The sequence below is a fragment of the Tamandua tetradactyla genome, chromosome 19 (assembly GCF_023851605.1).
Source record: "Tamandua tetradactyla isolate mTamTet1 chromosome 19, mTamTet1.pri, whole genome shotgun sequence".
Lineage (NCBI taxonomy): Eukaryota > Metazoa > Chordata > Mammalia > Pilosa > Myrmecophagidae > Tamandua > Tamandua tetradactyla.
The window spans coordinates 4,114,040-4,177,061 of record NC_135345.1 but is presented as its reverse complement, the minus strand read 5'-3'; the positions used below and the strand labels follow the sequence as shown (position 1 = coordinate 4,177,061).

Below are 63,022 nucleotides of genomic sequence, written 5' to 3'. Positions count from 1 at the left end.
GAGTTTGGAAAACTTGCTGTTATCCCTTATTCTCTAAGGAATCCCTGGAGACAGGAGATAATCACCCTCTTTTATTGCTGGGGTAACAGAAGCTCAGAGCTGCAGAGGGTCCGCGGGGTCAGCGACCCAGAAGGGGCACCCCAGGGCCTGGAGGTGAGCGCCTGAGAGACGGGCAGTCGGGGCGGCCTTGGAGCAGTCCGGGTGGGGTGCTGGGGTGGGCGTCTCATCGAGCTAGGAGTCCATTTCTCAGCTCCCTCTTTGCAGTGTGAGAAGAAAGCTCTGGTGTGCAGGTCTCCAAGCCTTGTCTGGCATCTGTGATGGAGGAAAGAACATTCTAGAGAACCCCGCATGCTCGCAGGAGCTCTTTTCTGCAGGTGCAACCATGGGACCTGCTGCTCCCTTTCCAGGGCCACACCGCGTCTGCCCAGGGCTGGCGGGCACGGGTTCTCGCAGGGTCTCCACCCGCTCTGCTGCGGGTGCCAGGGGTAGAAGGACGGGGCCCTGCCTTTGCGGGGAGCACACGCAGTCATGGGAGCGTGGGGCACTGCCAATGGCGAGGTGAGTCTTCCCCAGGAGCACATCCAGCTGCTGTCCCCTTCTTGCACACCCTTCTGTGCTGGGCTTCGGGCACCTGGGCAGCCGCTCCCTGGCACCCCACCCTCCTGGCGGGATAGACTCCCGGCCGCCTGTGGGTATTCTGCAAAGAGGGTGGGGCTGTTGGGAGGGGAGGGTGCCAGGAGCTGTGTCCACTGCCAGCCCAGCCGTCCACGGTCTGGGTGCACCAGAGGGGAGCAGCCCAGAGCCCCCTGGGAGGAGAAGCACCCTATTTGTGGGGGCCCCTGGGGTGGCATGGCAGGTGCCAGGCTCTGTGCGGGGGTCTCGAGCTGGTGTTGAGGAGAGGACGGTGCCCTCAGCAGCAGAAGGACCATCCTCTCCTCTCCTCCTGGACCTGCCTGGCTCTGTCCCCTGCAGTGTGGCAGGAAGGCGGCAGGATTTGCCCCCTGTCCTGAGAGGCAGCGTGGCCCCCTGGTTGAGCCCACCCCGAGCAGGCCCGGCTCGGTAAGTCAGGGCGTGACCTCCTAGGGCTGAGCTAAGGCTCACAGAGAAAACCCACGGACCGCGCCGCTGCGGCATGTGCACGGCCAGCCCGGATGTGGCTGTTGTCGCGTGGACAATCATGACCTGTGGCTGCCCCCGCCCCGCTCCCACACCAGGTCCCGAGCCTTGGTGGTGGCCAAAGCCAGTCCTCCCACACCTGGCCACTGCCCGCCGCACTCTGGTGGCCGCAGGAGCCCGTGGTGCCAGCTCCCAGCCAGCCCTGCCCTGCCTGCCCTCCAGGGGCGTGTGGAAGTAGGGGTGGTCCCAGAGGCGGCATTGATGGGGGTCCCAAAGGTGCGCCCCCCGCCTAATCCCCGGAACCTGAGAACCTGATCTTACATGGGGAAAGGGACTTTGCAGATGAGGTTGCAGGCCTCAAGAGGAGATCATCCTGGATCGGGGCAGCCTCTGCCCCGTGGGGAGTTCGCCCAAGAGAATGGCCAAGGAGGTTACACAGGTACAGAGGGAAGACAGGGGCAGGGGCCAGAGAGATGCAGCCACGAGTCCAGGAGCGCCAGGAGCCCCCGAAGCTGGGAGAGGCAGGAAGGCGACTTCTGGGGCCTTTGAGGGAGCCGGGCCCGCTGGCACCTTCATCTAAGACCCGCCTCCAGAGCTGTGACACAGGCATCTGTTGTTTTCAGGCCGCGGGTCTTGGTGACTTTCTGGGGTAGCCCCGGGAAGCTAAGGTGCCCTCCTTCTCTCGTCCCCCCTGTTATCTCCACGCCAGCAGGAGGCACCTGCAGTCCCCGTGCTCGGTTCTGGAAGGAAGTGGAGACCCCCACCCTATCGGAGGCCCCAGCACAGGGCCTTTCATGCCAAGGGGACGGGGCAAGGTGACCGTGTCCATGGCCTTCCACTCTTGGGCGACAGCAGGAGAGACTCACCGGAGGTGGCTGGAAGCTAAGAGAAGGGAACACGTTTCAGGGAGCTTTCTGGGCAGAGACGCTCGTTCAGGGGGAGCTGGAAAGAGCTCATAGCCCTGGGAGGCCTTAGAACTGCCTGGAGCAGACAGAGATGGGGCCTGGGATTGGGGGTGGGGGCGAGAGGCAGGCCGAGGGCAGGGCCGTCAGGGCCCAGGTGTAAGGAGGCCATGGTGCCAGCCTGCGGGCTTGGCCTTTACCAGGCAGGCGGCCGGCTGGGTGGGGAGAGGGATGGAGGACGCCGGACCCTGCCGCAGGTCTGCTCTCAGCTTCCTCTTTCATATCAGGGACCCCAGTCACCCTGGAGCTGGGGAAGGGCCTGCTGGCCCCGGGGTGCCCCAGCAGTGGGGGAGGGGATGGCGGGGGCGTGCCGAGGGGCGCTGGGTGGTTGGCAGGCTGAGGGTCTGGGGCAGGTCTCACACGTGGGGCTCCGGCCGCCCCCGGGAAGACGCCCGTGCTGCAGCCCCGTCCTCCCCCAGGGCCTGAAGGACGGCCTCGGCAACACAGCGGGCGCACGTGTGTTCAGTAGAAGGATCACTGGGCTTCTCAGCTGCTTGGCAAGAAGTTGCTGTGGAGAGCAAAGCCGTAAGGAGCTGAGCAGGTGAGGGCTCCCCTTTGAGAGGCCAGGATTCTTTTTCACCCCTCGGAATCTGGGGGCCAGTCTGGAGCCCCCCAAGGAAGGCGGCTGCTGAGTCAAAGCCGGGACAGGGCAAGGCATGAAGGGCCAAGGGCCTGGGCAGAGCCTCAAGGAACAGTGGCCTCCGTGGGTGGAAGAGGGGCCCAGGTGTGGGGGGCATTGGGGGTCAGGGCCTTGGGGCTCCCGGCACCCCATGCCGCATAAAGGCCCAGACACACTTGACAAGAGGTCAGCACCCCAGCCGAGCCTAGCTCAGGACTGCTCGGGGGCGGGGTGTGGAGCCCCAAGACGGCACGGCCGCGGGGCCAGGAAGGGGCACCTGCCTGCACCCTCCTCCCCAGGGTGCCCCAACACTTGGGAGCAGCGTTAAGGAGAGATGAAGATTTAGTTCTTCCTGCTTTCCCACCGCAGCGGGGAGCCACCTCCTCCCCTAAGCTCCCCTGAACCTCCCAAGGCTGGTGTGGGGAGGGCAGGAGGCCCTGGAGCCCCGTGGCAGAGCATGGCAGAGCCCAGGGTGGCCCCAGAAAGCCAAGACGGGGCCGGTCCGAGCTCAGCTGGCCCTGCATTCAACACGAGGGAGGGCAGGAGAGGAGCAAGAGGGACCCTGCTGGCCAGCAAGGGAGCCCCGGGACAGCCCGGCTCCGAGCACTTGGGGACAGGACCCCTCCCTCAAAGGGCCCAGCCACGCCCACCTCAGGTGGCCCTGGCAGGTAGAAGGTGGGCTTTGGGCCTGTGCAGAGGGGAAGGGAGAGAAGTTGACAAGCCACTTTCCGGGCAGAAGTGGTCTCCCACTGTCTTCTGTGCAGGGTTGAGTCTGCGTGAAGCGCCCGGCTCAGAGCCTGGGGCCAAGCCCAGCCGGAGGGGCGCCCCCAGCACGGCCGCTCATGGCCGTGGGGCCTTGTGTGAGCCCCTCGGACGCCCTGGTGTGGGAAACGGGGCACGAGTGGACATAGGTAGAGAATCTAGGCACGTGCCTGACCCAGCGTGCGAGCTGGCCTGGGGGGGAACTGCTGGGGCTGAGACAGATGAGCATCCGGTGACAATATCTCCCCCTTAGAGCCGGAAAGTCCCTCTCTAGGAACAGAGACCAGTGGGAGCCCCCACCCCGGCTCCCACCCCAGGTCCCAATAATGTAAATATTCATAAGAAGGGAAATTTATGAAGGGATTCTGGTTGTCTTCATGAGTAAATAAATACTCTGTGATAGTTAAAACAACGGGAAGAGAGCAGGGGGATGTTCTGTGAGAGGTTTCCTCTTTATGCTTGTTTTTACACTTGACTCTTCTCTATTTTTAAAGTGCTCTTGGGCGACACGTGCTACATTGTATCCATTTGTGCACATTTTGTGTCTAACTTGCATTCTTGCAGTTCCCTCCTTGAGTGACCCAGTGAGCGCCCCGGCCCGCAGTCCCACTCATGACCACTATGTGGCGCTCCTTCCAGCCAGCAGATCAATGCCAGAGTTAACGACTTCCTTTCCATACTGCACAGTACTGCCATCTCTGCAGACATAGGCTTCTAGTTTCCAATCCGGCTTGGCTTCTGACTGTTTGTGTGGCCCTGGGTGAGTCCCTGTCCCTCTCCGGGCTCCTCACATGTTGGCCAGAAGGTTTGGGGACCCCCCTTCCCCACTCTGCTCCGTGACAGCTTTGCCCTCTGCAGTCCGGAAGCAGGTGACTGGCGTGGGGGTGGGGCTTCTTGCAGGGTCAGTTTGAACAAAGACATAAAGTGGTTGGGGAACACCTTGGGTGGAGAGTTCCAGGCAGAAGGAGCCAACAGGGCAAAGACGCTGGGGTCTGATGGTGCCTGGCATGCTCCTGGACCATGCAGAGGCCAGAGTGACAGGTGCAGCGAGGGCTGCACTCACAATTAGAAGTCAGCTGGCAGGTGCTCTGCTGCCCCCTGTAAAGGTAGCGTGCCTTCTTTCTCTGGGAGCCTTTAACGTGTTCTCTTTGTCTTATGTTTTTATTGGTTTGACTAGGAGGCGATGATATGTCTAGGTATGGCTTTCTTTGCATTTATCCTATTAATGCTTTTAGGGCTTCCTGAATCAGCGGCTTGGTGTTTTTCTGGGAAATTCCCACCCATTTTTTCTTCAAATCTTGCTTTTGCTCTATTTTCACTCTCTTCCCCTTTTAAGACTCTAATTATATTTATGTCCAGACTTTCCATCCCATATATTGTTCTTGTCGGTTTTCTATCCTTTTTGTTCTTGTGTTACAGCCTGGATATTTCCAACTGCCCTACGTTTCCGTTCACTCGAGTCTTTCATCTCTTCCGCTCTGCCTTCTGTGCTGGGAAACCCATTTATTGAGCTCATAATTTCAATTTTTTTTAAGACTCTTCAGTTCTAGAAATTCTATCAGATACTCTTATACTCTTATAAATTCCTGTTATCTATTAAAATCTTCCATCTTGCCATATATTTTCTTGAACATATTTAATCCTTGTTTTAAATCGTGAGTCTGGTAACTGCAATATGCGGGTCATACATAAGTTTGTTTCATTGTCCCTTTTCTCTGGTGGCCCTGATTCTCATTTTGCTTGGTCACTCTTAATTGCAGATGAGACATTGTGACTGAAACCTGGGAGGTTCTGAGTGGGGCTCCACTCCTCCAGAGAGGGCTCCCTTTGGCCTCTGAAAGGGAAATAGAGGAGGGGGCTGAAGTAACGGTAACCCAGTAGGGGGATGCGCGGCCTGAGGCCAGGTTGCAGTCTTTGCGGAGCTCGGTGAATCCTCTGATACACGTCTTCTGCTGGAACCCTCCTGAGGGTCCATCTGAGAACGTGAGGTGTCCTCCCCGTCTTTGGTGGGCCTTGAACATCAACTTTTGTCTTTTCCTTATTGTGACACTGAAACCCCACCGTTTTCGGCAGCAATCATCTTGGTTTCTTTCTCCTTGAGCAGGTGAAACATGTGACCGGTGCCTTCCAGGGAAAGCCACACATTCATATGCACACTATAATGCACACGTACATGCACATACGTGTACACACTCACGCTGCGCATGCACACGTGTACACCTGGTGCTGAGCTCACTTCTCCTGGCAACCTGAAGCCTTTCCTTTTCTGTCCAGGGCCTTGGAGACTCTGATGCCCCCAGAAATATTTTTGTTAATTGTTTTTTTCCTAGTGGCTCTCAGCAGGTACGCCAGCCTGCCACCAGCTGAAATACTGGGAGAGAGGACATGGGAGGCCACAGGGGGGCGGGAGGTTGGGAAGGGGCCTGCGGCCACGGTGCTCTGGAAGTAGATGGGGCCAGGGGAGATGGGGAGGAAAGGGCGAGACCAAAAGCCATGAGAAGGGGAAAGAAGCACAGGAGAACCAGTTCAGGGGGGCTGCGGAGGGCCCGGGCCGGCTGCAGAGGCCGGCGAGGGGCTGGGGAAGAGGCCCTCTGGGCGTGGCAGGGGGCAGCTGGAGCTCAGCGGAGCTGTCCGGAAGGGCGAGGGGGTCTGGACAGGAGAGGAGGCGGCCCCCGGCTAGTGGAGGGAGCGAGAGGAGCCGCAGGCCTGGGATGGAACCCAGGGGAGGCTGAGCAGGCGCTGCCCAAGAGGAGAGAGGAGAGCTGGAGAGAGGGGGTGAGGAGGGAAGGGAGGGCATGCTCCCCGGGGAGGGGTCCCAGCATGAGCTGCTGCAGAGGGGTCACAAGGGTGGTCGCATTACAGCCCATGGGGTGGACTGCACTCCAGGGTCAGCGGACAGGCCAGCAGAGGGGTCAGCAGTGGGGGAGGGGCTGTCTGAGGGGGAGGGAGGTGGACATGGCTGTGGGCTGCCCGCAGCAAGGTGCCCGGGACAGGCCTGGGGAGGCTGTGCAGTGGGCATGTGCTGACTCACCCCAAGGGGCCGGCCGCACCCCCAGCCCCAGGGAGCCCCTCAGTGATCCAGGCCCCTCCTGCAGCAGGAGCGCGGTGCTCCAGGGCTCCGGAGCCCAGCAGGGACCTTCAGGGAAAGGTGGGTCAAGGTGCTCAGATTTCAAGCGCCGGCTTCAAAGGCAGCTGTGGGCCTTGGAGAGCGGCGGGCGGCCGAGCAAGTCGGGCTGCGGGCAAGTGGGGCTAGGAAGACCCTGCCCAGAGAGTGGCTCTGGTCGTGGCGGGTGAGTGGCCCAAAGCTAAGGGAAAGGTTACGGGCCACGTGTAAGTGGGGCCTGGGGTGGCGGGCAAGGTGGTGGGAGCAGCTGTGGCCCCCCGGGAGGCAACTGCGCTCTCTGGGCCCTGGGTGCTTCTCCGTTAGGTTGGAGAGGAACAGTGACAGGGCAGCCACAGCGGACTCGGCGTGCGTGACCGGCTGTGCACGCGTGTCACGTAAGGGCTGTGTACAGATGCAAAGCAAGGGCCGCGCGCCTGTGTAAGGGCTGGGCAAACGTCTAAGGTCTGTGGGTGGGTGTAAAGTAAGGGCTGTGCACACATGCGAAGTAGGGCTTGCACATGTGTAAAGAGTTGTTGCCTCATGTGCGTAACATTCTGTGAAAGCTACAGAGAAATCAAGATGATTCCCAGGGAGAAGTGCAGGAGTCAGCGTGTCCAGGGGCTCTCTTCGTCACACACATGCATGTCCACATGTACACGTCATGTGTGCACATCAACACTTTCTTATACATGCTCACACATACACACGTGTGTGTACAAACACATGCTCATATAGACACATACGTTTGCCCAAAATACGCTCACACTCACAGATACATGCACACATGTATGGTTACATTCACCCATACGTAAGTACATGCCCACACACGCATGCAGAGACAGGCAGACATATGTACATGTATGCATATACATATGTATGTACATAATCACACACATACATGCACACATGTGTGCGTGCTCACACACATATACAAATGCCAATGTGTACATGTTTATGCACTCACATATGCATACACATGTACGTAATACACAATATACATATGCTCAAATGGACATACGTGGGCATAGATGCACAGGGACACACACTCATATGCACATATTTATGCACACATGTATACACACTGCATACACACATGTAAGCCTATTCATTTGCATATGTTCCCATACACGTATATGGATGTGCACATGCAAGCACACACATATGCACATATACATAGAAGGGTGCACATGCGTGCACGCACACTCATCCATACCCACGTGCACATGCGCACACACAGGGATGTGTTGCATTTCTTCAGAGACTGAACCTGCTGCATATCCACTGCCACCTGCTGTCTCCTCCAAAGGCCTCCGCTGTTTATACACTTTCTAAATGAAGGAGATGGAAACATTTTTCTAAACTATTTAAAATCCAATTTTAAAAAACCAGTGGCTAAATGAACCAGCTGCTACAAACCCATTGCCCAGGCAGGGGCCAGGGAAGTGCTAATGATGTCCACGGCCCCCAGCTGGGCCGCCTCCCTCCCAGGTGGAGGGCGCACTCTGGGGGGGCAAGATGGGCTCGTCCACATGGCGACCTCAGAGGCCGGGAGGGCAGGGGCTCCCAGAGGCACAGTTTTCTGCTCCCGCTCATCAGCACGGCCGACCCTGTGTCCCCTGATCTGCTCAGGTCAAGTGCCTCCTCCAGGTCCATTCTCCTCCCTGCACTCCCAACACCCAGGTCTCCTCAGGACAGTCCTGGTTGGCGGCAGTTGTCCCAGCCCGGCTATGACTAGCGCCCTGGCCCTTTCACTGTGCCGGTCTGGACGGTGCATTGGGGACTGCCCTGGCCATCCCCCTACTGCTGGCTCATTCGCTCTCCAAGCATGCTTGGGAGTCCATGCTGGGCTGAGCCCTCTGCTGGTCTGGGGGGGGTGCTGGTGCTCACTGGGCCAAAGCTGGGTGGGGGCAACCTTGGGTGCCAGGCTCTGCTGCCACAGGGGGCCTGCGACTGGGTGGAAGGCCGCAGGCCAAGGAACTGTCCCCACCCAGCCAGGTGTTCCCCACACTCAGGGGTGCTCCCAGCACCCCCACCCTCGCCCCCAGCCGCAGCATCCCTGCCCCCCACCTCTGTGTCTCACCTGGCAATTGGAACCCATGACAGGGTTTTTTTTTTTTTTCATTACATGGGGAATCATACCCAGGTCTCCAGCATGGCAGGAAAGAACTCTACCACTGCGCCACCATTGCCCGCCCTGATGGGGACTTTTTTTTTTTTTTTTTTTTTTTTTTTTTTTTTTTTTTTTTTTTTTTAGGAAAGACAGAGAGAAGGAAGGAAGGATAGAAGGAAGGAAGGAAGGAAGAAAGGGAAACATTTTTAAACATTTTCTTGTTTTATTGTATTCTGTTTCTCCGTTTTTGTTACATGGGCTGGGGCCGGGAATCGAACCGAGGTCCTCCGGCATAGCAGGCAAGCACTTTGCCCGCTGAGCCACCGCGGCCCGCCCTGATGGGGACTTTTTAATGTGCAGATTACCACATCAATTTTTGAGCATTTTCATCATAGAAAGAAAACCCACACCTGTCCCCTCACCTCCCCTGCCCCCTTGCCCCCAGCTTAGACGACACGAGCCCCCTGTCTGTGTCTGTGCCCGCGTCGACTTCCGTGGGTGGACTCGGCCCGTGGGTGGTCTTTGTGCCTGCCCTTTCCCAACACCATTCCTTTCATCGCCATGTAATATTCCATGGCGTGGACATGCCCATGTTGTTTGTCTCTTTGTGTGAGGACAGCCACTTGGAGCTATTATGAATAAGGCTGCAGTGACCATTTGTGCACGTGTGTATGTGTGGACATGTTTTCATGTCTCCTGGGTATACACCTTAGCGTGGAATTGCTGGGTCACACGGTGACTCTAGGTGTCATCATTTGAGGAACTGTTGAAAGCTTTTCATAGTGGCTGTACGAGTTCTACTGCTTAAAAACAGAAGTTTTGCAACTATAAGCAGTACCTGAGGCCTTAGCATAGTGCTGGCATGAGGACGATGGATGTCATTTATTCAGAGCCTTCAGCCCCTCCCCCTTCCTGCCCCTGAGCACCTGTGTAGCGCCCCCCTCCCCAAGAGGCAGGACCCCCAGGGCTGCTGGCCCACCTCTCGTGCCCAGGTGCCACCCTCCCTCCACTTCACCGAGGGCCGAAGAGTGAAGTGACTTGTCCCAGGCCACACAGCGAGCCAGCAATGGTCCGGCGCCCCAAGCCACACCCCAACCTCTCCTTCAAGCTCAGCCCTTTCCTGCGTCCGTCTGTCCATGTTGGCCTCTCTGCCTCGTGCAGACCGGTTCCCCTCTCCAGGGAAGAGTTCTCTGCCCCGTCTCTACCTCGGGGTCTAGCACAGAGCTGAGCCCACCGTGCATGCTCGTTTGACCCTTGCTGACCTCCTGGAAGGCCGAGCTCCGCTGGGCCCGTCTGCTCGCTCCATCTAAGAGCTTCGGCCTGGAACATGAGTCCCTCTGAGTGCCGCTCTCTGGCCTCCTGGCCCTGAGCTCAGGAAGGGGGTATGGAAGGGCTGGTGAAGCGGGGAGGGGGTGGGGGTCCGGCTGGGCAGCGGTGGTAAGACGGGGAGCCCGAGGGGGTTCATGAGCTCCCTTGCTCTTGAGGTCTACCTGTGGGGCAGGTGGAGGGCATGATGGGCCTCTCTCTTCTGTCACCCTCCAAGTGTCACCTCCCCCTGCTGCCCTGCTTGGCCTCCTCTGGCTCTAGGCCATCTCCCACCCCCTGGACCCCACCTGGGCTCTGATTACTCTCAGGTGCATTTTCCAGAGGAGGAGGGGGTGGGGACTTGTCACAGCTCCACCCCCGCGCTGGCAGCCAGGACAGCTTGGAAAGACACCCATCGCCCGATTCCCTGGGCCAGCAAGTCCACTTCCAGGCTGGGTCCTGGGCCTGACGCAGTCTCTTGCCTGGGCCTGGGCCAGGGCAAGAGACTGAGTCGCCGGGCCCAACGTTGGCCAGGGCTGTCCATGCGTCCCGCCCTCACGAAGTCGGGGGCCGCTCTGCATAACCCTTGGCAAGGGCCTCTCTGGACATTTGTGTATCATCTCACACATGTGTGCACAGCATATCCATGTAAGCAAATCACGTGAGGACAAAAAGCCTAAGGAGCCACTGTTGGGGGGGAGTTGCTGTCCCCCTCTGACGAGGCCCTGGGGGCCCTGCCCCCTCCCCCACTGCTCCCTTAAGGGTCTGATTCCAGTGGTGATCTTAGCTCACCCCAGGGCCTTTGCACATCCTCTCCCCTGCCTGAGGCACGAGGCCCCCTCCTGCCCAGCCTCCCCCCACCCTCTGTAAGCCCCACCCTTAGGTAGGCATCCTGCATCCCTTTTCCTGAGGCTGCTGAGATGCCCCCCTTCCAGAGCAGGCCCAGGAAAGCCGCTTCCTGCCTTCCCCCTGCCTTGGGGGCGCCTCTCTGGGTCCCCTCTACTACAGGGGCCTGTTCTGTCTTATTGGCTCAATGTCCACCACAAAGCGGGTACACGAGAATCGGTTGACGCATGGACAAAAGCGGGGAAAGAATGGGAGGGAAAGGCTGGCTAGGTGCAGATGGCTGGGAGATCAGAACAGGCTGCCCCAAGGGAGGCAAACCTCACCTTCTGGGCAGGCAGCTCCCGGGAACCAAGAGGGAGGAGGCCGGCCCTGCCCCAGGAGCCCCGGCCGACCCCAGACCAGAGGCCCCGGCTTGAGGAACTTGCAGGCACTTCCCAGGTGAGCTGGTCAGAAAGGGGGCAGAGGCAGGGGGCAATGGCGGCTGGAGCAAGCTGGTCTCGAACCTGCAAGAAAGAGCTGAATGCGTGTCATTTCCCAGCCACGGCATGGGAGAGCATTACACCATGGAAGTCCACAAATGCTCCAATTTAAGATTTATTTATTTATTTTATTTTTTTGAGAGAAAGAATGAGCTTGGTTTACCACCGTCTGGAAATAAAAGGGGCATGCAAACTGCAGGGAAGGTGGCCGGACATGGCACCATTTCAGGGGTCTATGAACCTGCCCAAAAGGCTTTTGTGGGGGGAAGCAGGTTTCTTTTATCGGACGGAGGGCTGGCTTATGGTTTTCATCAGATCCTCACAGGCATTCTGACCCAGGAAGGTTAGGGTCTGCTGCTGCCTGACCAGTGCCTGGGCGAGCACTGCTGAGCTGCCCGCTGTGCCGGGACACCCCTCCTCCCCGGGTCGGGGGGCACGGCGCCGCCCCTCTCACCTTCGCAGGGTCTTCCCCGAGCCCCTCTGGCTTTCCTCTGATCCTGGCTGGCTGGCACCCCCTCCCCAGCCTTTCTGCCCTGAGAACTTTCCCAGCTGAATTTGGCTAAGGCTGAACTCAAAGTCACTTCAAGGAGGCTTAGGCTGAAAAAAAGAAGAAAGGAAAGAAGCGAAAGGAAAGGTGGGGGTGGAGGGACAACCTGCGCAGGCATTGTGCAATTATCCTTTGAAATTAGAATATTCAAGCAGATGTTTCTATTTTCATCCTGTCCTGAGCTCTTTCCAATGCAGAGAAACTAGTTACCAAGTCATTATCGGCCTAATCACGCTAATGGTTTAACATCCGCCCTGCCCTCTGTGCGCCCAGGGCGCGTCCCCCAGCAGCTGCGTTTTAGCGCTTCCTCTCCACTGATCCCTTAATGAAGTGGCATCTGTTCTAATACAAGTTAAATATCGCAGTTGACTTGATTCTCTTTTGCTCGGTCCTCCGGGTCCTGGGACGGGGCAGATAAAGCGAAACACATTTGCTTCCCAAGAAGGAGGAAGGGACGCGGCTCGGCCGCTCTGGAAATGCGCCCCATCAATCATAACTGATTACAAATTCGTCACCTTGAATCAATTTCTGTTCACGAGTTCAAAAGGCACCCCGAGCTCGGGGCTATCTGGAGTCTTCTCCATGTGGAGAGGATTAGCATTCGATCCGCTTCCCCGTTGGGCGGAGGGGGCGGGTTTGGCGGGGGGGGGGGGGCGGTGAGTTCGCGACACGAGCGCAGGAATCTTGAAGCGGCAGCGCGGGTGGGGCCGGGTGGGGGGGTTCCCATTCCTGCTGGGAGGTGCCGAGCACCAGAGGCCGGTGGGCCTGGCGGCGTGGGGGACCAGAGGAAGAGCCGAGGGGTCCAGGAGGCACCCTGCAGCCTTGTGGCAGCAGCGACGCGGGCGTGGGCGTGCATGAGTGGGTATGTATGTACACGAGAGGCCGGAGCCAGGCAGGGGCGCAGGACGCCCTCTTTCCCTCCAGAGCCCCCGAGACACGCCCCCCCAGGCTTTCTCCCCGTTTTCTGGAGCCTCAAGCCAGGGGCATTTTCCCGAGGTCGGCTGTGCTCCGGCTGGAGGGGAGCTTATACACGAGTCCCAACAGCCTTGCTCCTCCAGCTGGGAGGCGAGGGGGGCGCAGTCAGCGTGAGGAGGGAAAAAGTGCCATTTTTGGGGGGCCCCACTCTTGGTTCCAGGCTAGACCCAGCTATGAACAGCATCGAGATATGCCTTCTGGAAAGGAAAGGAAAAAACTACCCATACTTGTCAACCCTAAGTGGGGTCTTGGGGTGTGGGAGGACCCCCAGCCTGCGTCCCTTCTGCCTCTACCCTCCTGAACTCGGAGGTCCCATCTCCGTCCACTGACGCGGAAAGTTCAGGAGGCAACCCTGCCGAGCTGGGGTGGGGTCTGGACACACATCCCAGCAGTTCCGCTTCCCACAGCAACCCCTGAGGTGCCCTCCCCTCCTAGGGTGCTGCTTCCAGAGGGCACGGGCTTAAAGAGACCACATGCCAGGGGTCCCCACTGCTGGGTGCCCTGCTTCTTCCCCGGTCAGAGGGCACCGTGGCCACAGAGGGACACAGCAGCTCTGCCACATGCCCACATGCCGGGAGGGGACACAGTTGCTGACCACTGCGTGTGCTAAAGTCCTTACTGGTCCCTCGGTTTTGTGGTCTTCTAGTGAGTCCAAACTGAAATCCTGCACACTGGCCCATTTTGAGCTTGGGGGAGCTTGTGGGGAGGCACTGCTGCTCTGGGCCTCAAACCAAGGTCCCAGAGGGAGGGAGGGTCTACCAGGTCACTGCTTGCTGGGGTGGATGGGAGCAGAACCCCCCCCCCAGCCGCCCCCTGGCCACTGAAGTCGCGTCACTCCTCCTTCTTTCCATTTGCAGAATATCAGGACGTCTCATGCCCACAGGCTCCCAAGACTCACAAAGCCAACCCACCCATTTAGCTCCCAGAGGAGACAAACAATTGCACGATCTAGAACCCAGATTCCCGGCCAGGGTCAGAACAGAGAGCACGGGCCTGCACAGCAGCCGGGTCTGGGGAGCGCAGGCCAGCGCGGGGAGTGGGCAGTTTGTGGAGCCGCCCCCATGTGTCTGGGGAGCGCAGGCCAGCGCGGGAAGTGGGCAGTTTGTGGAGCCGCCCCCATGTGTCCTCACGCACGTGTCTGCTGCCTGCTGGGCCTGTCCCGGGTAAGCCTCGGGGACAGCACTGAACAAGATGGACGGGGGCTTCCGCTGGAGCTTGTGGAGGACGGTGGGAACTGGGGGTAGCGAGTGGCGTCTCCCCACTGCCCGGGGCTCGGCGAGGGCGGGTGGGCTGGGCTGAAGCAGCAGCGGGCTGAGTTGGTGAAGCACCTTCCGGGCAGAGGGCAGCCTGTGCGAAGCCCCTGCTGCGGGAGGTGGGGCTGCTTCAGGCCTAGGGAGGAGATGAAGCTGGGGGGTCAGGGGAGGGAGGAGAGCAGACGAGGCCCAGACACTTCCCAGCCTTGTGGCCCCCCAGAGGGGCGGACAGTGGAGAAAAGTCGGATCTGATCTGTTCATGTGAGAGAGAAACTGTGCAAGTGAGGGGAGGGCGCAGGGGGTGAAGGCCCAATGCGGAGAACAGGGAGACCTCTGTGATGGGGGAGCAAGGGTGCAAGTGGGGCTGGGGGGGGCACCACGGGCTGGAGAGAACTGGGTGATCGAGAGACACTCCAGAGGTGAGGGGGGACCGTGGCCTATTGCAGGGGTGAGGAAAGGAGAGACGGGCCTCCAGGGAGATGCCCAGGAGGGGGCAAGAGGTGGAGGGCAGGTAGGCAGTGCTGCCTGGGCCCCTATGGAGGGGCCCGATGGGTGTGCCTGCCGGGCTCCGGACACCCAGCTCGAGAGAGCCAGACAGGGCTGTGGCCAGCACAGAGATGCAGATGGGACCAAGTGCTACCAAGGAAGCACTGAGGGTGATGAGAGAGGGAGCAGCATGTGGGGTCTGGGGCAGAAAAGAGATGTGGGAAGGGGGCTTGGGGCCTGAGGGGCAGGGAGCGCCAGGAACAGGTGGGGTCACGAGGCCTCAGAGGGGCTGACAAAGGCGAGAGGACAAACGAGGGACAGCAATGTGCTGGTCTGCCCATTTGGGAGCCCGTGTCAGAAAAGGCCGAGCTGCTCCTGACCGGCTGTGACTTTTACTCAGGGATTTATCACCTTGGCTGCCAGGAAGCTCAAAGCTCTCCTAGAGCTCACCTTCAGCAGGTGTGCAGGGCCCCTGCGCTGCTTCCCTGTGGCCTCCATCCTTTCTCCACTTGTTTATTTTATCTTTAAATATTGTACAGGCTTCATTTCTTCTTTCTAGAATGAAGCAAACAATAGATGCTTGCTGACAGATGGACATGCAGATAGATGTACAGACTGCCGGAAATGCCTGTGGCCAGCTCATTGCACAGGTGAGTGTCCAAGGAACCCCTGCACCCACCCCAGTGCCTGCAGAGTGGGTCACCAGGGCCTGGAGGCCATTCCAACCCCCTGGGGGATGCAGATGTGCAGGGTGCGAGGCAGCAATGGGTGCTGGGGGGCTGGGGTGGGGTGCACGCATGGGGTCGGCGTCATCAGACCTTGCCCCACTTGCTGATGGGGTCACGAGGCCGCTGAGCTGGGCCACAGGAGGGCTTGAGGGGTCCGAGGCCCAGGAGCCTGGGGCGTCCATAAGGGAATGTGTGGCCAAGAAGCTGGCACCTGCATGCCCATTCCAAGATGGGGAGATACTGCTGGGGGTGACTCTAACCCACTGGGAAGGCCAGTGCCTCAGTTTCCCCACCCCTTCAAGAGGGAGCAGCCTGGTGGGCCTGCTGCTCTGCGCTGAGCCTTCACCGTCTTCTGAGGCCCTGGTGCTGCTGACCCCACCTGCCTCCCCAGGGCTACAAGGAACGAGACCGGGACCAGCCAGGGGCCCCGCCCTCCCCCTGGATCCTCCCTGCCCGTGAGGTCAGGAAAGCTCAGCCTCTGTCTGTCTGTTCATCTGTCCCACGCAGCCAGTCCTAGCTGTCGTTGCCTAAGGTGCAGACCTGAGCGTGCGCACACTGCCTGTCCCGGGAGCCCTGCAGCAACGTGTGTGCTGCAGCACCCCTGCCCTGTGGGGGGGCTGGGCTCTCACTGCCCCACCCCCACCCCGCACATGAGGAAGTGGACTTGACTTTCTGGCCTGTGTCTGTCCCAAAGCGGAAGGCAGTGAGGATGTTTGCGGGGGCTGAACGTGGGACCCCTCCCCAGCGAGGCCCTCTGGAGCGGACTTGGGTGGTTTAACCCTCATGGGAGCCTCCGCTGGCTCCTTCTGGGAGGGGGGGCAGGGGTGGGCAGTAGGTGCTGCCCAGAGCCTGCCCTGCACCTGCCCCCACCGGTGCCCAAGGTGGGAGGCCGCCACACCCTTTGCGCCACAGTCTCTGAGGCCAGGGGTCAGGTGATGCACCCAAGGCCCCGAGTCCCGGGCTGGAGCAACAGTCAGCTGGCCCCAAGCCCAGCGCTCCTTCCAAAAGCCAATTCAGAAACATGTCACCTGTTGGGGGCCAAATTGGAGTCCCCAAATATATCTTGAAACTGCAACTCCTAGAAAAATCCACAGGTGGATTGACGTCCTGTGGAAACAGGGTCTTTGCAGATGTGATTCAGTGAAGATGAGGGGCGGGGGTGGGGGTGGGGCCTTTTAACCGTCGGCATGTTTAGAGACAGGAGAAGAGACCCAGACATGGGGGTACGGGGGTGGGGCAAGGGAAGATGCAGCCAGAGATTGGGGTGATGCAGCCACAAATCAGGGAGCCCCAAGGACAGCTGCCCCCACCAGAAACCAGGAAAGGCAGGGAAGGTCTCCCCTTCCTACAACACTTTGGTTTTGGTCTCTGGCCTCAGGCCTGTGAGACGGTGCATTCCTGCTGTTTTAAGCACCCTGTGTACAGGAATATGTGACGGCATCCCCAGGAAGCACAGGTACTGCTTGGCCCTGGGGAATTTGCTGGAAGCCTGTGCCCCCTGCCATGGGCCAGGTGAGCCCTGCTGGGAGGCCCCATGTGGGTGAGCTCTGCCCGGCTGGCACCCTGGTCCACGTGGACCCGGCGTGGCTCGCTCCGTGTGCAGTGGGTGCTGCAGGCAGAGGCGCGGGGAGAGCTGGAAGTGAGGGTCCCACGAGTGGCGGGTGGATGAGGCCTGGAGGGAACCTGGCCAGGCAGGTTCAAGCTCACACAGGAGGACATTTTAATGAGCAGTGGTGTCCAGGGACTCTCAGAGAGTGGTGAGCTTCCTGTCACGGGAAGCGCTCAAGCAGGGGCCCCCAGCCTGCTAGCAGTGAACTGGAGCAGGGGTTGGACTAAATACCTTGCAGGGTCCCTCTGAGCCCGGGCCTCTCCATCCTGTAAAACCCGTTCTGGGGGTTGGAGACCCCAGCCCTCAGCGTGATGTCCCATACTCACGCGCGAGCTCACACATGCTTCCTCAGCCCCGCGGGTGCACACGCAGCTTTCAAATCCAGACCCTGCCCCTGACCAGCTGTGTGACCTGGAGCTGCTCGCTTCACCTCTCTGAGCTTCCTCTTGGGTGGGGGCCAGGGGTGACATGGCTGTCACGTGGGAAAGTGGCCGGTGGGGGAAGCGCTTCAGCCAACTGGAAAGGCTTTCTGCACCCCGGGCTGTTGCAGGGGCGCCGCTCTGCTCCTGGGCTGGGGTGGGGATGGGGCCGGGCCTGCATGGGAAACGGGGTGTCAGGGGGCTGCGCCCTTTGCTGTACCCTTTGCTGGGCATCTCTGCGTCCAGGTTCCCGGGTCTGTGCACATGCAGGGCTCCCCGGCCGCGAGGCCGGCCCTGGGAACGCTGCCTGGCCAGTTGGCGGTGGACACTACCACCCTGGGTCCCACGAGCACCCTCTGCAGAGTTAAAGCCAGGAGAGGGGTCACAGGGCCAGGCCGGCACGTCCCCTCACCGGGGCCTCAGCGTGTCCCTCTCCCCGGACTCTGCACACTAAATACGAACTCACCCTCAGTGACGAATGACAGGTCGGAGAAGGTCGCCTGCACCTGGGACCCCACGGGACTGGGCTCGCCCTTCAAAGCCGGCACCGAGCAATCAGCCCGGCGGTGCTGGAGGCGGGAGGTGGCCACAGCTTCTCGGTGGTGGTCCGTAGAGCCGCCTCTTCCCTGGGGGAGGCAGGGAAGCCATCCTGCCGAGTTTCGGACTAGGGGGGCATTGCTGGGCCTGGGCAGCCTCTGATGTGGATCTGCTGCCCGTGGGCTGCGGCCGGGCGAGGTCACTCGTGGAGCCAGGACCCCCACGCAGTCCAGGCACGCGAGCCAGCGAGGAGGCCAGGAGGTGACAGTGGGTCGTCCCGGGGGACCTGCACAGGGCTCGGGAGGCACACCCCGGGAGGGGCAGCTCTGACCCCACCTCCCCCAGCAGTGCGAAGGCGGCGGCCTGTTCCTTCCTGTCTCCGGACCTCAGTTTCCTTGGCTGTTGGGTGGCGCTAATCGCGGGACAAAAGGGTGTGACTCGTGGCCTTCCATGGCCAGGGGCTGTCACGACTCACAGGACGCCTGGGCCTGTGTGCTGAGCAGCCGGCCCGGTCTGAGGATGCCCGTCTCTCCCCGGAATTCGGGGAGCAGAGGGAAGGGGCTGCCTTTAGAGGGTGTGGTCAGCAGGGCCCAGTGAGGCTGAGGGAAGGAACTTGGAATGGACGGAGGGGGCCCTGGGACCCCCCCCCACCACGGGAATCTAGGGGTAGAGCCAGGCTCGGTTCCAGGACGGACGTGGGTTCTTCCCCGCCAGGCCCTCCACCTCTCAGGCCACCGAGAAGGAGGGTGGCCACCCTGCACCACCCGCTGTGAGGGGCTGGCATCAGGCCCCAGAGGCCAAGCCTCGCCTCCTGCCCTTGGCCTGGGAGCGGCAGCGCCAGACCGGGCTCGGTGTCCCCCACCCGGCCCCCCTCACCTGCTTGGGGTGAAACGCCTGCAGCCTGGAGGTGCTCACAGTTGACCCCACGGGCGTCGTGTGGGGTCGAGTTCAAAACCTCAGCACGGGAAAGCGGCCACAGGTACTTGCCAGCTGGAGCAGGGCTGATGGGGCCGAGGCGCCCCGACAAGGATTGATGGGTTCCACCCCCGCAGCCGCTGCCCAGGGCGCAGCTCATCCCTCTGCTACAGAGGAAACTGAGGCCGGGGCCGGGAAAGGTCACAGAGCAACTGGGGAGGGGGTGACAGGGCGCCGGGGGCCCCTCCCTTCACCCCCAGTGTCGTCCCTGGGCTGTGCGGATGCTGGTGAAGAGTCACAGGGGCGTCGCTGAGCCCCCGGGCGGGCTGTCGGGGCAGCGGTGAGGGGACGCAGGCCGGGGCCTCGGGGCGGGGCTGCCGAGCTGGGGGGGAACGCGGGCAGGGCTGAGCCTTTCTCAGCCGGGGAGCAAAGGGGACGAGGTGCTTGGCTCTGCGGTGATTCCAGGGCCGACTCCCGGGCCCCTCCCGCCCGCCCGTGGTGAGAAGGCATCCTGCCCCGGGGGTGGCGCCGGGTGACCTTCTACGCCCTCCCCAGGTTCCCTCTTAGGAGGAGCTGCCTCTCCCCACCCGGCTCCCAGCGGGGCGGCCAGCCCCACCACTCTTCCCACCTCCCCCACTCCCCCACCCCCACTCCACACCCACCCCTCAGAAACGGGGCTCCTGAGTGGGCGCCTGGGGAGACCGGGTCAGGGGGTGGGGGTCAGCTTTTCCTTCAATTCAGTGAGTTATCCCAGGGTCTTCTAGGAAAACCCTGGGCCCGAGTTCACCGGAGTTGGTAGGGGGTGCTTGCCACCCAAGAAGCTGTCTGATTCGAGAAAGGGGCCTTCTCAGGAGGCACAACCTGAGCTGGACTTCCCACGGTGGGTGGGATTGATGCAGAGGAGCAGGGAGGGGGAGCCCTGTGGCGAGGCAAGCGCCCGGCCAGCATGTGCGTGGGGTGGGGCCCTGGCGCGCAGACATGGGTGTGAGCTGGGGGGGTTGTTAGGAGCCTTTCCCTCCCTCCCCCTCGCTCTCTTCCCCTCCCCCCCCACCCCCCGCTCTCTTCCCCTCCCTCCCCCCCCCCCCCCCCCGCTTCATTCAGCCCCAGGCTCCCCACACGCCCGAGTCTCATCCCTGTGTTTGTCCGTCTCCGCGTGGACGGTGTGTCTGAGGACAGGGGCGAGGTCCTTCACATCTCCACACCCCTCTCACCGGGCAGAGCCTGGCACAGAGCAGGTGCTAAAAACTGGTGAAAACTTCACCAGCTGCACCAAGCAAATACTTTAGAGGTAGTAATGCCCCACACCAAGCGATGACAAACGGGGGCAGGGGCCCATGGAAAACTGGCCCTGAAGGCCCTGCCTTGCCCACCAGGAGCTGGCAATGGAGCTGAGGAACAGAGTGCAAACACACGAAGTGTTGAATATGAGTGACACGTCCAGGAGATGGGTCCAGACCACCAGAGAAGAAGTTTCCATGACAGCACAGTTAGTATTAAGTTCCCACATGCCTGGTCCATGCCATGGCCAGGTCCTTCCTCTCCATTTCCACGACCTCCTTTCCTCATGCTGGGAGCACCGTGTACAAACCAGACAACCTCCCTGCAACCCAACCTCTATGCTGGATGATGGTGTCCAGATGCTGCTCAGACAGCAGGTCAAGGTGGTGGAGGAGAATAAAAACCTAACCTTGCCCTTCCCAGGTTCCCAGCGAGTGGAATAAACAACAGAAACGAAAGCTAAAAATTGGTGAAAAATTCACCAGCCACACCCAGGCAAGTACTTCAGAGGTAGTTAAGTGTCTGCCATTTGTTTTCATGAAAGTAACCAAGGAAAAATCTGCTGCTGGAGAGACACGGCATGCCTCCTGAGTACACCTTTGCATGGCAGGAGGCACACTGGGAGAGAAGGTGGGTTGACAAAATCCTAAGTAGATTCATTTTAAGGGAAGACGTTGAAAGGAAGAGGCAGACATCCAGGGAAAATCTAGGAAACTCCTTGACAGCATAAGATACGAATTCTCGAGAGAAAGAGAAAGTTTTCCAGGACTTAGCCTTTTTAGTGGCTCGTGCTGATTTGGAAAAAAAGGCCAAAACTAAGGAACAGAAAACACTTCACAGCATCAGAGAAGAAAGATACTAAAACAACTATTCAGGGGATAAGAGAATTTTAAAAAAAAAGAATTCTATAGGGGATAGTTGGTGATCCTAGAGAAGATAACCCAACAATGCAATGAAAGTTTTACATTGAGGTATAATAGGAGAAAATTTCCCTAGAAATGAAAGAAAGCCTAATTTGAAAACTGAGCAGCAGATAGTTATCCAGGGTGAGATAATGGAGATTGAGCCACATTGACACACAACCTGGTCTAATTATTGAATTTAAGACAAAGAGACATCTTCAGGTACTCAGTAGCAGAAATAAGTTATGTTGTTATCAGATGATGCTACAGTATCATTCAATACTACAAAAAAAAAATCTGGAAGAAATAGTTTTTCAGGAAAAATGTATGATTCCCCTCCCCTAAAAAAAGCACAAAAAACAAAAAGGCAGGCAAGTTTTTCAGACATAAAGGAAGTAGACTGACATTCCTAAACATGAAATAATTCAGAGCATATGGTACATAAGTTCATTTTGGAAAAAAATACTTAATGATGTCCAGTCACCCAAGGATAAAAAGAGAAGTGATCAAAGGGAGCCCTCACCAACACAAGTTGTAAAACAATGGTTCCAAAGGGATAAGGAGAAAAAATGAAGCACGAGAATTCTATACCCAGCCAAGATGGTCTTTTGAGTATAAAGGCAAAAGATGGGCAATCTCAGGTATGCAGGAACTCAGAAAATAGGGCATTTATGACATTTCTTGGGGCAAAGATACCTTTTTGGAAAATAATCTAGTAAAAGAAAATATTATTCAAAAATTTAAGATATCAGGATTAGAAAAGTTGTGGTTAAAAGAGATGGTGAACATTGAGTCCATTTTTACACACAATTATTGTGTGTAAAATATTAAGGTTACAGAAGACATCATAAATGTGAAAAACCTTGTCAAAGTAAAATCAACAAAAGAGCTTGGGATTTTGATTGAGATTGCATTAAATCTATAGATGGTTGGGCAAATTTCTTTAAGACCAGGCTTTGTGAACTATATGGTCTGTATCACAAGAACTCAACTTTGCCTTTGAAGCAAAAAAAGAGCCATGGAAAATATTTAATTTATTAAAAAATATTTAATGAATAGGCAAGACTATAGTCCAATAAAACTTTATTTACAAAAACAGAAAGCTGAACTGTGGGACATAGTTTGCCAACCCTTTGTAGATCAATTGGGGGAAAAAGAGACATTTTAACAATATTGAGCCTTCCAATCTATGAATATGGTATATCTCTCTATGTGGGTAGTTATTTAATTTCACTCGGAAAAGATTTTCTAGATATTTCATGTAGACATATGATACAATTCTCTCTAAATTTATGTTTAACAATTTTTTTATTTTTTAATTTTTTATTTTTTTTCAGAAAGACAGAAATATACTTTTTTATTAATTAAAAAAAATTAACTAACACAACATTTAGAAATCATTCCATTCTACATATGCAATCAGTAATTCTTAATATCATCACATAGTGTTTAACTATTTTTGTTACTCCAAATAGTATTTTAAATGTTTTAATTTTAATTCCAAATGTTTAAAAATTTCAACTTCCAAATCATTTGCTAGTGTGGAGAAATACTGCATTTTTTAAAATATCTACCTTGTATCTTGCAACCTTGCATAATTCATTCATTAAATCTAATAGATTTTTTTAAAATTCTCTACCATTTTCTATGTAGACGGTCATACTGCCACAAATCAAGACCATTTTATTTCTTCCTTTCCAACATGTGTGCCTTTTTTTTTCTCTTGCCTTATTGGATTGGCTAGGATCTCCTGTACAAAAATAACTAGAAGTGGGGAAAGCAGATATCCTTATTTTGTTCCCAGTTTTAGGGGGAAATACATTCAGGCATTCACCATTAAATATAATGCTGTTAGTTGCTTTTTCATATGTGTCCACTATTGAGTTGAGAAATCTTTCTTCTTTCCTACTTGTCTGAGAGTTATTGTCATGAGCAGGTATTGAAGAATGTGTGGTGAAAATTATTTGTATGCCTTTGTTGAAATGACCATGTGATTTTTCTGCCTATTCTGTTAATGGGATTAATTGCATTATTGATTTTTAAATCTTGAACCAACCTTGCATTCCTTGGATAAACCCCCCACTGGTCATGAGATACTATTCTTTTTATGTGTTGCTAAATTTGATTTGCAGATATTTTGTTGAGTATTTTTGTATTTGTGTTCATGAAGGATACTGATCTGTAGGTTTCTTTCCTTATAATTTCTTTGTCTGTCTTTGGTATTGGGGTAATGCCGACCTAAAAATGAACTGAGTTTTAAGAATTCCCCCCTTTTCTTAAAGAGTCTGTGTTAGATTGGTATTATTTATTCTTATAAGTTTGATAGAATTCACCAGTGAAGTCATCTAGATCCTGAGCTCTATTTGTAAAAATGCAGATTTAATTTCTTCAATAGTTACAGATTTATTCAGAATTCTTATTTCTTCTTAGTTTTGATAACTTACAGTTTCCAAGAAATCTGTCAATCTCATCCAAGTTATCAAAAATTTGGCATTGGTTATAATATTCCCTTAAAAGATTTTTAATGACCTTAGATATCTTACTAATAGCATCTCTTTCATTTCTGTGTGGGTGTTTACTTTTCTTCCTAGGAGTTTATCGAATTAATTAATTTTATAAGAAAACAAACTTTTGGCTTTGTTTGTTTTCTATATATATATTTTCATTTATTTCTATTCTTTATTATTTCCATCTTTCTACTTACTTTGGGATTACTTATCTCTTCTTTTTCTTGCCTCTTAGGTGGGAACTTAGTCTATTTTAAACCATTTTCCTTCTCTAATGTAGGCATTTAAAGAAATAAAATCTACTCTAAGAATTTTTGAACTGCATTCCACAGATTCTGAAATGTTATGTTTTCATGATCATTAGTTTTTAAATACTTTCTAATGTTCCTGGTGAAATTTTTCTTTGGCCCATGAGTTATTTAGAGTTGTTGTTATTTAATTTACAAATATTTGTGGATTTTATACATATATATATATATATTTTTTTTTTGGTCTCTCATTTAATTCTGCTCTGGTCATACAACATTTGTATGGTTTGGGCTGATGTATCAACTTGTCCAGGTGGTGGTGCCCAGTTTTCAGGTCAAGGAAGCACTGGTCTAACCATTACTGTAAGGACATACAATGGCTGGTTAACAACAGAGGGCTGGTTTATTAAATAACCAGCACATTGATTGCATCCATGGCCGATCACATCTGCAGTCGGCCAACACTGCAATTAGTGATGTTTAATCTAATCAGCTGAAGGCTTTAAAGGAAACGTCAAAAGAGAAAATGTTTCTTTCTGCTTCGGCCAGCCATCCTTTCCTGGGGAATTCATCAAAGACCTTCTTTGGAGTTGTCAGCTTACTGCCTGCCCTGTGGAATTTGGGCTTGTACATCCCCACAGGTGTGTGAGACATTTTTATAAAACTTCATATTTACAGATATCCCCTATTGATTCTGTTTCTTTAGAAAACCCTGACTAATGCAAACATCCTGTGTGAAATCTCAGTCTTTTGAAATCTATGGAGAGATTTCTAACTCAATTGTTATCTGGTAAATGCTCCATGTACAATAGAAAAGATGGTACATTCTGCCATCATTGGATATAGTGTTATCTAAACGTCAGTGATAAAAAAAGACAGTTGATAATGTTGTTCAGATCCTCCCTATTTTTTAAGTGTTTTAATTGCAAAATACAACATATAAACAAAGCAAAGAAAGGAGAAAGCAATAATTTTCAAAGCACAGCTCAATAAGTACTTATAGAGCAAATCCCAGAATTTGTTATGGGCTACCATTCCACACTCTCAGATTTTTCCTTCTAACTGCTTCCAAACACTGGGAGCTAGAAGGAATATAAATACGGTGATTCAGCAGCCATATTTGTTTGTTAAATCCCATTTATACCTCAGATCTTCCATATCCTCACCATATTTTGTCTGCTTGTTCAATCAATTACTAAAAAACAATAATCTCCAATTATTGTTGTGGACTGGCCTTTTCTTACCTTCTTTCCTTTATTAGATGCATGCTTACTATAGATCATCTTATCTTCCTGATGAATTGCTCCTTCTATCTCTGTGAAAAGCCCCTGCTTATGTTTTTTTGTGTGAAACGCTTAGTCTTGAAGTCTTCTTTGTCTATATTAACATAGCACACAGCTTTCTTATATTTGAAATGTGACCACAGTATTTTTGTAGTAAATTACTCTCAAATTATTTCTATATTTATATTTAAAGTGCATCCCTTATAGAGAGAATGGAGAATGTCATCTGATCTTACATTTTTACCCTATCAGACTATCCCTGACTTTTGTATTTACATTTAGTGTAATTGGTGATATGGTTGGATTTAAACGTTCTATATTTTTCTATTCGTCTCTTTTGATTTTTCCCTCTGTTCCTCCTTCCCTGCTTTCTTTTGGGCTAATTAAATAATTTTTGTATTCTATTTTAATATCTCTCTCAGCCTTAATTTATTTCTTTGTATGATTTCAAGTTATTGCTCTAGGAATTACTTAGTCACAGTCTATTTAGAGTTACTATTATATCTCTTCAGGCACAATGTAAGAATCTTACAACAATAAAACTCATTAAACTTCCCCATCTTTTGTACTATTGTTGTCACGTACTTTGCCTCTACCTACATTGTTAACCACCAGAACAATGTTATTTTTGTTGTTTTGATTCTGTGCTTCCCAGTATAGTAGCCTCTAACTGTTTGTGACAATTTAACTGCAGATGAATTAAAATGAAAGAAAATTAAAAATGCAATGCCTGTAGACACACTTCATGTGCTCAGTAAGCACATGCAGCTGCTGTACTGTACGGTACAGAAATAGAATATTTCCATCATTGCAGAATGTTTTATGGGACAGAACTGCTTTAACAGTTAATTGTCTTTCAGAGAAATTCAGACATAAAAGATAATATTATGTATTTCTCTACATATTTATCCTTTCAGTGCTTTTTACTTCTTCCTATAAATCCAAGTTTCTACCCAGTGTCATTTCCTTCCAACCTGAAAAACTTTCTGTAACGTTTCTTAACGTGCAGATTACTGGCAACAAATTCTCTTAGTTATTGCTTGTCTGAAGATGTCTTTCTTAAGAATATTTTTGATGGATATATAAATCTAGATTCACAGATATTTTCCCCCAAATTTTCTAGAGATATTGTTCTATTGTCTTCTGACTCCCATGATTTCTGCTGAAAGATCAGCAGTAGTTCTTGATGTTCCCCTGTAGTAGGTGTACTTCTATGGCTGCTTTTTAAGGTTTTCGCATCTTCCTTCATTATTCATCAGTTCGACTACAATGTGTCTAGGTTTGATACCCTTGTATTTACCTTGTTTGGGGTTATTCTTGGACCTGTAGACTGAGGTTCTTTAATAAATTTGGCAAAAAATCCACCATTATTTCTTTGAATTCCTTTTCTGTTCCGTTATTTTTCTCATTTTCTGTCTAGGGCATCAATCACACCCATGTTAAACTGTTTTCTATTGTTCACTGAGGGTTTGTTCATTTTTCTTCCCTAATCTTTTCAATCTCTCTTCTTAAAATTGTAAACTTTTTCTCATTGATTTTTCAAGGGCTCTGAACTTTTCCTCTGCCATCTCTAAACTGCAGTTTATCCTTTCAGCTGATTTATTCATTATAGATATTGCACTTTTAATTCTAGAATTTCCATTTGTTTTCTTAAGTATATAAAATTTTCATTTTCCTTCTGCGATTCCCCATCTTTTCACTTATGATGACTATCTCTCTCCTTGAACACATTTGTAATAGCTGTTGTTAGGGATTAGATCATGTCCCTCCTAAAGATGTGTTCACGTCTTATTCCTGTTCCTTTGGGGTGAGCCCACTTGTAAATAGGACCTTTGACAATGCTATTATAAGTTAATGCATTGGCTCCTTTATGATTGAGATCTTCGAAGATCCTATTTAAACAAGGCAAAATGGAATCAGGATGTGCTTAAATCCACATAACTGGAATCCTTTTAAGTGAACACAGCCAGACATTAGAAGTTTGTGGAATTTAGAAGTCAGCAGAAATCAGAGAAGCACACCCAAAGTGAGAGAGCAAGATGGCCATGTGATAGAGGATTGCCAGCACACTGTGGACTACAGGAGAAGGCAAACCCCACGGCTGCCTCAATGCCAGAGCCTGCAAAGCCATGAGACAATAAATTCTCATTGTTGACTCCTGCCCAGGGCGTGGTATTTGTCATAGCATCCCCAGCTCACTGAGATGGCTGCTTTAAGGCACTGCCTGTTATTTCTGACATCTGAGTCATGCCAAGATCTCTTTCCTTAGCTGCTTTCTTTTAAATGATGGGCTGTAGTTTCTTCCTTCTTTGGGTATCTGATCATTTTTTACTGGATGCTGGACACTGTGGATTATAAAGTTGTAAGAAATCTGGATTATGTTGTTTTCTTTTAAAGGATGTTGTTCCAATCGGCAGTTAAATTACTGTCAGATCCTTGGGGGGGGACGGTGCATGGTCTGGGACTCGAACACAGGTATCCCACATGAAAGGTGAGCATCTACCACTGAACCACCCTTGCACCCTGCCAGATCCTTTTGATCTCACAGGTTTGGCTTCATTCTTTGTTAGAGTGGCTTTATTTCAGTTGACCTTAATTCTAGGGCATAACACTTTTTTTTTTTCCACATGGGCAGGCACCAGGAGTCTCTGGCATGGCAAGTGAGAACTCTGCCTGCTGAGCCACCGTGGCCCGCCCTAAAGCATGACTCTTACTTTGTGGCTTGACTCTTACTCTGAAAGCGTGGGCTTTTGGGGGGTGTCTCCTGCATATCAAAGTGCCCAGTGAGTCCCCAGCATTTTGGTTGCTGCAGAATCCCTGGGTCTCCCCACACTGCGGGCTTCCAGGAACCTGGTGCTGACTGTGTCTGGACCCCTCTGCAGCTGCGGCTGATGGAGCCTTGTCTTCACATGTACACGACAGCCCTCAGCCAGGGCTTGCACTGACACTTACACACCATCAGAGGCCACTCATCTGTGTGCACGCCCTCCACCCCCTTCCCCCACCTCCCACCTCCAATTCTAGCTGCTTCAGTAGCTCAAAATCTAATTTATGTCTCGTCATGTCAGTCAAGACCTTTGCTTGGGCTCCACCTTCCTGCACTGCTGGAGAGAAGGGTCCACAGGCAGAGAGCTGGAACTTTGGGCTCATGTCCTCTGTTTCCTTTCTCTCAGGGATCACAGACCCTGCCTGCTTGCAGGGTCTGACACGGTTACCTCCTATAACATGCACGGTCTTGTAGTTATTTTATACTAAGAGGGCAAATCCATTTCCAGTTGTTGCATTATGGCTGGAAAAGAAAATCCCATTATTCCTTACCTTTCCCTAAGCTTGGAACTCCTTAAACCTCTGGGAAAATGTATGTGCTGCGCAATCCCATTGCACACATAGTAAGTGCACACTAAATCAAATAAACATAGATGATGAAATCGAGTAAATATAGATGACAAATAATTAGCCATTCCCTCACTACTTGTAGTGTTTAATGTTTTCAAAGCACTTTCACATGCTCATCTCATTTGAATGTTATGATACTCTTGTAAGATACACAGTCCAACGTTTATTTCCCAAAGGTGCAGAACTCATACATGCCATCTACATTTGACACCCCAAAACAGTGGCCTTTCCACACTGCCTCCTATGGCATGCACCCCCTCTCCTGCTAGCCGCTCTTCTTTGATCTCCTTAGGGAAAAGCAGTATCCAACATGCAGCTATAAGCTCATAAGTCAAGAAAAATTAACGTTCCCCATTAAAACTGGCAATATGTGGACCCCCACATTTGGGAAACTCTGTCACTCTACATGACTTTAACATCCACTCAAGCTCATCTCCAAGGCCAAGCCAGGCCAAAGCAAATCAGGGAGAGGAAAACTTTGAACAAATGCCTGGTGAAAGGATGTGGGGGCTGACAACAAGTGTTCCCATTAGGTCAAACAGAAAGGGGTAGAAGTGCCTTTTCCCCAAACCCAAAGACACAAATCCTTCAAATAATAACTTCCCCTTTCATTCTGTGCAAATTTATCCAGCGCAGCACTCCTTGGACTGAGTGCAGTTGGAGATGCCCCAGGAATGTCTCTTACGGTTTCTGCATTCAATTGGGCCAAGATATTGTGCTGATTTAGTGGCTTCAATTTTTTTTTTTAATTCAGGGTGGGAGGGAATTCAGGGGGAAGTGCATTAAAATATCCAAAGGTGTTTCCACATCTTCTGGGGTGTTTGAGATGGACGGCATATGGGCCAGATGTTTCAGAGTCTCTACTGCAAACTCACTGTCCGTAAAAATCAACCACTCATTTATCTTTGTCGTTGGGAGGGTTCCAAAAAGGACGTAAGCAGGGATTCCAACTTGGAAATTCAAGCTCAGAGACCCTGTCTAGACACACAAACTTAAGAAATAGTATTGATTTGAAGCAGCTCTGTATTTTTATTAGTATCTGTCAATCAAGAAATATTTTTGAATGAATGAATTAAAAAAAGGAAGAATAGATGAATGGATAATCAACTCAACTGATTCAAAATGATTTAAAAAGCAGATTGATACATATTGCATTTAAAAACAAACTGCTTAGGGCTTACTTGTGGTAGGATTTCCTTCAGTGTTCTTTCTTAATGGCACGTGAAAAAAATAAGTCCAAGGCTGCCCCTGCAGGCTGGCACACGGGAACCCTCAACAAATACCTGTTGAATAAATGGTGAACGAATAGACAAGCTTCAAAAATGAAGATTCAATGATGGGGCTTAGAGAAAGGGTTTAGAAGCTTCTCTGAAAAAGGCAATCACCCACCAAGGCTGGTCCCCTCCTCTGAACCACTGGAGCTGACAGCCCTCAGCCCGTCTCCTCGACATCTGTGCAAGGACCCCAGCGCACGTCTGCAGGGGAGCAGAGTGGCCCTGTTTTCTGGCCGCCTCACCCCTGGCTTCTGCATTCTGGAGAAATAGACTTGCTTGTGCACATGTGGGCTTCAGTGCTTAGCCGGGAACTGGCCTACAGAAGGGTTGGGTAAAAAGGCATTAAATACATCAAATAACTAAACAAATTAAACTTAGACTGCAAAAGTTATGACACGTCTGAATGGAAATATGTTTTCTTTCACAAAATCCAGAGGATCGGGTGAATATTTTTCTAAAATACTTTTCACCCCCAACCTACCATCACATAAAATATAACAAAATGAAATTAACGAATATATCCATATATTTACTAAATTTATTTTATGTAGTAAATTTGTTTATTTTACGGCAATTTATATCTATAATTATATATATATATCTACCCCCTTAGGTATAATTCTAGAAGTCTCCACTGGCTAACCCTCACTGATGGGATTCTCTCTTGCACAGAAGTTGAAGATGTAGATATTTAAAACAGAAGATAAATGTTCTTTCTGGATATCGCATGTATAGACGCAAATTCAAAACAGAACGCTAATACCAAATGGGTATTAGAAATGGATTGTTTGATTGAATCTTGTCTGAATTATCAACTACGTAATAAGCAAAGCGCTGGCTTTGCCTGCGGAGTGGAGCTGTCACACTGTGCGGTTAATCTTCATATAAAAGAGACCAGATACTTCTCAGTGGCAATTGAAAGCCAGCATTTTTCTTATTTAAGATGATCGGAATGATGGATGCATAAATCATAACATATGAAATTCTCCCATAACTCAAAACCCCTTTAATACTAAACATTTGTTCCAATTTCTTGACAACTGCTGTCCGTGTGAGAAGCTTTCCAGCGGTGATTGTGCTAATATGGGTGGGTGTTTTATAAAATGTTCTTTCCTCCTTGGCCCTCGAGATGTTATCTTGAGAATACATGTTCAGGAAATTTAAACGAGAGATGATTGAAAAGCATTGATTTAATCAATAATTTATGGCGGGTGGCGATCACTCTGGGGCGCTCTTCCAGATTTTTGTAAGAAAATAGAATGTCTCTGTCAATCACCCGGCGGCCTGTTACATTTTTCGTAGTAGTTCTCCCTTTGCTTGTCACTTCCTTGAGATCACAAAACTGACCTGTAACTCCCCTGGAAGACCCCAGTTTGGGAACATAACCCAAAATATGACAAACAAGCTACCTCGTCAGCATGATACTTACAGCAGTGAGAACAATCAGAGATAGCTTTACCATTTTGAGCATTCCATCTTCGTCAAAAAATACTACCCAGCCACGCAAACTTGTGTTTGTGAGACGATTGTATAAGGGGTAGATGTGCTTGGACAGGTTACCAATGGTACACCTATTACCATGTCAATTATGCAAAAAATATATAGGGAGAGAAAAGTCTGGAAGGAAATGCTAAAATACTTATTTCCTAGAAATCTGACCGGTGGTAATTATTGTTTTTCTTCATTGTACTTTGTGGTAGTTAGATTTGGGTGTCAACCTGGCCAGGTGGAGGTGCCTAGTTCTGTTGCTGTGGACATGAGCCTATGGTACGTGAAGCTCATCTGTTGCTCATTACGTCTGCAGTCGGCTAGGAGGCGTGCCTGCTGCAATGAATGATGTTTGCTTAACTGGCTGGTGCTTAAATGAACGAGCTCAACGTAGCACAGCCCAAGCAGCTCAGCACACTTCATCTCAGCACTCGCAGCTCAGCCCAGGCCTTTGGAGATGCAGAAAGGAATCACCCCAGGGAAAGTTGTTGGAACCCAGAGGCCTGGAGAGAAGGCCAGCAGAGATTGCCCTGTGCCTTCCCGCATAAGAAAGAACCTCAGTGGAAAGTTAGCTGTCTTTCCTCTGAAGAACTAACGAAATAAATCCCCTTTTATTAAAAGCCAATCCATCTCTGGTGTGTTGCATTCTGGCAGCTAGCAAACTAGAACATCCTTACAATGTAAACAGGTATTGATTTTTAAATTGGAAAAGCAAAACTTTATTTTCCTTTTTTTTAAAAAAAAAATGGGCTTTGGAGATGGGATCATAAAACCTGGGTTTAATTTCTCCTCTTGGAGGATGTGAGGCACCGCCAGCTCCTCGCACCCCTCGACTCACTTCTGTACCCCCAGCCAGGTGTGTTTTGTGTGAATGAGTGTGTGTGTGTGTCCTGCTGTCCTGCAGGTCTCGGTGAGCCGGGACAGCCATGAAATGTCACAGGCTGGCTGGCGTGAGCAAAGCGAATTCACTGGCTTCCAGCTTCAGAGGCTGCGAGTCCAAATTGGGGCGTCGGCAGGTTGATGCCTTCTCTGAGATCTGCATTGTCCTGGGGAGGGCCACCGGCCGTCAGTCTGTCTCCGTGGCCATCTGTCCACTGTCGCCCTCTCCTGATGGTGCCAAATTTCCTGCTTCCAGCCACGATGTACTGGGCACGCCCTGAGTCACACGGCTGACCTTTCACTAAAACCACCTTCCAAGGCCCTATTTGCATACGGGCTCACACCTGCAGGGCAGGGGGACTTGCACATGTCCCCGTGGGGGGCTGATTAACCCCCAGCACCCAGACGGTCCTTCCCCAGCATTGCAGGGTGTGCGAGAGGGGCCTGCCCGGCTGCAGGGCTCGGAGGCAGGGAAGTTATCGTTTTTCTTTTCCATCAATGCAGTTTTATTGAGATACATCCACACACCACACAAGCCGTCCAAAGAGGACAATCACCAGCTCAGTTTCCTCACATGGCTGCGAATACAGTCCCATGATCAATTTTAGAACGTTTTCATTACGCCAGGACAGAAGTAAGAATAAAAAGGAAAACCCCAATCCTCCCATACTCCTTATCTCCCGTTACTGACCCACAGTATTGGTGTGGTACATTTGTAACTGGTGATAGAAGAATATTGAAATTTGGCTGTTAACTACGCAGTTTGCAATAGATACATAGGTTGCCATTTTTATTACGTGCTAGAAACAGGAGTGAAACCCCCGCTAGCAGGTGGCTTCCGGGACCCCCGCGCCCCCTCCCACCCACACAGCCCACGCTCTCTGTGGCACCTGGCCAGGGGCACGTGGGCATGTGCCAGCTTCACCTGGCCGCCTTCCTTCCTTTGGTGAGTGCTGCAGCCGCACCTGACTTTGAAGTGTGGCTTTTCCCTGGGGGTCTGGGGGAAAGACATTAAAGGAGAAGCACGGTGTGCTGGTTTGAAAGGATGTATGTCCCCTAGAAAAGCCATGTTTTAATCTAAATCCCATTTTGTAAAGGCAGAATAATCCATATTCAGTACTGTATGTTTGAGTCTGAAATTAGATAATCTCCCTGGAGATGTAATCCAATCAAGAGTGGCTGGTAAACTAGATTAGAGGAGATGTGTCTCCACCCATTTGGGTGGGTCTTGATTAGTTTCTGAAGTCCTATAAAGGAGGAAACATTTTGGGAGACACAGAGAGAAATTTCTGAGAGAGCAGAGAATGATATAGCCACGAGAAGCAAGGTCCACAAGCCAGTGACCTTTGGAGATGAAGAAGGAAAATGCCTCCCGGGGAGTTTCATGAAACAGGAAGCCAGGAGAGAAAGCTAGCAGATGATGCTGTGTTCGCCATGTGCCCTTCCAGCTGAGAGAGGAACCCTGAACTTCATCAGCCTTCTTGAACCAAGGTATCTTTCCCTGGATGCCTTAGATTGGACATTTCTATAGACTTGTTGTAATTGGGACATTTTCTTGGCCTTAGAACTGTAAACTAGCAACTTATTACATTCCCCTTTTTAAAAGCCAGGTGTTGAGAGTGGGTCGGTGCTGAGGACATCCCTGGAGCCCGCCCCAGCCTAGGGTCCGCCTAGGAGGGGAAAGATGGGGAGACAGACAGACAGGAGTTGGGGACACTGGACAGCACCCCTGAGCAGGGGGCCCCGCCCTCAGGGCCAACACTGTGGGGCCGGGACACTGGACGCGCCCCTTGTCCTCTGACCCTCCGTCTTCCTGTCCACAAACTGTGGGCTGGGCCTCCAGGGGTGGCAAGGAGGGTCCTAGAGGACGCCCACCCTGCAGAAGCTGAGACCGGGGCTGGGGCCAGGTGGGTGCGGGGAGCCATGGCCGGGTACCCCAGGAAGAGGGCGTGCTCCTTCCAGCATGCTTCCCGCCCACCGCCACTCACAGTGGGTCTGCTGTGACCCCGTCCAGGGGAGCCCGGGGGCTCTGGGGGCAGCTCAGAAGCAGATCTGCAGACCCGACGCGTGGCACCTGGAACCCTCCACCCTGGGCACCACGATGAGTCACACACTGAAAGCAAAGCTGGGGCCGCACCTTGAGATGCCTACCTGTGTTTCCGTTTCCTTCCCCATGCATGCAGGGATACCCAGGAGGTGCTCTGGCCACTCTCCCGTCCTGCCCACAAGGGCTGGGGTTCCCCCTCCCCAGGAAACTCAGCATCCTTCAGTAGGGCTGAGGCGAGGGGGCGCCCCAAGCCTCCCTTCTTGAAGGAGACAGAGGAGAGAAACCCTAAAGGGAGGCGATTTAGAGGGAGGGTCTGAGGCCAGACCCAAACTGAGACTGTGGGTCTTCCTTAGGGAGCTCCCCAGAGAGGAATGGAAACAGGAGGAGGAGAGCGAGAGCCAAGAAACACTGAGGATGGGAAACAGAGTCAGAGACAGAGACAAAGGGAGACCTAGAGAAAGGGAGAGAGACGAGGGTAGGAGACACGGGGGGGAGGGAGGGAGGAGGCGACAGCGCAACAGGCCGGAGCTGGGGCGGCTGGTTCCGGCTATAATTTGCCGACAGAAGCCCTGAGCCTTGCTGATGGTGCGCAGCAGGGGTGTGGGGAAGTGGGGCTTAGGAGAGACTCCTGGCTTCCAGCCCAGGCACAGAGCAGTTGGCTGCATCAAGTCCTTCCATGAGGAAGGCAGGGAGGTTCTGGTTTGGAAGAGACAAAGGGGCAGCCGGGGCTCAGGTTTAGATGGATGAGTTTGCGATGTGCAGTTGAGGGGAGACGCTGAGTGCATGGTGGGCCTGAGGGTCCAGGGCCCAGGGCGTGCCCTTGTGGACATCAGCATAGGTGTGGCCAGTGGACAGAGGGGGCAAAACCCACGAGTTTGTGGAAAGCCACAAGCTCACCGAAAAGGCATGAGCGTGTCTGTGAACTGAGGACTCTGGTCCTTCAATGTCTAGAGTCAGGGGACAGGAGGAGCCAGTGAATGGAACTGAGACAGAATGGTCAGTGAGATGGGAAGAAAAGCAGGAGGTTGGGCCATCCCAGAAGCCACGGTGTGGCTGATTTCATGTGTCAGCATGGCTAGGTTATGGTGTCCAGCTGTTTGATCGAGCACTGGCCTGCTTGTTACTATAAGATATTTGTAGATGCGATTTGCATCTACAATCTGCTGATTGCATCTACAATCAGCCCAGGACACAGCCCTCAGCAACCTGGAAAATCTCTTTATACTGTCAGTCTTCAAAGCCAGAACTGAGGATTCAGAGGTAATGAGGAATTTCTGCCTCAACTTCAGCATTGACTCTTGCCCAAGTTTCCAGCCAGCCAGCTTCCCTTGGGAATTTGGACTAGGGATACTTCCACATGACCAGTAATGGGATTTCCAGCCGACAGCCTGCCTTGCAGAGTTTGGACTTGCCAGTCCTTACAGTAAATCCCTCTCTCTCTAAAAACATGTTGGTTCTGTTTGTCTGGAGAAACCTGACCAATAGCCAAGTGTCTCAGATTCAGGGCAGGCGTGAACGGGGGTGAAAGTCCCCCCACACCAGTCTCTGCTCCTTATTCCCCACTAGAGGTCGTTGACCTGTGCCTGTTTCTAAACCTCAGTCCTCCTGCTTTGAGAAATAGCAGCAATCTTTGTTCACAGGCACAAGTTTGCAATTGGCAAATTTCCTCCCAATACACGATTCCCACGCAATGCACTAACTGCCCAAAGGCCTGAGAGTTTTAACTGCCGAGGGTCAGCCAGCATGTGGAGCTGGGGCTCGGACCCAGGCCAGTTCCGTGGGCCCCCTCAGAACCAGGTGGGAGTGCCCCCGGGGAGCGTGGGCGAGCTGCCCCCTGCCCTGCCCGAAGGGCTGCTGGTCTGAGGGTGGGGCCTGTGCTGACCCACCTCCATCCTGGAGCGGCTCGAAGGACCCCCGCTGGGGGCACGGAGCGCTCAGGGGAGGAAGAGGTGGGGTCTCCCCGGAGAAGGCCGGAAGAGCTGCCTGCCGCGCCCACCGCCCCGCGTCCCGCCCCCGTCCCGCCCCCGTCCCGCCCAGGTGCGGTGGGCCGGCGTGAGCAAGAGCAGGCCCGCGGGCGTAATGAGAGCCAGGTGGGCCACACCTCGCCTGCCGGGGCGGCGCCTCCCGCTTTGATCAGCGATAAGGGCCTAAGTGTTCCCAGGACCCCTGCCCCGCCCCCAGCCGGCCGCGCGTCCCTTTCAAAGCCGCCTCTCGTCTGCCGCCTTCACGCCCGCCGCGGGGCAGAGCGGAGGCGCGACCCCGTGGGGCCAGCGGGGGCTGTTCTCCTGCCACCCATCCCCCAACTGCAAACGTGTGCACCCCAAAGCACAGAGACGCCCCAACACAGCCCCCTCCCCACCCTGCAGTGGAAAGCCCCTCATCCTGGCCTCACTGGGGCGAAGCTGTCCCGGACCCCAGGGAAAACCCAGGGGTCTCAAAGGGCACCCCAAAAGAGCCCCACACACCCTCCAGCAGCAGAGAGCATCCTCTCCTCCTCCACCACCCACCCCGCGCTTCTCCTTCCTCTCTGTCTTGCTTTGGTGACTTTGCTGGAGTCCCATGGCAGGAGAGAGGCAGCTGGACACAGGGAGGCTCCCTGCGCCGGGCGCGGAGAGGCAGGGTGCTGGGCAGGCGGGAGGCCGGCCTGGGTGCCACTCCGCCCTGGAGCTACAGGAGGGAGGCCCTGACTCCTGACAGGCGGACTTCCGGCCGGGCGTGTGGGTGCCAGGGCTGCCACCTGGGGTCTCTGTGCAGGCCTGTCTTCAGCAGCCCAGGGTCCCAGGTCCTCCCCTCCAGTGGGTGCAGCCCGAGGATAGGCGTGGGGTGGCCAGAACACCCAGGGCCGACGCTGGGGGCGCTGCTCCTCATTGCACCCCAAGGACGGGGATGTGGGGAGGTCGCGAGCAGGGAGACGTCCCAGCCATGGCACTGCCACCAGCCAGCGCGTCCCACCCCCCTGTCCCTGCCTGGCCCCTCCGTCGGCTCCCAGGTGGGGGTGGGAGAGGTGCCGAGGGGGGTGGAAGGACAGCAGCAGTTGCAGGCAGCGGCACAGCCGGCGAGCTCAGGGCCAGGCCTTCTTTTGCCACTTCCTGGAGGTGACGAGGCCGCCACAGCTGTCGCTGTCGGGGATGGCAGGACAGTTAAAGTGAGGACTTGAGCGGGTCTCACCCCTCCGAACGGGCTCCCAAAAGTCAACTGCAGCTTGACCCAACTGACCACCTCTGGAGGGTTTTATTGCCGGCCACACATGTGCAGCTGCCGCACACCAGGCCAACAGGTGAGAGCCAGGGGGCCAGGCCTCAGCCACGCCGCTGGGCATAGAGGAGGGGCCACAGCCGGGCCTGGCGAGGTGCGGAGGGCTTCTCGGAGGAGGTGATGGCTGCATTGAGTCCCAAGGGGAGAGTGGGTCCGACAGCTGATGGAGGGAGAGGAGGCTCAGACGGTGCTCCCTGCAAAAGAGGGAGGAGCCCCTCTCCTGGCGTGACCTCCAGGACCCCAGAGGGACCTCCAAGGATTATGAGGCCAGATTTTGTGAGGCCTGAAGTTCAATCATTTGGAGAATGCTCTTTAAGAAAAGGAATACAGAACTAAACATGAAATTTTATTTATAGAAATAAATATCTACTTAGGAGGAGGACAGAAATAAAGTGCAAGTTTAAAGCAGCTGACAAATACCACAAACTTGTGAATTCCAAACATTTGTATCCATTTTGCTAGCTTTTCTACAGAGAGGATAGACAGAGGGGCCCAGCGTGGCTGGTTGGTTTGGTTTTGACTCTTCTCTCACCATCCATTATCCATCATGCTACATAAATTGTGGTGGTTGTCAAATTTGGGGGCATGTCTGTTGGGGATCACACTGTGCCCCCACCAAAGGCAGCTCAGGTCTGGCTCCACGGCCGTGGGGGTGACATTTGCAAACAAGACCTTTGAAGATGTTTTTATTAATGAAGGTGCAGACTTGTCTGTGACCAGCATCTTCCAGGATGCAGTTTCGATGAGGCCAAGTGGAACCCGGGAAGTGGAACCCGGTGGCCTGAAGCCACAGCCTGGGCCTCAGGAGAGGAGATCCAAAGGGAGACTCGGACGGCGAGCAGAGGAGCTGGTGACAGAGGCCAGGAGCCCCGAGGATTGTCCGCGAGCGGGGCCAGGGCGCCTGTCGAGACCTCGATGTTGGACTTCAGACGCCCAAACAGTGCAGCAGACAATGACGGCTGCCTAAGCGCCGCAGCGTGTGCATTTGTCACAGCAGCCCTGGCAGCCGAGGCAGCCTCTGTGCACCTCCCTTCCGTTCCAGACCTGAGAGTCTGACCTTGCCTGCCTCCTGGGCGGTGGCTCACCTGAGCGCTGCTGGAGTTGGTGCCGTGCTCAGTTCACGGCGGGGACACGGCACCAACTCCAGCAGCTGGTCAGCTCCCTGTTTCAAATCAGCAGGATGTTTCAGTCTCCCGGGTGTGTCCATGGGCTCTGTTCCCCCTTAGCCGTGGGTTATCCGAGGATCCAGGAGTGTCTTCAACGCGTACCCCTTTTTCTCGATGGACCGCTAAGTTGACCTATTGAGAGACCGGCTGGCCGAGGGACTTTGGGGCACGGCCACACTGCTTTCCTTGCTCCCTGCCTGAGTTTCCGGAAGCCACTGTAACAAAGTGCCAGCAGCCAGGTGGCTTCCAACCGCAGAGATTGTCCCTTCACAGTCCCCTCACTTTGAAGCCTGGAGGTCCAAAGTCGAAGTGCGGCAGGAGCCCACTCCCCCCCGAGGCCCATCTGCTGACCCCGCTCTGTTTCCAAAGTGTCTTTCCCCAGCCCAGGTCCCGGGGCCGAGCCAGGTTGGCTGTTGCTGCTGCTACTGAAGAAAAGAAGCTGGTTTTGCATGGACACCTCGCCCCACTTGCTTCCCTCCAACCAAGAGTCTGTACCCACACCAGCAGCTCTGGGGGGGTGCGTCTCAGGGAGCCCACAGGGGACAGAAGCTCCTCCCTGCCCTTTGCATAATGCTCCGGAGCCATCAGAGCTGCCGTCCAGGTCAGAGCCCCTCACAGGCCTGCGGAGAGATTCGCTGGGCTGCCCACCAAAGGAGGCATTGCGGCAAGGCATCGGGGTCCCTGGGCCACAGGACAGTGGAGGGTGGCTGTGGGTGAGCCCGCAGAGCTGCTGCAGGGGGAAGCTGATGGCCGGCCGGGCAGGCTCCTGGGGGCTCTCGTTGCCGCTCCATCCTGCTTTCACACAGCCGGCAAAAGACAATCCCCTACCTCAGAGGATGGTCCTGGAAGGGCCAGGGCTCACTGGGGGCTGGGGTCTAGGCCACCAGCCCCCTGGGCCGCGGGAGTGACCGAGACCAGCAGAGAAGGCCAAGACCAACTCTGTGACCGAAAACTGCCAAGGTGTCCCCAGCCCCTCCTCTTGTCACCTGGTTAAAGCCGAGCCCAGCCTCTTCCCCCCAAACCTTCCCCAGCACTCCCCATCACTGAGAGCCCCTCCCTCCAACCCCCACAATCTCCAGGGATCAAGCAGTGTCTCCCATTTCCTGGGACCAAATCTGGGAGGCTTTGAACAATGGACCTGCGTTCTCTCTCGTCCTGGAGGCCAGAAGCCCGGGGCCCAGTCGTGGGCAGGGCCGCCCTCTCCCCAGGGGCTCCAGGGGGCCCCTCCTGCCTCTTCCAGCTTCTGGAACTCCTTGGCCCGTGGATGCAACCCCTGCCTCCACCTCTGTCTTCACGTGGCCATTTTCCCTTCATGTCTGTGTCCACACTTCTGTCTTCCTAGAAGGACATCAACCATATCAGACTTAGAGCCACCCTCACCCCAAGTGACCTCACCCTAACATAACTAAATTAATCTGTAAAGACACTGTTTATGGGGTCACTTTCCGAGGTTCCAGGTGGACATGATTTTGGGGGGGACGTGATTCAACCCATTACACCTGATTCCTGAATTTTGGGGGAAACCACTGTTCTTTCTGAAGCTGCCAAGCAGCAACCCCCATTAAGGGTGGTTCCACACTAGAAATCAATCAGTGTAATATACCATATTAACAAATCAAAATAGAAAAACCACATGATCATCTTAATTGACGCAGAAAAGGCATTGGACAAACTTCAGCATCCTTTCATGCTTCAAAAAAGTAGGAATTGAAGGAAAATTCTCCAACCTGAAGACGGGCATATATGAAAAATCCACTGCTAACATCACACGATGGTGAGAAACTGAAATCTTTCCTCTAAGCTTGGGAACAAGACCAGGACGCCCACTGTCACCACTGTTATTCAACATTGTGCTAGAAGCTCTAGCTAGAGCAATTAGACAAGAAAAAGAAATAAAAGACATCAAAATTGGAAAGGAAGAAGTAAAACTGTCACTATTTGCAGACGACATGGCCCTATATTTAGAAAATCTCCCCAAAATGGCAACAAAACAACTTGAGCTAATAAACAAGCTCATCAAAGTGGCAGAATATAAGATCAACACGCAAAAATCAATGCTGTTTCTATAGACCAGCAATGAGCTAGCAGAGGAGGAAATCAAGAAAAAAACCCATTTACAATAGCAACTAAAAGAATCTAATATCTAAGACTAAATTCAACTTGTACACAGAAAACTACAAAACACTGCTAAAAGAAATCAAAGAAGACCTGAGTAAATAGATCGGATGGCTGAATGTTAACGAGATGTCAAGTCTACCCAAGTTGACCTACAGATTCGATGCAATCCCAATCAAAATTCCAAGAGATTATTTTGCAAAAATGGAAAAGCTAATTATCAATTTTGCTTGGAAGGGTAAGGGGCCTCAAATAGCTAAAAACATTGTGAAAAAGACTAATGAAGTGGGTGGTATCAGGCTTCCAGACTTTAAAGCATATTATGAAGCCACAGTCATCGAAACAGCATGGTACTGGCCCCAAGCGAGACATATCGATCAATGGAATCAAACGGAGAGCTCAGAAACAGATCCTCAGTTCCATGGTCAATTGATTTTTGACAAGGCCATCAAATCCACTGAACTGGGACAGAACAGTCTCTTTCATAGTGGTGCTGGGAGAACTGGATATTCATTACCAAAAGAATGGAGGAGCTCCCCTGTCTCATGCCCTTTACAAAAATTAACTCAAAATGGATCAAAGGCCTAAATATAAGAACCAGAGTCATAAAACTCCTAGAAGAAAAGGTAAGGAAATGTCTTCAAAATCTAGCGATAAGTGGTAGTTTCTTAGACTTGACACCCAAAGCACAAGCCACAAAAGAAAATATCGATAAATGGGAACTTCTCAAAATCAAATACCTCAGTGCTTCAAGGACTTGGGTGAAAAGGCAATTTACCCAATGGGGGATAATGTTTGGAAATACATCTCTGACAAGGGTATGATATCCAGAATATATAAAGAAATCCTATAGCTCAACAATAAAAAGACAAACACCCAATTTAAAAAATTGGTAAACATTTTTTTAATGCATGAATGGACATTTTCCTGAAGAGGAAATACGGATAGCTAAAAAGCTCGTGAAAACACGCTCAGCCTCTCCAGCTATTAGGGAAACGCAAATCAAAACCACGATGACTGATTGCATATGTAGAATGGAATGATTTCTAAATGTTGTGTTAGTTCATTTTTTTCTTTAATTAATAAAAAAAAAGAAAAAACCACGATGAGCCATCACCCCACACCTACTAGAATGGCTGCTACGAAACGCACAGGGTGTGAAGAAATGGGAACACTTGTTCACTGCTAGTGGGAATGTGAAATGGCACACCGCTGAGATGTCGGCGGTCTCTGAGGAAACTAAGTGTAGAGTTGCCTTATAACACGGCAGAGCCGCCACTCGGCATACACCCAAAAGATCTGAGAGCAGGGACGCGAACAGGCATCGCACGCTGATGTTCCTAGCCGCATTATTCAGTCGCCAAAAAATGGAAGCGACCCGAGCGCCCATCAACAGATGAATGGCTGAACAATATGTGGTACACACCTATGATGGAATGTCACTCAGCAGTAAGAAGGAATGAAGTCCTGTAGCGTGCGACAACATGAATGGGCCTCGAAGGCATTAAGTGAAATAAGTCAGACACAAAAGGACAAGTATTTTCTGGTGTCACTGATGTGAACTAATTATAACATGTAAACTCACAGACACAAAAGATAGAATATAGTTCCGAGGATATAGAATGAGGCTAAAGAGTGGGGAGCAGTTGTTTAATACGTGCAGCATGTTTAACCAGGGCGAACGTAAACATGGGGAAAAGGATAGAGGGAATGGTGGCCCCTTATTGCGAGAGGAATTCACAGAACTGAACGGCACGTGAGTGCGGTGGAGAGGGGATGCTTAGAGTTACACATGTCACCAGAAGGAAAGGAGGGGGTTAAAACACGGGGATGTGTAACCCAGTAAATCTTGTGGTGGACATCTGTGAGTAACTGCACAAATATGGAAAAGTTCTTTCAAGAACTAAAATGAACGTATGACACTATTACAAGGAAGTTAATAATAGAGGGGTTTCATGGAGAAAAAGTTACCTATTGCCAATTACGGACTATAGTGAACCATAGTATTTAATATTCTTTCATCAGCAGTAACAAATGTACCACGCCAACACTATGTGTCAATGATGGGGGATTAGGGGCATGGGAGGATTTGGGTTTCCTTTTTTATTTTTATTTATTTTCTAGAGTAATGAAAATGTCCTAAAATTGATTACAGGGTTGAATGCCCAACCACATGATGATGCTGTGAGCCAGTGACTGCACTTCGGATGGCCTGTCTGGTGGGCGGACAGCTCTCAATACAACAGGATCATAAAGGGGGGAGGGTCTGCCCCTCTCCCACCTCCTCATCTCAGAGCCGCACAGCAGGGCAGGCGTGGGGTATGGACTTCAGGACCCCTGTGCCAAGGCAGTTCCTGGGACAGAGCAACTTCTGCAGAGAATTCTTTGCTGCTGCAAAATGTGATGGCCACACAATTCACAACCGTATGGTCAGCCTCTGACCAGGACGGACGAGGCTGCTTCTACGAACTTAACCAACGAATCTGTCCAGGGGGAAAAAAAAATGAATGCTTTCCTTAATGAGCAGCTGTCTGCCAGCCACGCCGGGCACTGCCTGGGTCATCAACGACAATCAGACGGTTATTAATTCATATTCTGCCTCTTAAAGGAAAATCTATATGCACGGAGACCATGAGGGAACACCTTAGAGCTCATTTGCTTTCTAAATCTCTCTAAATTATTCAGGCTGGCTAATGAATTTGTCTTGTCCGGTGCTCTTTCCTCGAGTCTAGACAGATTTGGGGAAGTGACTAGCTGAGCAAACCCTGCAGCTTGGCGGGCCAGCCGGAAATAGCTACACATAATTACACAGTTTCCTAAAGAGGCGGTTTCCTGCGGGCGGCCGGGCGGGGCGGCCAGGGGCTGGGACACGCGTATTTCCCAGGAGGACAGTTTCCTCCCATGCTGAGACCGGGCAGGGGGCTTCCCACCGGACTCCTCCAGGAAAAATTCTAGGAGAAACAGTTGGGGTATTTTGCAGGGAGCAACCATCGCCCCTTAGCATGGGGGGCCTGAGCTGCCAGGGGCCCCCAGGTAACTGCAGCCAGCATGAAGCTAAAGGGGGGCCCATGTCCTCCCCCCACTCCACAGGTCCGTGACTGTGTCCCTGGTCTTCACTGTCCCCCTCACGTCCGCCCAACAGGTGTTCCTCTGCAGGCACTGGGCTGAGCTCTGGGGACGCCACTGCCCATTGCACCCAGCATGACATCTGGGACCACAGGGCCGAGATGCCCAGTGGGCACCCGGGGCAGAGCCAGATGCCCAGACAGCCCCGCAGGGCCTCTCCCCACCTTGAGAGCCGCTGTGCCCAGCTGTGCCCGGCTGTGACCCACCACGCCCGGGATGCCTGGGAGAGACTGGTGTCCAAAGCCCCTGCCCGCTGCCCAGCTACAGGACCACTGTACATGGATGCCAAGGCTGGCCCTGGGGCCTCAGGAAGCAGGCGGTGCACGGCCGCCCGTGGTCCCCTTGCACCTGGACACGTGGTTTGTTCCAGCACCTTCCCTGGCATCCTCCATCTCAGCCGGATCCTCTAGGCCCACGCTGGTTGCACTTTGAACCCAAGAGCCCATGGCCCGAATTTTCGCCACCCTGAGGCCCAGATAGGGCTCCAGGCTGCAGGACGGATGGGCTGTGAAGTGTTGCACTTGGCGCTTAATGGCTGCACAGTGCCTGGGGAGGCCTCCAGTGCTCCACACATCATGTGTGAGTCCCGAGAGGGCTTTGTGGGGTGGAGTCTGCAGTCCCCCCAGCACGGCAGTGGCTGGCTGCAGCCATGGATGCCTCACAGGCTCCCAGCTGCCCTGCAGACGGCCAAGAGAAGTTCTAGGCTGCAGTGTGGGCTGGAGAGGACCTCATTCATTTATCCGCTCATGCACGCCACCATGACACTGGCCGGGGCCTGCCGTGAGCCGAGGACTTCGCACCCATCAACTCCATCAACTCTTCCGGCAGCCCTGCAGGCAGCCCTACCTCAGTGAGCTCCCACAGAACTTATGCCTGGTCCCAGGTCTCTCAGGGAGGAGGCGGAGGAGCCGGATGCCACCCCTGGCAGCCCGGGCTCCAAATCACTCGGCCACCTGCCTCCAGGGAGGCAGGCAAGGTAAGCGGCAGCCTGACCACCTGCCAGCAAGACCCAGGTCCTCTTGGGGCATTGAGCAAGGGGGAGCCTCAGCTGGACGAGGCGGGGCTGCTCTCTACCTTCCGGCTCACTGCCCAGTAGCCCAGGGAAGGCCAGCTGCACAGGACCGGGTGCTGGGCCGGGGACCTGGGTCCTGATCCCAGCTGGCATGACAGGCCTCCTCGCGGCCTCTGCCCAGCCACCTGCCCTGGGAGCGCGCTTTGCACTGCTCTCTGCACAGGCTGCTCCGTCATGTCCTTCTCAGCCCAGCTGGACGGCCCCTCCACAGGGACACCTCCCTGACCACCCTACACTGCAGCCACTACATATGTGTTTGTTCATTCCTTCTCTGTCCCCCTCCAAAAGCATGAAATTTCTGCCATGGCATGGGAGCTGCCTCTCTCCTCTCCAGTTCCCCCTGTGCCCACAGGCATGCAGTCTATGTGAGTTGTGGGGATGCTTGTCACCCCAGCACATCTTGCCCTATCCTGACTGATACAGGCTTAGGCCAATTAGGCTTCCCAGGCAGGAGATGAAGACAGTACCATAGAGAAGGGACTTCACATTAAAAAGCACAGCAAAAGAGGTACATGGGTGGTTCAGTGGTAGAATGCTTGCCTGCCATACAGGAGATGTGCGTTCAATTTGCACCACCACCATCCCAAAAACAGAGAAGCACTGCAAAGCTGTAGTCCATGGACATCTCCACATGAGAGCTGGGGGCCCAGCCCCCACAGACCCTGAAGTGACAAGGCCTCTTTAACCGGCTAACTTCCCAAATGCTTTTAACCCCCAAATATGTGCTTTCTAAAACAGGCCCTCATCAATCCTTGCTTTCACCCACCTTCTCCTTAACCATCACCAATTTCTTAGCACTATATAAGCCTTTTCTATTGGTTTATGTAAATAATATGTTTTAAGACGTCTTGAGATACTCAGGCAAAAGAGACTGCATAAATGTTTCCTTCTGCACTTGCTGTTATACTGAAACAAATGAAATTACCTTCCTGTGGGAGACGGTTGGGCCTGCCCAACCTCGGTTAATAAAGCACAGCAGCATGCCGACGTGTTGCCACCTTCTTGAGCAAGATTTTTAAATCTGCATCTGGTTGTTTTCCCCACCGGCACCTCTCCCTCTTCGCTCCCCACCCCCAGGAGAAAAGGAGCTGGCATTTATCTAGAACCCAGCAAGGCTAGGCACAGGCAGCCCCACCTCTCGGGGGAGCCCCAAGGCTCGGAGAGGAGGAGCCTGCCGTCCGAGCCGCGCGGCTTTGCGGAGCAGGTGCAGGATTCAAACCCAGGGCTGCGGCCTCCGAAGCCTGAGCCCTGCCTCCCAGCAGCAGGCTGGATGCTCAGTAAACGCTGAGCGGATAAACGAAGGAGCAGCGCATTTCCCTGCGTGTTGCTGCAAAAAGCAGGTCTTCTTTAATTAATGACTCTCCCTGTAATTGCTGGTTAAGTGTGCCCTGGGTGCGCCGTCTGTGCTGGCGCGGGAGGGCTTTCTAGACATTTTTGGCGCCAGTGGGCTGCTGTGGGCACGTGGTGCCTGCGAGCCCAGGGACCCGGAGGGCTCCATCCATCAACCCGGCCTCCCCCAGCCCCCGCCGCGGCAGATCAATACCTCCTCCGCACCCAGGCCCCAGCGTCCCTAACAGACCCAAGCTGCAGGTCTGCAGCCCCCTGACCCCGCCAGCCCCCAGTACTCGTAGGGTGCTGGCCCTTCCCAGGTGCTGAAACGGGGGCCAGGGAAGGGCAGGCTGGGTCTCCCCTCCCCCAGCTCCCAGCCCCGCGCCACCTTGCAGTGTGCACGCAGCCTTCCCCTGTTGCGATGCCCTGGTGCTTAGGCATCTCTCTTCTCCGTCTTGGGAGAACTTCCATTCATGCTTCCAGATACCGCCCCGCCTCACTGGAGGTTCCATCTTCCAAGGTAGTGCTCACCTGGCCAGCCTGCGGGTCCCCTGAGCCTGCCACCCCCACCCCCACTTGCCTGACGGGCTCCATCCTCCCTGGGTCCCCAGCTCTCCACGCAGCATTTGATGACCAGCGGCACGAGCCCAGGCAGAGGAGTACCCCCCAGACCTCCCTGCTGGAGCACACAGGCCGGCAGGGAAGAGCCGACGCGGGCAAAGAGCAGAAGTGGTTGTGCCCCTTCCCGTCCACTGCCCCACACGGTCAGCCCTCCGGCACCCAAGTCTGTGGCCTCCCTCCGTCACCACCACCATCGCCCCCCGCGACGCAACTACCTGTTGCAACATCAGCCTCTTAACGGCTGACTCCACATCCTTGTTCCCCTTAAAACCCAAAATTCGACCCTCAGGGGAGAGCCCCAGCTCCCAGGCTTTGTTGAAGGCCATGGGACCACTTTCCTCTCCAGCCGCATCTGTCCTCACAGCTCTTCCTGCTGTCCTGCTGAGTGCCTCCTGGTCCCCACCAGGGGTCTTGTACACGCTGTTCCCTCTGCCCGGAGTACCTTTCCCTATTTTCATCATTCACAAACTCCTACTCAGTCTTCAAAACCCGACTCAGATGCAGCCTCCTCAGCACCCTCAGGTAGAACTAGCAAAGGAGAAGTGCCACCCTATGAGCTCTGTAAATTAGAGTGCATTTTCGTGTCTAAACCAGGCCCACAAGCTCCTGCCTAGGGACCCGGGAAAGTCTCTTTACCTCTCTGAGCCTCCCATTCCTTTCATGGATGATTTCATGAAAAACTGGCTTCGAACCACCAGTGAAATCTCTATATATTAAACATCTTGATTTATCTCTAAAGTAGAACCTGTAATTCCATATATGTATATTTATCGTGTATATATTTATTTATTTATTTATTTAATTCTTCTCTTGACCAACTTTTGGATGTAAGAAGAGATGCAAAAGAGCACATGTTAACGTCAGGGGCTTAGTTAAAACAAAAGCAAAAACCGACTCACCAGGACACACCTTAGAGCCTTTATATTCTGTCTAACTGAGTTTCTCTATTCCAGGAGACAGAAATTGCTGGTGTTGGTATCACACATCCTTGTTTGAGTTACTCAAACTTGAACTTTGTTCAAGTTGTTTAAACTTGGCCCCAGTTTACCTATCTACCAAACAGGATTAATCATCTTCATTCATTCACAAATATTTACCGACCTCCTACGTATGCCAGATGCTGATCTGGGCACGGGAGTCAACCGTGAGCTGTGCCCACAGCATCCCCCGCCCCTGTGGAGCTCACACATAGCGGGGACGCCGGTGCTGCACAAGGAAACAGGTGAAATATATGCTGTGCAGATGGGGACGAGCACGGAGAGGTCAGGATGGCGGCGAGTCTGGGGGTGCCGCGGTGGGAGTGACACCCTCAGTAGGGTCACCCAGGACCCCCTGCCTGCCAAGGTGAACAAACAAGCAGACTGCAAGGAGGTGGGGGCACAAGGAAACACTCCTCCGAGGTTGCTGCAAAGATTCAGTGGTGGAATTGTTTTGTGAAAAAGTGGGTAAAGCCCCCCACCGGTTTCTGCTTCTGCCAGGGGCGGGGGGTTGGCAGACCCAGGCACCCTCCTCCGGGTTCCAGCAGGCAGAGCCTGCAGAGGGGCTGCCACCCGCCTGCAGCCACATTCTCCCCGACCACATTGGCTGAGTCCAGGCAGAGGCAGGAATGATCCTATGGGCTTGTCTCGGGAACCATCGGCTGCCAAAGAAACCACTAGAGCTTTTGGGGGGCAGAACTGGGACCCCAAATCGGATGTTTTAAGGGTTTCTGAAACATGGGTCATCTCCCCGCCCAGGGATTTGCGAAATGGTGCAGCTGGCCGGGAGAGTGAGATGAGAAGCTAAAAAGCTAGAGCGAAGCCCCTGAAAAGCAGAGTGGACTCTTCCCCAGTCCTGGGGGAGTGAAGCGACACAGCAGGCTCTTGGCTGAAACGCAACCAGGAAGGCTACACCTGGAGAACGGGTAAGCCAGGGGAGGCTGAAGCTCACCAGGTGTCAACCCGGTCGAACACCGATCACCGCTCGGCGGGGGGAATGAGAAAGCATCTCTGGAAGAAAATAATGTCACCTCAGGCTTCTATAATTCTTATGTACCTCTGCCATTGGAGGGAAAATTATTTCGATGACAAGAAACAGAGTCAAGTGAATGAAAGCCCGAGGGGAAGTAAGCAATAGAAACGAACAGATCCTATGTTTACCCAAGAATTGAAGTTAGCTGGCAAGGACTTTAAAAGAACTGTGAGTAATACATACACTTTTTTTCTTTTTGGTGTCCTCTCTGAAGCTCGAACTAATACATATATTTTTAATTGATTTATTTTTTTATAAACAGAAGTTTCACAAAAAAAATACAGAAAATACAGAGTTCCAAAATACCTTCCCTCCCACACACACTCTCAGAGTTCCCCCTGTTGTCCCTAACTCTTTGCATTAGCATAGTAACATTGTCACAATTTATGAGACAATATAATTATACTATTAACTGTAGTCTGTAGTTTACGTAAAGGTCCACTCTGTTGTACAATCCTATAGGCTTTTAAAAAACTTTATTCTACTTACATATATACAGCCTAAAACTTTCCTCTTAAGCACATTCAAATATATAATTCAATGTGGTGTTAATTACACTCACAATTTGTGCTCCCATCACCCCCCTCCATTGCCAAGAACCTTTGTCAATCAAGTATCGACACCCAATCCCTACTCTACCCCAAGTCCGGGAACCTGTGTTCTAGTTTCTGACTCTATGAATTTACAGATTCTAATGATTTCATGTCACTGAGATCATACGATATTTGTCTTTTGTATCTACTTGATTTCACTCAACATGTCTTCAGGGTCTATCCATGTTGTTTCATGTATCAGAATTTCATTCCTTTTCATAGATGAATTATACACACACACACACATGTATACACACACGTATACACACACACGTATACACACACGTACACACACACGTACACACACACACATATACACACACACGTATACACACACACGTATACACACACATACATATATATATACCACATTTTGCTCATCCACTTGTCTGTTGATGGACACCTGGGTTTCTTGCATCTTTTGCCAATTGTGAATAATTGTGAATAATGCCACTATGAACACTGGTGTGTAAATATCTGTTTAAGTCTTTACTTTCAATTCTTTTTTTTAATGCGAATTAATTGAGATATATTCACACACCATACAAACCATCCATCAATTCTTTTGTATATATACCTAAAAGTAGGTTGTCAGATCTGGAAATTGTACAGCTAACTTTCTGAGGAATTACCAAACTATTTTCCACAGTGACTGCATGATTTTATGGCCCCACCAGCAATGAATGAGTGTCCTATTTCTCCACATCCTTTCCAACACTTCTTTTACATTTTCTTTTAAATAGTCGCCATTCTAGGGGGTGTGAAATGGTATCTCATTGTGAATTTGATTTGACTTTCCCTAACGGCTGATGATGGTGAGCATCTATTCATGTGCTTATTGGCCATTTTTATCGTCTTTGGAGAAATGTCTATTCAAGTGTTTTTCACCTATTCATCTATTTATTTATTTATTTATTTTTAGGGTGCATGGTCCAGGAATCGAACCTGGGTCTCCCGCATGGAAGGCGGGCATTCTAACCACTGAACTACCCGTACACCCTTTTTTCACATTTTTAAATTGGGTTGCCCTTTTGTTGTTGAGTTGTAGGATTTCTTTCTGTATTCTGGATATTAAATTCTAATCAGACATGTGGTTTCCAAATATTTTCTCCTATTCTGTAGATTTTTTTTTTTTTACTTTCATGATGAAGTTCTTGGATACAGAAAATTTTTCATTTTGATGAGGTCTCAGCGATTCTGATGGAGGGTCTGGGCAAACTCCACAGGAGAGGCTCACCAGCCGAAGCAGGAAGAAGCCTGTCTCTTCTGAATCCTCCTTAAAATGCTTCCAGTGATTAGATTGAGCATCACTCATTGCAGAAGACACTCCCCTTGGCTGATTACAAATGGAATCAGCTGTGGATGCAGCTGACATGATCATGATTTAATTCTATGAAATGTCCTCATCTCAACAGACAGGCCAGCACTTGCCCAACCAGACAAACAAGTACCACCAACTGGCCAAGGTGACACATGAACCCGACCATGACAAGTGGTCTTGCCACCCTTGTCAAAAATTAATTGGCCAGGGGGTACAAGGGTGGTTCAGTGGTAGAATTCTCACCTGCCATGCAGGAGACCCCAGTTTGATTCCCGTCCCATGCACTTCCCAAACAAGCAGACAAACAAGCAAAATAAACAAAAAAACAACCAAACAAAAAAATTCAACAAATGATGCTACAGTAAGGAGACATTCATGTGGAAAAAGAATGAAATGTGACCCCTGCCATACAGCATACAAAAAAAAATTTAATTGACCAAAGACGTTAGGGTATATTTCTGAACTCTCAGTGTAAGTTCATTGGTATATATATCTGTCCTTGTGCCAGTACCACCCTATTTTGAATAATGTATCTTTGCAATAACTTTTAAAATCATAAAGCACAAACCCTTCAACTTTTTTTTTCAAGACAATTTAGGCTATTCAGCACCCCTTATCCTTCCATGTAAACTTGGTGATTCGCTTTACTATTTCTATAAAGAAGGCTGTTGGAATTTTGATTGGGATTGCATTGAAATTGTAAATCATTTGGAGTAGAACTGATATCTTGATATATTTGCCTTCCAATCCATGAACATGGAATGTCCCTCCATTTATTTAGGGCTTTCTTGATTTCTTTCAGCAATGTTTTGTAGTTTTCTATGTACAAGTTCTTTACATCCTTGTTAAGGATGTAAAATTATCATTACATTTATTCCAAGATATTTGATTCTTTTTGTTGCTATTGTAAATGGAATTGTTTGTTGATTTCCTCTTCAGAGTGCTCATTACTAGTGTACAGAAACGCTATGATTTTACATGTTGATCTTGTGCTCTGCTGCTTTGTTGAATTCGTTTATTAACTCTAGTAGCTTTGCTGTGGCTTTTTCAGGATTTTTTATATATAGGATCATGTCACCTGCAAATAGGGAAAGTTTTACTTCTTCTTTTCCAGTTTTGATGTCTTTTATTTCTTTCTCATGCTCTGGCTAGAACTTCTAGTACACTGTTGAATATCGGTCTTCCTTGTCTTGTTCCCGAGCTTAGAGGAAAGTTTCACTCTCTCACCACTGAGCGGGATGCTAGTATGGGTTTTTCAAATATGCCCTTTATCACACTGAGGAAGTTTCCTTCTGCTTCTATTTTTTAAAGTGTTTTGATCAAGGAAGGTTGCTGGATTTTCTGTGTCTATTGAGATAATCGAGGTTTTTTTTCCCTTTGTTCTATTAATATGATATATTACATTGATCGACTTTTTTATGTTGAACTTATCTTGCACACTGGGATAAATCTCACTTGATCATGACATAATCCTTTTAATGTACTGTTGGATTCAGCTCGCTGGTATTTTGTTGAGGATTTTTTTTTATCTGTGTTCATGAGGGATATTAGTCTGCCATTTTCTTTCTTTTGGTATCTTTGTTTGGTTTTGACATTAGGGTAATGTTCGCCTCATAAAATGTGTTAGGAAGCATTCTCTCCTCTTCAATATTTTGGAAGAGCTTGAGCACAATTGGTATTAATTCTTGGAATGTTTGGTAAAATCCACCAGTGAAGCCATCTGGTCCAGGGCTTTTATTGTTGGGCAGACTTTTATTAACGACTCAGTCTCTTTGCTCAGTATTGGTCTGTTGTGCTCTTCTGTTTCTTCTGCAGTAAGTTTGGGTAGTTTGGGTGTTTCTAGAAATTTGTGCATTTTGTCTAGGTTATCTAGTTTCTTGGTACACAGTTGGTTTGGGGGGGTTATTATTTTTATTTTTTAAAAACAATTTTATTGAGATATAGTCACACTCCATACAATCTAGTCAAAGTGTACAATCGACAGCTCTCAGTATAATGAGAGTTGTGCATTCCTCTCCACAATCAATTTTAGGACATTTTCATTACTCCTAAAATGAGCCCCTCCCCCACCCGCATATCCATCTACTGTTGACATTTAGTATTGGTGTGGTACCTTGTTACAACTGAGGAAAGATATTACACATTCCTGTTAACTACAGTGCATAGTTGGCATTAGGTATATTTCCCCCATATACCACCCTTTTATTAATGCCTTGCAATGGTGACTTACATTTGTTCTAGCTTATGAAAGAACATTTGCACAATTAACCACAGCCATCGTGTACAACAGGTTCTAGCTCTCCATCTAGTGACACACACAATCCCAAACTTTCCCTTTTAGGCACATTCAAACGTAATTCAGCATTATTAATTACACTCGCAATAATGCGCTACCACCACCTTATCCATTTCCAAACACTTACACTCAACCTACTTAGAAATTCTACACAAATTAAACAGCAGCTCGGAATTCTCTACCCTCATTCTATACTCTGGTATAGAATGTTCTAGATTCTAACACTATGAGTTGGCTTTTTATAATTATTTCATATCAGTGAGATCATACAACATGTATCCTTTAGCATTGGCTTATTTCATAGTCTCTTCTAACAACGCTTTCATTTCGGGGGGTTAGTAGTAACGTCTTCTCCTATTTATTGTCTGATTTTATTTATTTGCATCCTCTTTCTTTTTCTCTGTCAGCTTATCTAAAACAATCTTGTGGATTTTTTGAAAGAACCCACTTTTGTCTGCCTTGATTCTCTCTACTAGTTTCTAATTCTCTATTTCATTTACTCTGCCCTAATCTTTATATGGGCAGGGCAGCCGGCCGGCCTTTCCTTCTGTGCACTTTGGATTTACTCTGCCCTTCTCTCTCTAGATCCTCCAGATTTGAGGTTAGGTCTCTGATAGGAGATCTTTCTTCTTTTTTAATGTAAGAAGTTAGAGCCATAAATTACCCTCTCAACACTGCCTTTCCTGTGTCCCATTAGTTTGGGTGTGTTGTGTTTTCTTTTTCATTCACTTCAAGATATTTGAATATAATATAAGATATAATATAAGATAAAATATAAGATATAATTTCCCTAGCGATTTTTTGCTTTGACCCATTGGTTGATGTATTACTCAGCATTCTCCAGAGAAACAGAATCAGTGGAATGCAAACGCACACATGAATGTAAATACTGTAAGATTTATTATAGGAATTGGTTCATACAATTGTGGGGATTGGCAAGTCCAGATTCCATAGGGCAGGCCACAGGTTGGGAATTTCGATGAAGGCTTTGATGAACACCTCTGGAGAAAGGTGTTAGCTGAGGTAGAGAAATAAGTTGTTTCTGAATGCAAAAATCATCGGTTCTCCCTTTAAAGCCTTAAACTGATTGGATGACACTTTTCTCATTGCTTGAGGCAATCTCCTTTGTTGATTGTTGGTGTCAGCAGCCATAGATGCAGGAACGGACTAAGGGGCTTTAGTTAATGCATTTATGGCTATAGATTTAAATCTACAACCATCCTCAGCATTTCTGTTACTCACAGTAACAACAACGCCCACGTTCACTTGGCCAGACAACAGGACACCATATTCAAGCTAAGCTGACACACGAACTCAATCATCATGGTTGCTTAATTTCCAAATATTTGTGAATTTTCCAATTCTCCCTCTGTTATGGATCTCTAGCTTCATTCCATTGTGGGTAGAGAAGATATATTGTATGATTTCAATATTTTTAAATGCATTGTTACTAGTTCTGTGACCTAACGTATGGTCTATCCTGGAGAATGACCGCTGGGCACTAGAGGAGAACATCTATCCTGCAGTCGTTTGATGACGTTTTCCATACGGGTCTGTTACGTCTCGTTGGTGTGCAGTACCTTTCATATATTCTGTGTGCTTATTGATCTTCTGTGTAGACATTCTACCCAGTATTGAATGTGGTACATTGACATCTCTTACTATTAACGTAGAACAATCTACTTCTCTATTCAAATCTGTCAATATTTGTTTCATATATTTTGGGGCTCTGTTGATGATATATTTACAGTCATTATGTCTTCTTGTTGAATTGACCCCTTTATAAGTATATGACAACCTGCTTTGTCCCCTTAATAGTTTTTTTATTAATGTGCATTTTATCTCACCTCAGTACAGCTACCCCAGCTTTCTTTCATTTTCTATTTACATGGTATATTATTCCATCACTTCACTTTCAATCTATTTGAATCTTCAAATTTACGGTGAGTCTTTGGTAAATAGCTACAGTTGGGTCATGCTGTCCTTTGGATCCTTTCTGCCAATCTCTCCCTTTTGACTGGAGTGTTTAATTCATTTCCATTTAAAGTAACTATTGATAATGCAGGATTTTCTTTTGTCATTTGGCTATTTGGACTTTGGAAGTCTTAACCCCTTTTTGTCTCTCAGTTCTTCCATTAATCCTTACTTTCATATTTACTTGATTTTTGTAGTATACAATTTGACACCCTTCTTAGTGCATACATTTTTTAGATATTTTCTTTATGGTTAACATGCAGCTTACATTTAACATCCTAAATCTACAACAGTTATGTTGATTCAATACCATCTTAACTTCAATAATATACAATGTTCCTATGCTTCTCTGCCCACCAACTTTTTTGTTATACTTGCTAAAAATTACACCTTTTTACATTGTGTGTTCAAAACGACAGATTTTTTATTACTTCTTATGCATTTGCATTTTACACCTATAAGAAGTTGTTAAAATTTAATATCCTAAATCTATAATAATCATGCTTGATTAGATACCAGTTTGACTTCAATAGCTGACACAAACACTGTCTCTGCACCCCTCTATCTCCCCACGTTTTTTGTGCTTATTACAAATTATATTTTTGTATGTTGCATGTCCAAATCCATAGATTTTTCATTAATTCTTATGCATTTGCATTTTTCAGGACCTGTAAGAAATATGGAGTTACATACTGTTCTAGTTTGAAAGCCGCAGAATGTGATAAACTAGAAATGAAAAGGCTTTTTAAAAGGGGAATTTATTAAGTTGCAAGTCCAAATTAAGGAACCAAGAAGAAGTTACATTCACTTGAGAAATGCTGATAAAGTTTGGGGTTTCTCTCTCAGCTGTAAGGGCACATGGCGACATTTGCTAGCTTTTTCTCCTGGCCTCTTATTTCATGAAGCTCCCCCGGGAGCCTTTTCCTTCTTCATCTCCAAAGGTCTCTGGTTGTGTGGGCACTGTTAATTCAGGTGGCCCTCAAATTTTTCCAAAATGATTCCTTCTTAAAGGACTCCAGTAAGCAACCCCACCTTGAATGGGTGTAGATGCATCTCCATGGAAACCATCTAATTGAAAGTCAGCACTTGGGTGGGGTGATGATGGCTCAGCAGGCAGAGTTCCCACCTGCCATGCTGGAGACCCAGGTTCGATTCCCAGCACCTGCCCATGCAAAAAAAAAAAAGTTACCACTCACAATTGAGTGGGTCACATCTCCATGGAAACAATAAAAATTGAATATTGAATGGGGATTAAAGAATTTGGCTTTTCTGGGGTCCACAACAGATTCATACCAGCACATTCTACCCTCTAACCCCAGAAAGACATGTACTTTCCAAATGCAAAATACATTCATTCCATAGCAATATCAGAAAGCCTTAAAGCATTTCAGAAACAACACAAATACAATGCAAAGTTAGAAATAGTACAAAATTTCATCAAAATCAGCTATGGGCATGGTCTGTCATAAGGCAAAATTCTCTTCTGGCTCTGGACCTGCAAAATCCAGAGCAAGTTATTTGCTGCCAACATACAAAGGAAGGACAGTCATAGGATACATATTCCCATTTTCGTAGGGAGGAAATAGAAGGAGCAAGGGTCACGGGACCCAAGCAGTTTCAAAAACCTGCAGAGCAAACTCCATTAGATTTCAAAGTCTGAGAGTCATTTATCCTCAGGGCATTAGAAAGCAGCAGTCCCACCCTTTCCAAGGGCCTATGCAGCAGCCTGGCTCTATCCAAATGCAACCTTGGGGGACATTAGGGAGACCCCTTTCTCTCAGTGCCACCCTCTCCAAGTATCAGGCCCGCACGTGGGCTCTCTGCCACTCCAGGGCACACGCTCAACCCCTCCAGAACAATGGGGCGGCAGCCAGGCTCTCCCCAGCCCTCAAGGAATGTGCTCCACCCTCTCCAAGGCTGGGACACAACTTTTTCTGAACAGCAGGTGGAACGCCCACCTTCTGCCTTTGGGGCACACTCACCCTCTCCACGCGCACGGGTGAGTCTGCTCTCCTGGCCTGTGGTTTCCTGACTTCAGTCCTTAGCTTCCACAGCTCTGCCTCTGAAGTGATTTTTACTGCAATGTGTCCCTCTTCTGCCCCTCTTAGTCCAGACTGGCAGTGGTTCCCATTCACACAGATCCCATAACACTCCTGTTGGCTTTAGTGCAGGAGGCTGGGGTCATGGCCATCAGAGGAAAGGATCTGCCACAGACCTGACCTTTTCTAGATAGCTCCATCTCAAATCCTCGCTCGCCCTGTAATGGCTGACTGCCTCCATGTTTGGTTAAATCCTCACGTGTTGCCCTATTCACTGGGGTTTCACTTGTTGGAAGCCCAGAATTTTCCAGAACACCAATTTCCATTTTCTTTGTACCCAAGACTGAAGTTCTCAACTTATCTCTTTCCTCTCACATTTTACTATAAGCTGCAAGGAGCAGCCAGGCTGCATTATCCACATTTAGTTTGGGAATTTCCTCAGCTAAGTATCCTTGGCCATCACCTTTAAATTCTAATTTCCACCCAGCAGCTGGACACAATTTTGCAAGATGCCATGGCACTTCAAGACAAAGATCACCTTCCTTCCAGTTTGCAATAACACATGCATCATTTCTCTCTAAGACCTAATCAGAAGCATCTTTAGAGTTCACATTTCTACCAACAGTCTTTTCAAAGCATTTAGGCCTTCTCTATCAAGCTCCTCATAACTCTTCCAGAATCTTCCCCTTATCTATTTAAAAAACCATCCCAACATGTTTGGTCTTTGCAGCACCCCACTTCTCTGGTACTAAAATCTGTTTTAGTTTGTAAGGTGCCAGAATGTGATACACCAGAAGTGGAATGGCTTTTAAAAAGGGGAATTTATTAAATTGTAAGTTTACAGTTTGAGGCCATAAAAATGTCCAAATTAAGGCACCAATAAGAGGTTACCCATCACTCAAGAAAGGCTGTTTATGTTCAGGGTTTCTCTCATAACTAGAAAGGCACATGGCGACGTCTGCTAGCTTTCTCTCCCAGTTCTTTTTTCATGAAGCTCCTCCAGGAGCATTTTCCTATTTCATCTCCAAAGGTCTCTGGCTGTGTGGGCTCTGGTAGCTCTCAAGCTTTACCAAAATGGTTCCCTCTTAAGGGGCTCCAGTAAGCAACCCCACCTTCAGTGGGTGGAGAGGCATCTCCATGGAAACCATCTAAACAAAAGCTACCACCCATAATTGGTTGGGTACCATCTCCATGGAAACAATCAAAAAGCTCCCACCCAGCAATATTGAATAAGGATTAAAGAACTTGGCTTTTCTGGGGTATACAACAGATTCAAAACAGCACACCTACCAAAACACACAATGCATTACTTCTGGCATTTATAACCACCATATGGGTGTCTTTACCAGATGTCTTTCCTTCTTTATGCCACTCTGATCCATTGTCTAGTGCCCTTTCATTTCAGCTTGAAGAACCCCTTAAGCCTTGCTTGTAGGGCAGGTCTAGTGGTGATGAATTCCCTCAGCTTTTATTTATCTGCAAGTGTCTTCGTCTCTCCCTCAATTTTGAAAGAGTCTCACCAGATATAAAATTCTTGGTTGGCACTTATTTTCTTTTAGCACTTTCAATACTTTGTCCCTTAACTATGGATGCAGACTGGCTCCACACCACATTAGGGAAGGGGCAAGGTGCCAGCAAGTGTGCCATGAGGTTCTCCGACTGTTTCTTCGAGCTGCATTTTCTTGATGTGTAACTCATCCAGTTACTGCTGCCCTTTAACTTTTTTTTAAGTCCTGAGCAAGATGTCCCTGCAAGTTTTTCTTAGCTGTTCAGAGTCTCTGGGGGAGTAGCATATAGATCATCTCACACCTCCAGCTTTTTCTGATTAGTAAATTTTCAAACGAAGAACTTATGGATAAAATAACTTTAAAAAGAAGGAGGATTTCAACAGAAAATTGGAATCTATGAAACTATCAAATGAAAATTCTAGACTTGAAGAAGTTCTAAATTTAAGAACTCAGTGGATGGATTTAATAACAGAGACACAGCAAAAGACAGGATTAGTGAAATGGAAGACAAGTCAATAGAGAATATTTAAAGGATAGCAAATAAAGAATAAAAGAATGGATAATGCAAAAAATAGTATAAGTTGATAAATAGTACACAGTAAAAATGTCTAATATATTATTAGTGGAGTCACAGAAGAGGAACAGAGAGATACAGGAGTAGAAGGAAATCTGAATAAATATTGACCCAGCATTTTCATAAGAGTTGAAAGAAACAAATTCACAAATTCAAGAAGCTGTGCAACTCCCAGGTAGGAGAAATACAAATAAAACCGCATCTTGGCACAGCATAGTAAAGGTCCTAAAAAATGAAGGCAAAGAAAAAAATCTTAAAAACATCCATGGACTGAAAGAAGATACATTATACACATTATCTTCACAAAAACAGTTTTGAGAAATTTGGCTGATTTCTGTAGGAAACTGGGAGCTAGAATGACCTCTTTAAAGCACTATAAAAATTTTTATGCCAACTTTGAAATCTATTCCAAGACAAAATATCCTTTAAAATGAGAGTTAAATTCTGGTTTTTTTTTTTTTTTTTTTTCACGTGTGCAGGCACCAGGAATCAAACCTGGCAGGTGAGAATTCTGCCTGCTGAGCCATTGTGGCCCGCCTTAAATTCATTTGCAAAACAAACAAAAACTGGGTCTTTTCTTTATTGCTACTAGCCTTGAGATACTAAGAAGGTAACATGGGCAGAAAGAAAGTAACACAGCTGAAACACAGGAATGCAGGAAGACACAAAGAGTAAAAGAAGGGGTGAACATGTTCATACATATAAAGAAATACTGACCATGCAAAACAATAAAAGTGTATTTTTAGAGTGTAAATATACATGTATAATAAAAGGTAGAAATTATAAAATAAAAGATGGGAAAATTAAGAAGAATTAAAGTGTCCTAAATTTCTCATACCATCAGTAAGATGGTAAAAGAAATAATTTTTATTAGATGGTAATGAGTAAGTGAAAAATGTATGCTTTAATCACCAGGGTATTATTAAAACTGATATAATAATAGAAAATGATTGAAAATTAGAAAATAAAAAATGATTACTTAAGAGAAGGCAAGAGAAAATAAAAATAGAAAAAAGAGAAAACAAATAATATAATCAGTATTACATTAAATATAAAAGATCTAAATATGCCAAGTAAAATGATAAGGTTGTCATTCTGGATGAACAATTCTATTGGAGTAACTTGGAGCTGTATGCACTCCAGAAAGACGTGTTCTTAAACTTAGTCCGTGCCTACGGGTGTGAGCCCATTGTAAGTAGGACCTTTTGATGAGGTTACTTCAATTAAGATGTGGCCTAGGATGGGTCTTAACCCTATTACTGGAGTCCTTTACAAGCAGAATGAAATTCTGACAGAAAGAGAGAAAGCCATGGAAGCAAGAAGCTGAAGGTCAACAGAACCAGGAGATGAGAGAAACCAGCAGATGCTGCCATATGCCTGTGTAAGAGGAGCCAAGGACCACCATCAGCCAGTCCTTGGGGAGAAAGCATCACCCTGATGATGCTTGATGATGCCTTGATCTAGACTATTTCCTGGCCTCAAAACCATGAGCCATTAAATTCCCACTATTTAAGCCTACCTGCTGCATGGTATTTGCTTGAGCAGGCCAGGAAACTGAAACACCTGTACAGGATCAAGTTCCACCTCCTAGCAGAACTCACCAGTCCTTGCGTATTATGGTCCCCACACGGCTCTCCAGTCTTCTTGGGGTACTCCACTCCTTGTACCTATGCCCCAGAAACACCAAATGCTCACAGTTATGCAAAACCTTAGACCTCTGTGCCTCTGTGCCTGCTGTTCCCTTAGCCTGGGATAGTCCCCACTCTGTTCTCCACTTCTGAACACACACACACTCATGCACACATACTCACATGTGCACACATGCATAGTCACACCCACAATGCATGCACTCACACACATGCACACTCACATGCTCACACTTTCACACATGCACACACACACTTGTGCATTTTTGCTGGTTTCCTGACTTAAGGCACAGACGAGCTGAGAGCCCTCCTCCAAGGAATGCCCTATTGCCCCCTTGGTGTCCACACCCCTTGGTTGATCTGCCCTTGTCCAGTACACTAGTGACAGCTGTCCTGGGAGTTATTCAAGTGGAAGAATCACAAGTCAGTTTATGCAATTTGATGCCAGACACAATTCCCGCGAAGAACGGTGATAATGACAGTGGCTAACCTCGGCTGGGCCCTCGGCTCTAACACCAGTGACTAAGGGCTTCTCACACATCATCTTAATCCTCATAACAACTCCGAGGCAGGAGCTTTGCACAAGCAGGTCAGGCCTTGCAGAAGTAAGCAGGTCTAGGAAGTGCTCCTCCGTGGTTTCCAGTCTAGTAAGGAAGACGTATGTTTCATAAGAGGAGGGAAGAGGGAAGTAAGGGGTGGTGGAAGCACAGAACAGGGGCACTTAACCTAACCTGGGGAGTCACGGAGGGCTTCTCAGAGGAGGCAGCACTCAAGCTGTGACCAGAAGGAGGAATGAATAGGAGTTGGCAAGACGAGGGTGGGAGGGTATTTCAGACCGTGGGGCAGACCTGTGTGTGGTCCTGGAATCGAACACCGTTCACGCGGCTGAGAGATTTATGTGGCCGAGTCGGACAGCGAGAAGGGGATGGTGAGCCTTGAGTCTGGAGAGAAAGGTGTCTCTTTCACCCTTGTCAGTCAAATGCCTGGCCTGTTACTAGGATGCAGTCAAATGTCTTTGAACCAACCTGAACGCGCAGTGACCTAGTCATTAAAAAGTAAACCTTGGTTGAATCTGAGTCGGTCCTCATCCCCCAGCTCTCATAACTTCCAAGGGGAGGAGGTGGGAGGAGAGTATCAGAGCAGCTGCGCCTCTGCGCCCACCTCCTGCAGGGCTGACAAGACAACCCTACAGGGTGGAAGTTCTCTCTCCTGCTCCTGCTCAATGCCGTTTGCAGCTGAGGTCCGCCCCCAGCCAGCCTGACGCAGCCTGGACTTCACTTGACCACCTGGCCTCCAGGCCCGACCTTGGCCTCTGTGGCTCGGTTGCCTGTCCTTCTCAGCCTCTGTTTCCCCAGCTGTGAAACGGGCAGGTTGTTCTAAGCTGACCTCTCCAGCCAGCACCACCCAGCTCTAACCATCCCTGATGCCCTGGACCCTTTCGGTCTGCAAGGACCACTCCGGTGTGTCCTTTACGGAAAACTTTGCCCGAAGGCCCTTTTGCGTTTTCTGAGGCTTGTCTCCCGTAAGCAAACACTGCTTCGCTCCCTTGAGCCGTCTCTCCCCTGGCCCCATCCATACTATCTGCACTCAGCCATGCACCGCCCACCTCACCAGGTGTGCAGAAACCACAGAGTCAATTCTCGAGGCAATTATTCCCATTAACGAGCAATAATTCACAGCTATCAGACCAGGAGGCCGCCCTCATTAACGAGTGTTGACCAGGGGACAAAAGCAGGGCTTCCTCAGCCCCCTGCGCAGGCTGCTGGGACACGGGATACCCGCTGAGACTGATGGCTCCCCCAACCCCGTGGCAGCACCCCATGTCCGCACGCAGCCCGCCCCCCAGCCCCGGGTGCCATCAGCCTCTCACAGGGCAAAGTCTGTACTCCCGGAGGCAGGAGGAGGGTCAGGGGACAGGTGTGCTGTGCCAGATGGTACGTGTGTCCCTCGACATTCCCATGGGTGCCGACAGCCCGCCGCTGATTGGGAGTGACGGTTTTCAGCATGGAGTCAGCCGGGGACAGATTTACTAAACTGTTAATGGTGCTTATTGCAAATTACTTTAATGATGTGTTAACATTTAATTAGATCACTACCGAATGCTTCTGCTTACATGGACTGCCCATGAGCCCGGCCATTAGGGACTCCCGCCCTGGCCCCGGCTCCAGGTTCTGGCCCGGCCAGCCTCTCCTCTGTCCTGATTTCTCAGCGTTGGCTCTCTGTCCCTGAGCACAGGACCTTCGTGGTTGCAACCATTACGGACGTGTTGCCTGTCCTGGAAAAGAGAAGCCAGCAGCCTCTCGC

The 63,022-nt window shown here is 50.4% G+C and overlaps 1 long non-coding RNA gene across 1 annotated transcript; it reads left to right on the top strand.

Annotated features, from left to right (window-relative positions):
* The first annotated feature begins 4,396 nt into the window (after nucleotides 1-4,396).
* On the top strand, nucleotides 4,397-31,122 carry LOC143663450 (uncharacterized). The gene is made up of 3 exons (XR_013165910.1): nucleotides 4,397-4,565; nucleotides 15,123-15,213; nucleotides 30,273-31,122. It is a non-coding gene; the product is annotated as an uncharacterized LOC143663450 (long non-coding RNA).
* The last annotated feature ends 31,900 nt before the right edge of the window (nucleotides 31,123-63,022 follow it).